The sequence below is a fragment of the Lates calcarifer genome, linkage group LG19, assembly GCF_001640805.2.
Source record: "Lates calcarifer isolate ASB-BC8 linkage group LG19, TLL_Latcal_v3, whole genome shotgun sequence".
NCBI classification, from domain to species: Eukaryota; Metazoa; Chordata; class Actinopteri; family Centropomidae; genus Lates; species Lates calcarifer.
Genome location: NC_066851.1, coordinates 12,640,484 through 12,701,431, shown reverse-complemented (window position 1 = coordinate 12,701,431; position 60,948 = coordinate 12,640,484). Strand labels below are relative to the sequence as shown.

Sequence of the window (60,948 nt, the reverse complement as noted above, 5' to 3'; positions counted from 1 at the left end):
ATTGATTTCATGCCACAGGTATTCTGTGAGTCTGTGTGCGCTCTAATTTCATACCAAAGCATTTCATTTACTGTTTTTTACATTTTTTTATTTTACCTCACATCCCCAGCATCATTAAAGCATAGAAAAATTTCGCACAGAAATCCCAATTAGGGTCGATCAAATATGGATCCTCGAGCACAGAGGCACACGCGCACACACACTCAGTGTTGCCTTTTTAATGCGTCGTCAAACCATCCACTAATTCCATTTATGCGGATAAAACACTCTCACAAATAGATTACCTGCTACATACGATCCCCTCTTTCACTGTGAAATTGTGGCACGGAGCCACATCCTCCCACTGCTTCTTAGTCCATTAAAATACAGATGAGAGCGTTTTACAGCCTGGGCCAACAGCAACGCCTCCCAGCTAATCCACCAACAAACACAAACATCAGATGAATTATCTGTAATGGAGAGGACTCTGTTCTGGCACCGCTGACGGAGAAATGAAACAAAACATGAGTTTATTTTGGTAAATATTTGGATTTCATTTTGATTCTGCTTTTCATGTACGTAATTAGCTGGCAAATATAGACCTGTATAAAAATCCTTGCTTTTTTCATCTAGAGGGTGTTGGTGTTTGTTTTTTTTTTTTAGGTGTGCTTCCAGCAGTTTCTTTCAGAACTGCTTCACGCATTTCTGTTCTGAAAACCAGATATGAGAGGAAAGTTTCTTTGCATTCAGCATTTGAAGAGTTTGTCAACTTCAGCTTCTAAAAATGCACTTTAAGGAGAGAAATCCGCTCTCTTGAATCCTCCATCCATCCATCTATCCGTGGCCAGCAGCACACTTGACAGTTTCACTGGCTCAGGAGCCAAGCAAACAATGCTGCTCTGACAAGCGAATCTCTCCCGTGTCGGAATCTCATCTACTTAAAGCACTATTTATTCAGCACACATCCTTTTAATGCTGAATCTTGGCAACAGGCGCATGAAATCCAGCACCTTAATTCCATTAGCTTGTTACTCCAATAAGTCCCAATAATCTAAAGCTAACTGCAACACATACACAGACCCTGGAAATACACGAGCCATAGCTGCTCCCTCTGGAGCATTTTTAATAACACTAATAGCCTTTAAAGGTTGATTCATTCTACTCATATCAAAGTAAATGGCCACATTAACCTGTGCTGGCTGGGACTAACTATAATGCATCTTGCCATAGAGAGGACGTAAAGACCAGTGGCAATATGAAACGCAGCAGGTTTCAGGGATTTAAAATAATTACATCACAAAGACTTAAAGATGGCACAGCTGAAGAAAGTTGTTATTCAAGCGCTTTCTCTCTCCCGCTGTCGCTTAGTTTCCCACCATCCTGAATGAAACCGCCTTATGCTTGATCATAGTCCACACACAAGGCTGGAGCTATTGTTGATAAGAGACTGGAGCTTCTCTTCAAATGGGGCTTAGCAAGTGTCATTCAAAGACCCTGCTCTTCATTTCAAAAGTGACTCAGCTTTTGTTAGGCGGAGGGTGAAGAGGGTCCTTTAAGACCCAGATGCCCTTGGTGGGAAAGAACAGATAAACTGGTAAAAGTGAGAGAGAGGCAGAAAAGAAACAGAGACAAAAAAGAGAGAGAGAGACAGAGAAAGAGAGGGAACGGCGGCGGCAGCACGAGACAGATAATCTGAGAGGACAGAGAAAGAGAAAGTAATAGGGATATTAAGAGCATGCCAGAAGAGAAAGGCATGAGAAAGTCTGCGCTGGTAGGTCTGATCCTATGTGAGCCGATGAGATGGGTGACGGGTGAGGAGGGGTGAGAGATAAGAGCCAAAGAGGATTAGGGCCGTGAGAACCTTTGTTGTTGTGATCAGTTAAAAGCACTGGCTCTCAATGATCCACCTGACCACTTCAACGTGCTTACAGCAGCAAATCTGCATGTGAGGGACGACAAGACACCTTCAGCAGCGCTTTGAAACGGGAGGACCGGCACCAGGCCAAGTCCACAACAAATTTTGAAATTCTCGAACACTGATTTTTAAAGATCTCAAGTACATACATATGGAAATGAAAGCATTGTGTATTAGTGTGAGTGGAGAAAACACTGTTACTACTATATATCCCACTATATAATGTATCTTCCTTTTTGTAGTATTAACGTATAGTGAGAATGATTATACCCTAAATAAAGGACTCAGGTTATCATTAAAAGTAGCGAACAACTGAGAGCTAAGACAAGGGAGGAAAGGCAAATTTGGACAACTCTGTCTGAGGAAAGGATGGCCTGGTTTTTATTTATTTTTCATTTGATTTTGCCATGTCATGTCCTGGTATTTTTATGAAAGAAGTTGGGAGGTTTTACAGCTCTAATCTACAGTTAAAAACATGCATATTTGCCATCTGATTCTAGTGTTTTTAGAATCAGATGACAATGTATTTTGAGTAATTTAAGCCCGTAATAATTGAGTAATGTCTGACTTTGTTTCCTTTGGTGAGAACGGAGAGAGGAGTTGTGGGGCTAAAACCGAAACAATGAGCTAAAAGATGCTGAAAGACTACGAACAACTTCTTTTATATAGATGTAGCGATCTGATCTATTCTTAATATAAACCTATTGCAGCTTAAAATTTTCACCATTTTTAGGCCAACAAAATAAATAAGATCCAGCATCTCTCCACCTCAGTTTTATTCCTGGCAGTATTAAAGGGTTTTGAAGCAGCTTTTTGACCTTCGTATCTGGTGAATAAAACTGATGAATAAAACAGTAACATTTTATTTTACTGGTTCAAAGTTTCCTCGGCAGGTTCCTGGAAAGAACAATGTAGTCTGGTACTAATTATGGGGAATATAAATACAAACCCGTGAGACAGTTATTTGAAATATAGCTTAGTTATATTGACTTACTGATTTCCAGAGGAATTTTCCTTTAAAACATTACTCAGCCTTTTAAACGAAACTGCAAACTTGCAGAAAATATAACTGAACGTCCAACTATGAAAAATCCAAATAAATGAAAAAATTCAATAATTTATTTTGTGGTGTCTCTTGGAAACCCAGGCCATGGCCCTGTCCTCTATACACAACTGCCTATATGATTGTGCGTGGTGAAACAGTGAATGAGTGAATGTTTTCGGACACAGCCCTTCTCTATCTCTCTCTCACGTGTGATCTAGCCTTGAGAATCTGGACTTGCTGGTGGATTCCAAATTTTCACACTTGCGCTGTAAACAGTAAATAACACTTCAAAGACAATGGAAAGCAGCTTGGCAGAGATGGTATAAGGCTGTTGGCTTAGAATAGAATAGATTTAAGTGTTTTTCTATTGTCTTGGCATTCACCATGGATAGAAGACTTTTACAAATTTATCAGAAAATGTATCTAAAATTAATTAAAGCCCACCAAAGTAGCATAGCTGATTTTTTTCTGTTGTTGAGTCTTGTTCAAAAACCAACCCTCAGGTTACACATGATATACTGTATGTGTTATGGCAGCACATAGCAGCTCTTCAGCCCACTAGACCAGGCTTTCCCCAAACATCGGAAACATAATTTACCTTAGAAGAAATAACATGAGTATGGGTGGTCAGAGATGGCATAGGACAGAGCAATGAATCAGCCAGACCTGTTCTCTGACCTGTTCGGTTTCTGTTTTCACAGAAACACAGAGGAGTGTGTTTCCTACATTAACTCTCTCTTCCCTCTGCGCTGTATAAATAGATAAAGATTGAGTAAGAGTGAGATGACTGTGGTCAGAGGGTTTAGGTTATAAGGAAGTTGGCTCTGCTGCAAAAAGAGATACAGCCGAAGTCAACACACTTCTGCTGAGGGAAGAGCTCGGTCCAAAATGTTGTCCTCTCGTGTTCTTGCTCTGCTCTGTCTGCACAGGTTGAAGAGGATCACAATAGCAGATCATGACCCAAACAATAGTTACGCTATGAGGAGATTTACACATCACTGTGGGATTTTTCACCCCAGAGACCTGGGCCCAGATTCAAGTACACCTGACCTCTAAGTCCAGTTCATTTGGTTAGTGTGAACACTGTGTACCAAGTCCATGTGGTCTCGATAATAGTTCATGTGTACGTGGGTACAGTTAACATCAGGTTTGAAAACAACTGGCCCAAAACACAGAAGTGGACTGCTATTTAGTATATGTAGTGAAGTGTACTCTTCTTCTTCTCTGGTTTATTGCCGAAATGGAAACCAAATTGGTGCGTATGCCACCTATTTTACATTACTAATGCGAAAGCTGAGCTGCAAAGCTGTGGAGAAGGGGGCCAATGTATTCAGGCACGGTACAAAATCATCATACCCAACATGAAAACACCAGCAAGGTGATGACGTTTGTTGTAGTGATTAGGTCTTACTAAATATTTACACTCAGTATCTGCCAGGTGTAGCTGTAGCTTAGCTAATGTAACTGAGCTAAATGACAAAATGCTAGGTTATGCCTATGCTTTCATTAGCATAGGTTAGCAAAATGTACTACTCCACTTTAAACATATTTCTCCATGTATTATTATTATTATAAAACAAAGTAACTATATTCCTACATTAACCAAGGATGAGCTGTTAAGTTAAATATATCATTTAGTTTTCTAAAACTGAAGTTTTTATGCTACAGCTTGTGATGCTACAGTAACTTCCCTTTTACATGCATGTTTGGTATTCCAGAGGAACCACCTACAGTACTGTACCATTACAGTATGAAGCATAAATTATATTTAAAACAATTTAATCACAAGGTCTATTTAGTAGCTTTCTGGAGCTTTCAGACATATGACATGATCTTCCTCTGCAGGTGGAGTTTCCCTGGTTATCATGGAATTTCTCACCCATCTTGGCTTGAACTTGAATTTTTCAAGTGAAAGATAGGGTGATAGGATCAAAAGCTCCAGAACAACTACTAAATTGACCACATGTGTGCAAAATTGCAGTAAGAGCAGTGATCAATGACATAAGCAAGAGGGAAGATCTCTGAAACAAAATGCAACTTCACAGTGGACTGTTGGACACACACCGTCTACAAGAAACAGGCACACACAACCGTGTCACCACAGAATCTAAGAAGTCTCAGGCGAAGGTGGTATCAGAAGCTAGTTTCAGGTCTTATATACATTCTCAATTCCCCTTGGAATAGAGGAACCTGAAAAACTGCACCCTGGGATTGAAACACCAACTTCATCACTTTACTCGCTAAAACCCTGTGAAAATGGCATTACATTGTTACTGCACCTGTCACATTCCCACAATAACTGGCCCAGCGGTCATTAACACCAAATGCTAATGGTGATAATTTTCAGCAGCACAACTCTGTGACAGATAGCACACCCCAACTCCTAATTTACACACAAACACCACCTCACCTCCGTTCTCCCTGCTGCATTAAAAAAAACTGATTTCAACAATCATCTTCTACCAGTACGTTCGACTAGAAACCACACTGTCATACTCCCTGTGTGAAAGTGGAGATATGCAGATATCTGATTACGGGGGTACAGACTGCTTGCTGCAGTGACAGCTGTGCCGCAGTGATAGGTGGGCGACACAGCAATGTTAACGTGTGATTGTATGCCAACGGGCAATATTGCCCAAAAGTTAAACTGCAGCCAACTTTTCCACACTGCCAACTGGTTGGTGGTTATCACGCTGGCCAAAAGATCTGAGTGGTTCAACTCTAACAGAAAATAAGTGAAATTTTAACAACTTTGAATGACTAGTTGCATAAGTAGTTTACATTGTAGATGCACAATACATATCTCTATCATTCAGCTGTCCACCTCCATCTAAACTCCTGTCTCATCTCCTGCAGCCAGCTGTGTGTTGCTGAGGAGCAGTGTGTGTGTGCGTGTGCAGGGCAGGGGAGGGCCAGCCTCCAGGGAGGCTTGAAGTGGCCACTCCACGACCAGCCTGGAAGGCACTCGGGCAGCCGTGGCGCCTTTGTCTCCCCATCCAATCTGGCCACCTCATCTCTCCCATCCATCCATCTCTCCCCAGTGCTTCCTGCCTGCCCGTGCAGCCTCTCTCACGTTACAATAGAGCCAGGCCTCGATGGCTGTTGCTCAGAGAGCACGCACACAGAGAGAGAGAGAGAGAGAGAGAGAGTCCCATCTGGACCACAGGGGAGACCGAAGAGAGGTGGGTGGAGGTGGACAGAGAGAGGAAGACAGCGACACACCAGATGTATTTCAGTCAAGGCCAAAGAGTGGTTAAATCAGAGCTACTTTCTACCTTGATGCACTGGTTTTCAGATCCACAAAGAAATAAATGCGTTCCAGACAGATGAACTCATGCTAAATTTATGTGACGGTTGTTTCGGGCAGAACTTTTAATGATCATAAAATGTGTGCAATAATTCTGAGACTACTTGCAGAGATCTGAACTTCATTACTCTACACTAATGAGGTTGTGAGTGTTGACTGACTGCTAAACTCAGTTACATAACTTTTAAGTCAGATTTTGCTGCATCTGCATCACCACTAAAAGAGGTAGTCAAACATTGGGTCAGTCAACAGAAAATTAATCAGCTACTATTTCAATAACTGATTAATGGTTTCCAGCATCATAAATATAAGGATCTACCGCTTTTACTTGTCATATATGATAGTAAACTAAATCCTTTAGATAAAACAAGACATTGGCAGATGCCACCTTAGGCTCTGGGTGTTTTGAACTATATAGACGAGACAATTGACTGACAAACAAAATGCAGATTAATGGATTGTAAAAATGATGTTAGCTGTAGCTCTAGAGGATAAAGAATTTCCCAGATTTAAGTTGATGTTCACCCAGTGATCTCCCCTCAACCCTCTATTGTATTTACGCCTGGTGCTGTTGGGGGTGGGGTGGGGTGGGGTGTGAGGGGGTGGGGTTGGGGGGTTATAATAGGAAACCACGCCCCACAGGGTCGACGCTGCTACAAGAGTCCCTGCGACACTGGTCTGATGTGTACACTCCTCCACGCGACAGGCGCGTGGCAGCCCGAGCGAAGAAGAAGAAGAAGAAGAGGAAGAAGAGGAGCAGCAGAGCGCGAGACTTTTCAGCGCTCCGGGACGGCGGAGAGCAAAAAGTTTGTCCGCGTGGTGATCGGGTGTCGTTACTTCGGAGAGGAGACTGTGAAACGAGCGGAGTTTAGGGTGTTTGGTGTAAAAAAAAAAAAAAAAAAAAAAAAAGAAAGAAAGAAAAAAGCGCAGTTTGTACACGCAAGTTCAAATTCGAGAATAAAAAGTCTAAATCAAGGCAGTGAGTTGAAACTAACAACAAAAGAAACTTCTACAAGGACCTGATTCATGTCGGTGTTTATGGGGACTTATTCATATTTGTTATGTTTTTTTGGTTTGTTTTTTTTTTATGTTTTTGTCCTCGGTCATTTCTGACATTTAATTGAAGGCTACTACTCATGTGGTACCTTGAGGTTTCCTTACAGAAAGACTAACTACTGTATTTTGTCGTTTAATTAATCATCGTGGTCGAAACTGCGATTAAAGCTCCACATTTTTGTAGACGCATGTGGACGTTTTATTTTAATGTAGCCTACTGCACTACTTAAGGGCAGGTCAAACAAAAAGTTTCTCAATAATAGTAGGTGCTTGCTTCCGTAAAAACAAATTTGCCATTAGGCAGAAAACGGGTAAATAATTTCAAATCAGACCAATATTTACTTTAAGAGCAAAGTGCAGCTGCAGGGAGGAGGATCAACAAGTTGACCGGAGCAGACTGTCCGACGCCGGGGCTGCAGGGAGCACTTCAGCTGGTTGGCAGCTCCGCTTTGTTTTCTAAACCTTATCTCCTGAACCCAAACTAATAGGCTGGTGACCGGGAACAGAGAAGGGGGGATACGGAGGCTTTTTATTTGTTCGCTGCCACTGAGGAATGTCTTTGAGTCTCGGAGGGGCAAAAGAAACTTTAGGGGAAAACATCAGGAGTGACTTGTGGCTCAGTGCTTGAGCGAGGGCTGCGTGGGAAAAGTTTGACTTGTTAGGTTCCCTCGGTCGAAATTTGCGAGGCTCGTGGTAAATAAATAAATAAATAAATAAATAAATAAACAAGTCTTAGCCATTGATGACGTTTGACAGCATTACACTGGGTCAGATTTAGCTGAGGTTAGTCATCGTGCTGCCACATCTGGGAACAAGTATGGAACAAACAAGGAGACTGAGCTCTCCCATAACAAACAAGCTGAAAACTAAGTTAACTTTAGTTAAACTTTTTTCTCACTATAGCACAAGTGCCATGTTCTTAAAGACACATTTTAACTTTCCCCCTGAATCTTTAAAAAATATTTATTCATTTTTAAATAGATCTATCCATGAGTGAAAATATGCCTTAAGTTGATTTCTTACAAGTTGTGTGGAAGACTCAGCCCCTCACTGACTGACAAGGGTGGATTTTAATGCTTTCTTTAAGAATATAGAAAGTCCAAAAAAAAATACTGCATTAAAAGCATTGAAATTATCACTTATTATTAGCAACATCTACTTAAAGTAACAAACGTTTAAGTATGAAATTACCCCCAAGTGTTCTATATTCCATTAAAGGATCATTTTTATTGATACATTAAGGTATAAGTAGTAGTTTACAGGTTGAAACTGATCCAGGTGGAGATCATCTGAACTGTTATATATCAGTTTAGTGATAGATAGGTTGATTTTATTTGAACAGTGCATTTTATCCTGTAAGATCATCAAATGTCTTGACATCTAAATGCCTAAATAACGGACATTTTTCCTTCTGAACTGAACTTTAAGTATAAAGCAGCATGAAATGGAAATACTTAAAGTACAAGCAGCAGTCTACGTTAGTGAATAACAGCAGCTGCTCGGTTACATTCCATCACTGGTGAACTTTAAGATGAGGACTCCTGTATAGTCCGCCTCCCTCTTGGCCTCTACATGTATCACATGAACTATTAGTCAACACAGACTCGTAGCCTACACACATGTGGTCTCGTCTTGCCTCCAAACAAATGTTTGCCGGCTCCTGAAACCACCACCGAGGAAGAAAACCCGCAGCGACCCAAAAGCCCGTCCCGGGTTGATCAGCTGAGAACTACCTCTGACTGACAACCCCCGAAACCCCGTCTCCATGGAAACCGCCTCAGCGGCGCCGCGAGGGCTGGCTCGAGGGCTGCTGTGAATGGGGTGACGTCACGGCGCCGGCGCCAGAGAGTCTGCTCCAAGGACAGAGAGAGGGAGAGAGAGAGAGAGAGAAGGAAGAGGAGGAGGAGGAGAGAAACAGGGGAGAGGAGAGGAGAGGTAAGGGTGAGGCTGCCGCCGCCACCGCTGCTGCTGCTGCTGCCCGGTGGCTCGCTCGGCTTTGCACCGACGTGCTCTTGCGCCACATCCATCACCTTGTCTGTCAGGCATCAGTCAGAGAGAGGGAGAGAGAGGGGCGTCGCGAGAAATGTACACAGCTGTGGGAGCGAAAGGAAGAAGGAGAGAAAATGGAAAAATCCTATTGCACCAGATGTGGACACAGACTGCAGGAGCTGCAGATTCTATTAGAAATGCATAAAACACCAGGATCGTCAGACAGCTGAAGGAGAAGCTGTCCGCGCCTGGTGAATAGAACCGCGCGTAAAAAACAATGACACAGATGGTGTTTTTGCTGGATTTGGAAAAATACTGCTAAACATTACTCTGATATATTTTCCGAGCGCAAAATCATCATTATGTACATTATTAGAAGTTAGAACAACTTAATTTTTCCTCACTATTTCTTAAGCTTGCTTGCGCTTTTCATACAGACTACCTGCTCTGAAGACTGTGCACTCTGTCCTGTCTATTACACAGGATTGCTTTTAGGATTCCCTTGTATGTGTCCTGCAAAAATGAACACATTAAAATAAACATCGTGTGATCATCTTTTCCTCTCTCAAGTCTCAGAGTTATAACAGTGACCCTTTCCTCACCTCTTACAAAATGCACTGGTGTGATATCATTGAGAAAATTTAATCCACAAAAACTGGGCACATCAAAACAGTGTCTCACACACACACACACACACACACACACAGACATACACGCAACAACTTGCCCCCAGGGGCAATTAGTTAGTGCAGCAGCATCAAACAGCCCCCCCATCACCTCCTCCAGCTGAAGAATGAAGCGTGTAATTCCAACAAACAAATGACTCATTCTGAAAACATTAAAGTGTCAATAGTAGTTAAATCAGCTCCTCACGTGCTCGGATATGAAAGCCACATTTGTAGGTCGTGACTAAATGAACTTTGACACACAACACACTCAGGTGACAATTAACAGCGAAGTGCACGGGACCTTAACTGATCATGATAGTAGAAGCCATTTCAAAACCATGCCAAGACAGTGTTGGATAAAACTAATCTCCTAGGGGAATGTGGTGCTCATACAAAGCTTTAAATGACCGTGATTCTTATATTTGTCATCAAATATAAGTTGAACTGTGGAAAACGTGTAAATCAACTAATAATTGATGTGTTTTCTGATCGGCACTGTGGCGCACCATCTCTAAAATTTTGATTATCTCATTTCAAAAAGACTTCTTCGCTGGTGAGAGTAAATAAAACAAACATATGAGCGTCAGTGTAGTGAATCACATATTTCGGACCAGTATTACCACATAAGCTCTGATAGATCCACGCGCTTTACTGCACAGGGGACACATGTTCTCATGCGTAAAAACATTAAAAACTACTTGTCTTGTCTCGATCTGACCGTTTTCCTGGTGGAGGCTGTTTCAGTTTTGGCCACTCAGACGTTTTCCTGCTGGAAGCTCTCTGTCTCTCTCTCTGCAGTTTGCTGCTCGGACTCTGAAACTTGGCTTCACGCCGGTGTGAATTAAGAATCATCAGGCGCACCTTACCATCACTGCTCCTCACCTCCAAAAACCGCACCTCAACCACACCGGTACTGGAACAAGTAGAAGAATAAACGATGGCTGACGATTTGTTATTGTTCTGTCTGTCTGTGAAGTTATTAAACATAAACTCTTCTCTTGTGTGTATAAATTAGTTTTTTTTTTTTATTCTGGCTGATCTCTATTTGATTTTTACGTGCATTTTTCCACATACACTTCTGCTTCTCTCCAAGACAAAACCACAAGATCAGATTTAAACCGTGCAGGCAAAGGCAGTGGCGCGTGCTCACATCTTGCCATAGTCAATTGACAGCCATGCGAATCATTAATTTTCTTGATCAGAAACAGGTAAGGGCTTAATTTTCCCAAATTGCCCACCGGAGCTGCTGAAGCGCCCTCTGGGTTCCGCCTCCCAACTCGCGTTGCCACTGGTAACGCGGAGGAAGAGGGGAGGGCTTTCGGCGAAGCGAGCCAATGGCGGAGCTAGGAGGCGTTGAGCGACACGGCGACCGCTCCCAATCACCGCGTTAGACCCGCCCGTGTCGCATGCCCAGCCCGCTGCCTATATAAACCACACTGACAGTTTAGTAATCCAGTCTGAACGCTGAACCGTCTGGCTGAAAACAGGACTTTAAAAAGAAGCAAGAAAACCGAACCACAAGGCAGAAAATAAGCGCCTCTCGCTCACCGCAAACGCTCGCGAAAATGAAAGCAATAAGCCCCGTGCGGTCCTTCCGGAAAAACAACGCGAATTTATCAGAGCACTCCTTGGGAATCTCTCGGAGCAAGACGCCCGTGGACGACCCGCTCAGCCTGCTGTACAACATGAACGACTGCTACTCCAAGCTGAAGGAGCTGGTGCCCAGCATCCCCCAGAACAAGAACGTCAGCAAGATGGAAATCCTGCAGCATGTCATCGACTACATCCTGGACCTGCAGATTGCGCTGGACTCCAGTGTCGCACTAACCAGCCTGCATCACCCCGCGCGGCCGGGGCAGGCTCCGTCCAGGACCCCCCTGACCACCCTCAACACAGATATCAGCATCTTGTCATTACAGGTAATTACACCGTAGCTAAATAAGCATCTTTAATTAGAAAACGATAGACCGGTGTGTTGTAGGAGATATGTAGTGTTTTTTTTTTTTATTTGTGCGCATAGCCCGTTGCGCCTTTGTAGCCCAATGCGTAACTCGCACAAAATGGCTTGTTGGAAAAGAAAATGGCATGTTTCTTTTTTTCCCCCCCTTCCTTCTTCTTCTTTTGTTCAGAATCAGATGAGGAAAGATAGTCGACCTATTTAACACTGTTGCCAACGCCAGGCACCTCCGATCGGATGCTGCGCAAAGAAATTAACATTTGGGTCTGTTTGTTTGTTTGTTTGTTTTCAGTCCCCGGAGTTGCCATCAGAGCTGATGACAGATGACAGCCGGACTCTGCATCGTTAAAGCGGTAAGTAGGCTGTGCTCAATGTCTGCTGCTGCATTCTGTCCAGGGCTTTCAAGGCTCCGCTACAGCCTGTCTCTCAGTCTGCTGGAGCAGAATGGGTTAGAATTACCACATTTTAAACCAACCCATTTGTTCCTCCTCGCTAATGTGGGTCTCGCGTTGCCTGTAAATGGTCCCAATGTGTTTTTTCTTCTTTTTTTTTTATATTTGCACAAGAATACGCTGCAACACTGGGGCGTCAGTTGTGACAAGGCATGGACAGTTGGCTTGACTTGAATCCATTTTTTTTTTTTTTTTTTTGATCATATGATTTTTCTAATTGTAAAGGTCACATCATGCACGGGGCTACCTCAGGACTTCAGTGTGTCAGTAAGGTGACCCAGATCCAAAGATTTATCGCATTAATCGCGCACTTCTGTGACTCATCCACTGTCAGGGTCTAAAGACATTTATACATGGGAGTTTTTAAAAAATTAAAAATAAAAATGAACGGTATTCGCTCCAGGCTGCTTGGGTTACTGTATAGTATAAGTAGCAGTCGTCAGGGTTGTATTATACCCTCTTGTGTCTATAATGAAGAGCATCTGCAACAGGAAAAATAATGGCTGTTTGGATTGCTGCTACTACGATGTCTGCACATAATTGGTACAAGAAGTGGGTAGGCGCCAGCTGAGCGGCAATTACGCTGATTCTTCCCCAGATTGTAGGTTGAAGTTGTGCGAAAAGTGTGTGTGTGTGCGTGTGTGTCCTCCCTTCCCTCTCTCTCTTTCTCTCTCTCTCTCTCACTCCCTCTCTCTCTCTCTGTGTGTGTGTGTACATCTGGAGCGCAGGGTTTGCTTAGTATTGGGAGTGTTTGGTTAAATGTTAAAAACTGCGGCTTCCTCCCTGGCGCCAGTCTGTCCGGATCTCTGCCCTGTTTGCATTTTCTAAACACGCCTCTCTTTCTCAATCTTTTGCAGGTGTTTGGTCAAGACGCAAAAAAACACACCACCACCACACAGACACACGTACACACACACACGAGCGCGTGCGCAGGACCTGGGGAGCAGGACTTTCTCCCACCACCCACCACCCCTCCACCACTACCACCATCCAACCTCTGTCCTCCAGGCCTGGATCTCTCTTTTTGTCAATTTTTTTTTCCCCCTCTGACGCTGAAATCAAGAGACTTTTGCTTATTATGGGACAATCTTATGTGATGTGTTTTTCTGTTTGGACACTTCATTATTATTTAACTTAAGACTTTTTTTTATTTTTAATTTGTGGGTCCTTTCTGGAAATGGAAGGCAGCGTTTATATTCCCGACAGTGGGAGGAAAAAAAAAAACGAGATTATTTGTCACAAGGATTATTTACCCACCCCTGTCCCTCACCCTCACCTTCAACCCCGTCCCCCCTCCCCTTCCCTTCTCTCCTTGTTGAGGTCTTCGCTTTTTTTGCGGAGGTGGGAACGTGAATAGAAAAGACAACTTGGTTAGTTACTGTAAAAAGTTTAGTCTTGTCTTGTCAGAATTGTTGGCACATGAAGGACTGGACGTTGTTTCAAAAAAAGAAGAAAAAAGTTAAAATGAAAGAATGAAACCTTGTGAACTCCTTATCGGGAGTTTATCTTGTATAGTTGCAGGAATTTGAAACTTCTGCAAAAGTGTAATGTTGTACTTAATTATGCTGAAACTTTTTATAAAAGTAATGTAAATTGTACCTTTTTTATACAAAAATAAATCAAAAACACAATCTGAATGTTTCATTTGTGGCGGGGAAGAGGGTGAGAATTCAGTGTCTGTGTCAGTGGTTCACATCAAACCGGTACGTAAAAACACGACGTTTCCCAGCTGTGCACCCGAACTGACTCTCCCCATAGGAACTCGGGCATGATCGCGTTGTATGTGTACGGTGAACATGTGACGCACTTCGGCAACAAATCCCACAACAAAGTGTCCTTATCAGACCTTCAGTATGTGACCTATAATAGTGAAAACACGGCGTCAACACGCCCCTGAGGCGAAACATGGCCTGGAGGCACACGGTTGCATAAAAAGCTTATTTAGGGCGCACTGAACTGCACATTTACTTTGTCACATGCTATGTAAAGTAAATGGGATTAAAATGGTTTGGCGTGACAGACCGAACCATTAATGCACAGGGCTGTAGGCTGTGTTAGGGGGAAAAAAATAAAACGACAATTATGGAAATTTAACTTAAGGTGATGCCTTACAGTTCCACAAGTAACAGGCTTTTACTTTATTGAGCGGCAACCTCTTTTATTTCTGATTTTTTAAACCGTAGTTTGGTTGGACCTGTGTTGCTTTGTCTCCAAAATCCCTCATTTCAAAAACCGGTTCTTCTGTCAGTTGATTAGAGATAACACCGACTTTACCTCAAGAAGTGAGAGCACCTGAGGACAGCTGACAAAAAAAAAAAAAAAAAAAAAAAGAATATGAAGACAGTGAAGCAAACCGAGGATTTACAGATTACAGAATCCAGTTAATAATTGCCCTTAGAGGCACTTGTTGTGACAAGGCAGTGCGCACTGTGCTGCTCACATGAAGGTATAAATGATTGGGTTTCTGGGTGATAGAGTCACTGCCCTGTAGTGGAAACTCACCTGTCAATCATCACCTTCTAAACAATACAGCATGGCTTCTACAAATAGTTTCACCCGCCCATTAGGCTACACACCCACATCTAAATGATTTCACCCCGAGGACCACTTACCGGGATCTTTTTCAAGTGTGTAAAGCTCACTCTTTACTTGATGACAACACGCGAGAACTATCTAAGGAAATGATCTTTTCTATACGAATTCTAATTAACATTCATTTACAATTAAATGCAAAGGTACTGAAATAAATAATAATAATTAAAAAAATCTTCTCAAAGAGCCCAGCAAGTCCCCGCAACTCTGGGAGTCACTGAGCTGAAGTAGTTTCTCTCAGTATTTATAAAACTGACAGGCAGTGTCCCAGCCACCAGCCTACAGCGCGTTTGTATGGAGAGTGCGCCATCTATCGGACAATACGTAACCTTCAAATGACGCCCTCCCATCTGCATTAGTTGAAATATTAAATGGTTAAAAAAAAAGTTGTTGAAGTGTTCTAATTTATTTACCAGCTAAATTCTAGTCCACAGAGGCTTCTTTGTGCGCAGCTGAAGAGCAGAAAAAGACAAACCGTGACACTGATTTCAAGGGTCCACACAGTCAAAATGTTTACTGATTCACAAAACACAGTTTCACAAGGAACTTTGGAAAAGACTACTGGCACTTTGGAGTCAAGTGCATGCGCTTCTTCTGTCACAGAGACTACCAACGAAACACTGTAGAAGAGTCTACACTGCCTACGCTATTTGAAATGTTCTGACTACTACAGGCACAAGACACCTCTGTAACGTTGACTTTTCTCACTCATGACTACGTTTCCCGAAGCAACACTTTCTTTTTTTTTACCGTAACATATAACGACCACAACATGTAACACTTCACCGTTAAACACACTGTTTCCACATCACAGCACCAAATCCACATGATAGAGAGATCACACTGTAACTATCCAAACACATGGGACGGCAAAAGGCCTCCTAACATAAAAAAGAAGTTAAAGCACTCCCAGTTTGACCTGACTGAAACATTTTTGGTGTCATCAAATTTAAAACGTATTTATGAATGTGTCAGATATGTGCTTTTTCCAACAAATCACAGCCAACGTTCCCTACATTTTCTTGTAACAGTAGAACACGAATCTACTCTAATTCTTTGGAACACATCACAACATCGGCAGAGTGATTATCTCGACTAACAACATCAAGTACAACAGCCTATATGACCCTTCTCAGAACAACAAACACATATGACTCCTCAGAGGACGCTCTCTCTCTCGTCTCCCAGGCTGATGGTGCGCAGGTTCTGGTTGTGGATGGTGGCAGCCGTGGTGTTGGCGGTGCTGCTGCTGCTGCCGGGGGTGATGATGACAGCTGGCGAGTCGTCGACACCTGTGGAGGAGGAGGTGGTGATGGGTCGTGTGCCTGTTATGTTAGCCTGCTGCCGGTGGCTGTTGTTGGTGTTGGTGTTGGTGTTGGTGTCGGTCGGGCTGCTCGTGTTGTTGTTGAGGGTGGTGCTGCTGGCGCTGCGGTTGAGGTTGCTGACCTCGCTGGACGGCCACCCTTCATCGGGGCTGCTGGCCATCAGGCTGGCCTCGGACGGAGCCTCGGAGCAGATGGACATGCGGGCCACCGTGGCGTCGCTCAGGCTGCTGGGGAGGAGGCTCCTCTTCTTCACCAACCCCTCGAGCTCCAGTTCGATCAGGCTGGGCTTCAGGGCGTCTCTCTCTCTGTCGGCGTCTCCTTCGGCCTCCTCCAGGGAGCGGTTCGAGGAGCTGTCGCTGGAGCGCATCCCCGAGTCGGAAGAGTCCTTCTTATCCAGGAGTATTTCGGTGAGGAAGCTTGGCTTGGTGAGCAGCCCGGCGGGCTGGGAGGCTCTGTGGGAAGACAGAGCACCAGCTCTTGCCTCTTTGTGGAGGAGAGGTGTGGTGTTGTCGGCTTCTTCTGGGCCAGAGTCTTCGTCGTTGGGCAGCTTGTGGTAGTATGACCCAGCTGCCTTCTTCCTGGAGCCCGGCGTCCTGGAGGATGAGCTATGGTCCAGCTTCTCATCCTCTTCACTGATGGGGTCTAGGGGCTGGGCATCGGTCCCTGAGGGGAAATCTGTGGCATCTCCAGTCTTAGACCCTCTCTTGAAGGACTTGCGGCCGTCTTGGTCACCTCCTTCCTTGGCCTGAGGAGTGGGAAGAGAATTCAGTGAGAACGACATGAAAATATACAGCACAGTATCCTGTGCTATTGGCAGAGAGGCCTCTGAAGAGGGGATTCCTGTCTCTCCTTTATGTGCCAAGACAAACAGAGAGGATAAGCCAATAATTAAGAAACGCAAGAAGCAATGATTTCCCCTTTCCCGTCCCAGAATAAGACTTTTGCCGTTGCGCAGGCCAGAGAAATAAAACATTTTAAAACACAAGTTTTAGAATAACATAACATACAGGCTGACCTCAGAACTACGTCCACACAAGTTAATGACAACAGTTACCACAAGTTATTTTCCTGTAATCTGACAGTGGGAGCCTCCACTCTTGATTTGACCAAAGTATTTATGCCGTCAGTGATGCGTTGACAAAAACTCGACAGTGTACTTGTGACTGTCCACCCACCCCTTTGTCCTCTGAGCTGGCAGCCTGCAGGAACTGTCCGGGGTGGGGCTGCACGGGCCTCTCTCCTCCGCCGCCGGACATCTCCAGCTGGGCCATCTGAGCGATGTACTCCCTGTAGGCATCACGATACTCAGCCTGCTGCTTGTCTGTCAGCTTGCAGATGTCATTAGAGGATTCCTGGGAGTTGAGGCTGGACATGCTCGAGGTGCGGTGATTTGCCACCTGACGAGACGAGAAAGAGCCGGGCCGGTGTGTTAACATCCGTGCGAGTTTGTCGGGGAATATGTTTATGCGGTAGAGTGAGAGGGCTTTACGGTTGTGGGCTGTCAACCTACGGTGCATAACTTTTCAGTGTAATAAATATAGAAATGTGGCAGTTACATTACATTAGTAACCAATGACATATTCAGAAAGATTTGGATACAGTGAAAAAGTTACTGGCAAAGAACACAGACTGAGCGGCAATGAAAGCCGTGGTGTATTTTCACTGTTGGATGATTTGAATTTGAAACAGATCACAAAGTGAGATCATGTAAAATAGCGGCAGGAGCCAGCTGTCTACGTGTGAGCGTTTGCTCGTGCCTCGGAGATTTTGCAAATTGGGAATAGGGAAGGTGAAAATAACAAACAGGGGCACCGCAGTATGTGTGTGTGTGTATTTTTAATTCTGTCATCTTCAAGAGCACTGTGGGCTTCCTCTGTCATTCTCTTTTCTCACTCTAAACCACACTAATGTGAAGTCTCTAACACACTGGCTAAATGGCTGTTTGGTGCAGAGGACACGTGGCCATGTGGCAGTTTGGGATGTGTGACCTTGTGATCCCTTAAGTGAGTGTTAGCATGCTCACATGTATGCTTATGCCAGCAACTTTTACAGTTCTTATCTGCTTTGCACTTGTATATGGGCGGGTATAATGTGCACACACATGCTAGATGTGAGTGTGTGATCATATCTGCGGTAGTGGTATATTTACACTAAGCTCCTAACAGGAACTGACCGGCCAGTGTGAGTTGTTGGTGTGTCTCGGAGGTTCCTCCAGCCCCGCTCCGCTGAGCTCCTCGAAACTGAGGTTGAGGCTGAAGGCTGCTGCTTCATGCTGGGCCCCCGTCGAGCGTCTGCTAGGCTCCCCATGGTGCACGCTGCTGCCTTGCTCACTGACGGCTCGGGACTCATCCTGAAGCAGGGCCTGGCTTTCGCCGTGACGTTGTTCCATCACCTGGAAAAATACATCGCAGTTCCATATTTCAGATCAACAAGTCATTTGATTTGAGCTTCAGGACTCAGGAGTTAGTCATAAACATGTTTTTTCAAAGCATGTGATATACAAAACAAGTATGTTATACAGCAACAACAACAAGAGCATGTGCTTGGGAGAGAAGAACTGTGAGCTGTTCCTTAAGTAGAGCTATTCAGCTGTCCACTCCTCCCCGACAATAACCTCCCTTCATCCAGATATCAGTCAGCCATCTTGAACCAGATGGCTGCGCTGGCTGCATCCTGGCAACACAACAGTGGTTAGTACATGGAGCCGTCAGGCCGCTGCAATTTCCAGCTGCTCCTATGTGAGCTCTGCATCAGATGTCCGGTAAAACATGACCAATCTGGGGCTCTGGTTTGGTATTAGGAGCACAGACTGACATGTGATGAAGCGGAGCCGGGCTACATGTGTTAGTGATTTCAGCCCCGGCTCAGCCGACTGGACTCCTGGCTGAATGACTAGCGCCCTTCTCGTAATACGGATTATAAAATCTCCGATCCTAATATCTCAGCGCAGCACAAGATGTCATATTAAGCGATGCTGTCTTGCTTCTTTTTGGAATAAACAAGAGCTGACATACATCAACAGGAGGTCTCTGGCAGGCCGAGCGTCTGCATAGTATCACAGAGGAGAATGTATGCTATTGTAAATCTATTTCTGGCCTTTACTCTAGAGTAATGAAGGGATGGCTGTTAAAGCTGTAGGTGGACCGATGCTTACTTTATTATTTAGGTCCACTGAATGGCCCACTTTTGATTTGATTCAGCAAACAAAAATCTTCTTTAATCCCATTTACAACTTCATATGTTATACACATGATGCCCACAGAGAAAGTGAGGGAGGAATCCAGTCTCACCATTCCCCTGAAGAGCTGCCAGTCGCCAAAGTTCATCTCCATCTCTTTCTTCAGCTCGTCCAGGTTGCACTGGGACAGCACCCGACCATTTATATTAGCCTGCCATGGACAAGGAAAAGGACAGACTGGTTTGTTCACTGCTTGATTGAATTTCTCAATGAGTGTAAATTTAGACCAGGCCTAAAAAAGTGCAACACAATCTCATGGGGAGGCAGTGCAACGGGAACTGGAGAGAAGCTATGCAAAGAGTGTGAAAGGAAACCAAACATTAAATATCTGCAATGTATCAGAAAGCTGTTACAATAAGAAGGTCAGTCATGTTTAATAGAGATAGATCAAATTTTGAAATGTTATTAACAGACGCACCTTCTTGATGGTGGAGGTGTACTGAGGCAGCATGGTAGGGTCGATTCCATCAATCTGTTTAAGACGCTCACACACCACATCTGTGCTCATAGAGCTGAGCAAGACAGCAGGAGAGACCTATGCAAACACGCATATATAATTAGAAAACAGGCAACTTACTGAGACGTTTTGGTGAGTTAGGGTTACTGGGGTAAAGTTGCACACTCTGTTAGAGCAACTCATCACTCCTAACCTACTGATTAGGGCAAGACAAGCAACAATTCCTGGCAAAGAGATGTGCAGGCGTGTTACTGCAAGGCACACAGAGGTGCAAAACCAAAATCCCACACAGTAATTCTCTCTATCAGTCACACAGTGTAAGTGTAAAAGTAAACAAAGCTGCCAACCTATCCAAATACACTGTTACCTCTTATTCTTTTTCTCAGTGTATATATAAGCAACTAAAGTGTGTGCACAACACTTAAGGGATGGAGTCTGTAAGTCTGTGAGCCACTGTTGAGCCGAGCCTCTCTGAAGCTGCGGCCGCCAAGGAGCTCCGAAGGCTCGATGTGACTAATGCCAGCGGCCTGTTGATGCTGTCTAAGGCCTCACAGACAGCCAACATGCCACCCTGCTGGCACACAAACCAAACAAACCTCATCCACCCTCCTTCGTCCCACTCCCCTCCCTTTCTTCTCCACTCACCCCGCTCTCCCTCTCCTTCTGGCTCTGCTTGTCTTTGTGAACCCTCTCTTTCCCGTTCCTTCCTTTCTTCCTTCCTTCCCTCCCTCCCTTCCTCCCTCTCACATTCCTTCCCTCGCAGCCTCCTGCACTGACCTCCTGCTCTCTTCCATCGCTCTGTCCCCCCCATCTCTTCTTCCTACTCCCTCCCTCGTCATCTCTGCTCTCTCTCCCGGCTATTAACACCATTAAGACATGGCTTCAGACTAAGCCCTCAGGCTTTGATTCTGGTTTCGAGGGAGAGGAGAGCAGAGCTTAGTCGGACTAGTGAATGGTTGTTAGACAAAAAAATAAGCAGCTAACACAATACAGTACACAATAGTAGGTGCCAACTTTCTGTAGTGGTGGGCAAGAGGATGAAGACTGGCGCTTAGGGAGTTTAACTACTGTTCATGTCCACAGAATAGAGGTTTTTCTCTAGAATGGAGCTATGTTAGTGCATCTACTGAACTACTACATACAGACTAGGACCTAAAGTTGTGTTTTGACCTCTCAGAGATGAGATCTTTCTACAGCATGCTTCATGAACCGTTGTGTTAGCGTTAAAGATGAGGTAGAGATAGGTGGAAGATGGAAAAAATAGATTGGATGTGGTGATGAAAGTGGCCATGAAACTGAAAGTGTACCTGCTTTAATTTGTAAGGCAGCGACTTTAAATGCTTCATAAGGAGACAAAAAGAAGCAGACAGACAAATTGTGAGACAAAAATGCACAGAGACATATATAACATTATTAAGCCCTGGAACTGTACCTGTAAAAAAGGAAAAGGGGGGGGCAAATTAAGACAGAAAAGACAGACAAGCTGCACACATGTTGAACTCATCATCGGGTGTCAGGAGAGACATCAACAACAGCGCAGACAGACATTTATCTGCCTCACAGCAGGGGAGGAGACGGCTCCCTTACAGCAGCCGTACAGCCAGCCAGTCAGCCACGTCAGACTGGAAACGAAGAGGCCATTGGAAGTAGAATTATTACACAAGGAGATTTTGTTTTCACTGGAGACAGCGGGCTTTTACAGTCATAATCTTTGCAGACAGAGCGGATTGTGGACGAGACAGAGATGGAGAGAAAGAGCCAGTGAGAGAATGAGACGTCTCTCACTCCGCGCAGGAAAAAAAGAGAGCAGACGTTTCAATTCAGGGGAAGGCCTCGAATACATGCAACTCTTCGATTCAGACTGCAAGTGTGTGTTCTAAGAACGTGAGCATAAATGTCTGCGGGTGTGTCTGCGCACGTTTGTGTGTGCGTGTTTGTGTGAACCTTCCCAGTGTGTGTGTGTGATAAGACTGTAATTACAGCTGGGCTGAGCTCAGGGCTGGGCAGAAGGATGGGGAAGAGGAAACAGAGCTCTGTGAGGGAGGAAGCGTCTTGGTAAGGAGATAAGCTTTACCAGCGCTGGGCTCATTGTCAGTGTGTGTGGATGCATGTGTGTGTGTGTGTTGCCAGCCCCAACAGTTGCTCTGATGATAATCCCGGCAGGCCGAGGAATCCATACTCACACTTATATCAGCGAGGCAATTACACTAGGCTAGGCCTGCTTACATATCCAAAGAGTCGCACACAAATGAGCGAGTATGCATACACACCCACATTTGCAGATTTGTAGAAATACAGGCACACATGAACACTGCACAAAGAAACAAAGTGTGAACCAAAAAAGGGATAAGACAGACCTAATGTACATCGAAAAGCCAGAATGGGAAGAAACTGAGGAAATTTATACTGAGGAAGAAAGGAGACAAAAGAGCAGGCGAAGATATGAGGAATGAAAAATGTGTAAAAATTTAAGGCAGTGATGAGAGTATAAAGAAAGGGATTAAAAAAAATTTAAAGACTCAAAAATACAGACAGAGAAGAGATAGAGGGAAGGAACACTGCATAGTAATCTATATTTAAATCTGTCATACAGCTCCTTTAAATGCTTGCTGGCAGTGCCCTGATAAGTGGCTTTGTGGAGCAGAAATCTCCTGAGCAGTGTTATCATTAAATTGTTCTAATAGCGGCTGCCTTCTCTTGAAATATGTGAATATCTGGGTGTGGAGATTTAAGTTATTTTCAGTGTAACTCCATGCATTCCTCATACACTTTTACATCCATTTTTAAGAAAATCGGAACTGCTACTCTGCTGATATCAGAGTTAACTTCATTCAGCATGTTATATTTACATATGGTGCAGCTGGTGACAAAACACACCTCTCTTGAGAGTTAGCGGGTGCTCATAGTCACACCGGATGCAGTTAAAGTATTTATTGTAAGTATTCAGCGGCAAGTGGCCAAGTGTGATTGTCTATATTTGTTCTCTCTGTTTTTATAAACCACAGCCACAAAATAAGTAGTCTGTTGAGCATGCAGGCATGCATGCAACACAATGAATAGACAAATGAGGTTTAAGCAGTTTAAGCATCAGGTAAACAGGCAGATAATGATGGACTAGTTGCACATCCATTGTGCTCCGTAGTGTGTATGTGTGCAGTGCATGTGCTAATTCATCAGCTAATGTTAGTCGGGTTACCATGGTGGGGTCAGAGGGACAGGAGGGGAGGCTTTCTCTGGCATCCTCTGCAATAACATCCTGACGTGGGCACAGAATGGAGACAAGGGTTGTATAGAGAGAAGGGCTAATGAGTTCAGGTTTATGGGATGACCTTTCACTTTTTTACTCTGGGTTTGGGCTCACACCATCAGCATCGACATGAGCAGGACGGTGGTTGGGTGCAGGGGGGCAGTGGAAACAGGGTGATATTAAAAACATTGGGAGGTAATGGAAAATGTAATGGTAAAACACATGACATCACACAGAAGAAAGGGAGACAGAGAGACGGAGGATGAAAGAAAAGGAGGTGTTAGAAAAAAAAGAAAAGGAGCTCAGACCTTGATCACAGCTGTAGGTCGACACAATGGACCTGCTAGCATATTAAACACTGAGTGATATAATGGCAGTATATCCTAAACTTGAGTCTTTGTAAGTTTTATTATATTCAGGAAACTTTAAATACAAATAGAATAACATGTCCCTTAACTGGCACTGCTGGGAAACTGCTCAGGACAATGTAGAAGACAGATTAAACTTTCAATCAATCCACTCACACAGATAATGTTGTTGCATAACGTAACTGCAGCAACAGGTAGTATATCTGCCCGAGTGCAGAGATGAAAGCAAAACGTTACGTGGATCTAGCACTACTTCTTTACTTACAAGTCCATTGGTGTCCTTAGGTTGGCCGGGTGGTTTAATGGAGGGACGCGAGGATGAGGGGACATGGTGGGAGTAATGCCGTGGCAGGTGATACACATGATGGGGGAAATAAGGCTATGAGAGGAGAGTGGGAGGTGGGGGGATGGGGAGAAGAGGAGGGGGCGAGGAGAGGAGGAGGAGAGGAAGTAAAAACAAAATGAAAATCATAAAATCATATGAGGGAGCTCAGGCACACATGTGACAAAAATGCAGTGGGGAAAAAATAACATTACTAACTTCATGCTCATGTGAAGTGAGGTGCTTTTTTCAAAACCCAGAGTCATATGGTTCACACAAGGATCTGTTAACTGCACAATTTACTCCGGTGCAACTGCCAAGTGGGTCATTGCAATGCTACATTATGATAACGTGCAGAGGATGGAGCAGCTAAATTCAGAAAGGTGTGTGGTTGTTTGTGGTTGTGGGGATCAGTGAGTGGAACAGAAATAGTTTCCACTGTTAAAAAATCAGCCACTGATTCCAATTTTATTTTATGTAGTGGAGATCCTGACCAACAATGGCTTTATTTTTGGACTATCAAGAAGATCACATTTTCACTTGGGCTTTTCTGCATCAATGTGGACACCTGATAGGCCCTTAAGAGTCTTGCGTCTCACCCGGTTGTAGAAGGGGTGCTGTGGGCCTGTCATCCCACTGAAGTAGGCACTGTGTGGCTGAGGAGGCAGAGATCCATTGAAGGAGCCTGTCGGGGAGCAGGCGGCAGAGTGCTGGCTGTAACCTGACTGAGGACGGGGCACTGCCTCTTGCAGGGGCAGCGTGGGATAGGTCACTCCTCCCATGTGCATTTGCTCCCTGGCCGCACGCACATCTAAGAGAGGACAGAGCCAGGGGAGAAAAAAAAAAGAACAAGAGAGGGAGAGAGAAGGAACTGTTTATCTGCGATGCTGACGATCTTGTCTTGGCGATGACTATAAAGACCCTTCAGATCCACCCACACATCAATAATTTAGCTTTATTTCATCATCTCTAGAGAGTTTGGACAGTTGTGAATCCACAGAGAAAAATAGATATCAAACAATCGGCACACACGAGAACAAAATTCCTAGATTCTTGAAGCACTGCGGGGAATACAACAAGAACGTTGTTCCTGAACATGTTCTCCTTATCCAAAATAGAAGACAATCAAACAAGAGAGAAAACGAGCGCAGATGTTACGATTACAACGACCTTCAACTGTGAATTCCATTCTCACTTTGATTTCTATTACTGTGTTTGCACACAAACCAGCAGGCATGCTGATATTCTGTGTTTTCCAAATTATATACCAGCCATGTGACGACTCTGGCACATGGAGCCCCTCGCTGTCCCTGACAAATAAATTTGCCCGTGTAAACAAACAAAGCAGACCATGTGAACTCGTAGACGCTGTCTCGTAAGTGCTTCGCCACAATTGTTTTCGCATAAATCAATCTGACTTCGAGTCGAGTAGGGAGCTGAGTCGGGAGCTTTGGTAAAACCTCCCAAATTAAAGTTAAATAAGCCCAGGGACAGAACAGAGTGGCTCTGTGTGGCTGGCAAGAAAGTAAGAACCAGAAACAGAAGCAGGCACCAGAATGTCTCCTGGTTATACAAGTGGCTGCTGAATGACACGCTGAGTGAGACCCAATCCAGCCTGTGAACACAATGGGGGCCTTATGATGTGAGTCAGGCTCATGGGCGGGTATCACTGACAGCACTGCCCACTGGCTGGCCACAGGACACTGGGCACCGAGTGCCGGCTGGCCACGGAGGGAGAGGAGGGAGCGGGATGACTGGGTAAGAGCATTGGTCATCCTTCCGCTCCCCGGGGACACGTGTGGAGGTGAAAATACCTACACACTTTTGAGCAAACACACGCAAATAAACACATGCTTGATGGATACGTGCAGTGTATACACACCTACACACTTTTAGGAGAGGAGCACTGTACTTAAAGACTGGACGTCTGGTTGCAAAGCTTGGTCAGCTGCACCCTCTATGACTCAACCTTGGCTTAATGGAACAGACTTTGTGTGTGTGTTTTCTGTGGTCTCATAACACTATGATGCAGCAGCTTCACACTAGGCGTCATTGACACTCCCGTATAAGCTGAATGGACTCTGACGCACCATAGCAAAAGAACAGCGCCGCTCTGGCTTACGGTTTAATACTGATGCAGTATTGCGTCATCGCAACTACAAACTGCGAAATTTGTTGCAGCACTGGAGGCAGATTGGTGACAGCGAGTGAAAATATTGTCCTGATCGCACAGTGCTGTGGTGGGAATCTGTTCGACATTTGATTGTTTGGAAATGAGAAGCAAACTGTAGGTTTCTGAGAGCCCCTGCAGTGGGCGATTTTAGAGCAGACCCTGCTGCAATGTTATGAGTAATGTCACTGCCAAATGGGCTGGCACTGACTTCAACACATCACATAAAGGACAGTTATCTAATTCTCCCAGCCATTGTATACTCGGCCCTTTTAGGCCCTTTAAACATAACTGTACAACAACAAACCTCTTTCTCTCTCACACATTCAAACAAACACACACATGATGACACAATAAAGGCCTGATAACACTTCTATCTTGAGCTAACTTGAGGGGGAAAAAGAACTTTTTTGTTGAAACAAAGTAACATTATGTTGAGATATCTGTTAATATTTAAGTATCTGTTTCCACTGCACGTAAAAACTGAAGGATGGGACCTTGAAGATTCCCAAATGCACCAATCAGATTTTATGCAGTGTATAATTGCAGAGTTTCTGGACCTGAGAGTCTTACAGGTTCACAGCCTCTATTGCCATATTCAGTTTTTTGGATAAATAACACGCCTCAGTTTTGAAGAACTTCAGTTTATGTGACCTTGTTGATTTCAACTGCAAAGAGGGCGTGTTACAGATTTCACGTTTAAAAGCTTTATTCTCATTGTACTTATTTGAAGTTATTTACTTTGAGTGAAGTGAACAACATTAGCTATAACTACATGTGAATGTCAGAACACATAAATGCTTCTATTAAAAGGCAGGTCACTCAATGGTTTGAGTTTAAAAATAATGAGAATCATATGCTGTGGCTTTCTGACCAAAACAGAAACAAACTTAACAAAAAGTCCAACCTATTTGTTGTGTCTGAGGCTTTAAACCACAGTTTGTTGTTGTCATGGAAATGGTTTAGTTGTTGTTTTGTCATCTCCAAGAGAACTGAACAACTTTGTGTGCTGAGAAAGGCCACAAGATGTGATTGTCATGGTTTTCCAACTAAGACTAAGACATTTTATGCTGTTTTTTTTTCATGCATCTTCACTATGTACTGAGTGTGTATGAACCTGCTATGATCTCCCTGAGTTTGGGGTCCAGGTTGACGGTGCAGGGCAGGAACATCTCCACATCCCTGGCAGTGAGAACGGGGGTCCTGGAAGAGAGGAAGACCTCAAAGCTACGAATGTCTCCATCAATCTCCAGCAGTGGCTCCACGTCCTTCGTGGTGGGAATGTTCTTGGAGATTCTTCAGAGGAAAAAGAAAAGGAGAGGGAGTATTTAGCATGTTAAAATAGTGATACTTTTGCTAGGTCCACTCATCATGACCACTATTTACAAATATTAATCTTAATGATTTGAAGACTTCAAATTCAGTAGATTGGAAATAAGAAAAGAGAAAGTTGTTATATAACTGAAATCTACAACTCTTCACTGTGGAAAACCCAATGGATAATACAATAAATCATGCAGCCTTCTTGACATATGACACAGATGCGTCAACATGTTGGTTTACACTAAGTTCTGACTAGTACATTTGTACCCGCAAACACAAAAACATCACATTCTCATGAAAAAAGAAAAGAGGAAATAGCAAGCAGTACTGTTAAGATTGAAGAGATATACAACGGTCATCATCATCATGAGAGCAGAGAGATAACTGGATTTAGAGAAGGCAAGATAGTGAAAGGGGGGATGTTCGAGGACAGATAGAGTGAGGGATGTTATCTTTTCTCAACAGAGGAGGAAACCTGAGAAGATGACAATCAGGGTAATTTAGCAAGCAGCAGACGGAAGCACGTCATGATGCGCTGCTACAGTTCACATGATGTTTGTTATCACAGGCTATAAGTAAACACTATGTTTGGAGATTGTTCCATTATTGTGTGATGTATTTTTTCCTGTCTATGCTGCAGAGAAAATAACCTTGTATTATATTAAGAACGTTGCTGTGTTCAGTTTATGAAATTAGCTTTAAAAATCATTCAAAAACTGAACGAACTCTGGCACCATCCAATATGAATTAAAGCTTAAACCAGTAGTTTAGAAGTGGCAGCAGCATCTCTGAAAAGATCAGTAGTGAGTGCAAATGCTGAAGTGTTATGAGCTAGGAAATTTCAATTCGGTTTCAGTTGCACAAGGTTAAAGAAGATATCGGTTTAATCAAGGACAGAGTAACATGTGGCCAAGGCTACGAGGGAGGCAAACACCAACAACCCAGAGCAATCAGTACATCTCGTTAATCCTATCATTCAGACATGAAAATATGAAACTCTGAGTGACTTATGACACCGGCCATTCATCACCAGAATGTGCCGCTCTTATCAGATGAATGAGGAGACTCCAGCGGGGAGCAGACATTTTTCTCATCTCTGCCTCCATTTCTCATCCGAAACCCTTCATCATTTTCTCACTAGATGCTTTTCTCTCCCTACTTCCTGCTTAACCTTCCCTCCTCTCAGATCAACCCCCACTGACTCACCCTCCTCCCCATACATCACCCACCCCAGTGCTGAGCACTGGTATGCTCTGCTGAGAAACACTGCCTGATGAGTTGGGTTTTTCCCTGGGCCCCGATCTGTTTTTCGAGAGTGAACACAGGCAGGCCTTTCTGTGACTTGATTGGATGATTAGAACCACTGCTGCAGCACGCTAAGCTTAAGTCAGGGTGAGGTCAGCATCTGGCGAGGACTCAACGCAGCGCACTGTTAGCTAATAATCCAAACTTTCAGCTAACCTACTCCAGTTAACGTACTGGCTGAAACGTCTCCGTCAGTCCCAATCCCATGAGGTTCTTGGTGAACAAAAACGAGACCTTAGAAGGACACACTAGTTACACAACCACACTTAGTTACAAGTTACATCACTTCCATTTCAGGCTTTTAGCTGATACTTCTATCCAGACTGCTTACAGTGAGTGAACAGGTAGGGGTCCAGTCTTCTATTCAAGGACATTTTGACAGGACAGATGGCTGGTGATGGACGCATCTGCTGTTGCAGGGCGTGAACCTGTGACCTTGTGGTTGCAGTATGTCTCCAAAAAAATGTACTAGACTGGCAAGAAATACAGAAAGATTGTCCTAGGGAGGCATTTTGAGATGCTAAAGAGTAAAAATGAGTAAATCAAATGTGTAGATATTATCATTTTATCACACTGGAAAGCTGCAGCTCATTTTGCACACGTTCCAAGTCAAAAAAAAAAGAAGACAAAACTACCTGTAAGGCTTGGCAAAGAAGTGCAATCTAAATTTAAATTTTTTCATCCTTTCCCCAGCCCTGTGTGATCCTCCTGCAGAGATTCACTTCTCAGCAGACAAGCCCAGGTGGGTCACCCGAACCTCCATCGCCCCCACCCAACTGCCAGTACAGACACACTTGGACTGAAAGAAGAGAGAACAGGCTGTGAGAGGGGAAGACACAGAGGCACAGCTGGGCCTCAGTGGACAAAGCCCTCTCAGTGTTTTCTTCCATTAGAACCTTTAACAAGACCCAAAAGGTCGAGGAAGCTCCATGTTGGCACACAGATGAACCCCCCGCTCATGTGACCTCTTCTAGGGAAGATGAGCGGGACGCAGATGTTACCTGCATGCACGCACACACACACACACACACACACACACACACACACACACACAAGCTGCACCGGTGAGCGGCACCAGCGATGATTTCAAACACTGTCGACAAGAAAAAAAAACAGCAGTGTGTAATGTCCACCGCAGACACCTGGGCGGTGAGGATGGGGGAAATTCAAAGGCACAGATGACGGAGGTCGAGTGTGTGTTTGTGCGCATGTGCAAGTACACGTACAGTGTCTGTGTGTGTGGGGGTGTTTGGTTCCTTTTCCCATGAACTGTATTAACCCGTATACAGACTCGGAGAAGCCTGTGCTTTTCCCAATTTCCAGCTGGCTTACTGCTGTTTATTTGTGGGTCTGCAGACACAGACCAACAGGAGCCAGTGACTCACACACACACACACACACACACATGCACACACAAACACACATACAGGGCATTTCCTTTTGCTATATAGAGAACACACTCCAAAGACTTTCTAAGGAATCTTGAGTCTTTTTATAGGAACATCTAACATAGCTCTGGTGTGTCCACACAGTTTGGTTGTTTGGTGCCAAAAATGAGAAAGAACAATAATAATGTAACTCAAACTTTTTAAGTTGTACTTAAGATTCTGAATGATCCTGAATGCAACATACAAATTCAGCCTGCAAATGTTTCACCAAACGATCGACAATGCCACCCTAAAAAACCTAGCTGCAGCTGCCCATATTTCGCTGACCTGCATGTTTTCCCTGGCGTGTCGTCGTATCATTGAAAACATGGAGCAGCACAGACAGTTGCGACTTCCAAAGACAACCAGTAGCTGGTGAGAAGAACAAATCAAGGACATCCATCACTGAGTTACACCCAGACAGATGGAAAGAAAAAAGGAGAGAACGGAGAGTCAGAGGTCCATTCCTGACGTTCCCAGCTGATTGGTCAGACATGTCTGAAGGAGAGGCAGGCCAGACACAAAGTGGAGCTCAAACTTCAATGCAGGCCTTGTAAGATCTTTGGTAAAGATAGGAAGGAACCAATCAGTGGATGGCTGATGGCTGATAAGGAGAATGCAAGAGAAGGAAGGAGAGAACTAGAGAGAAGGACAGAATTATTGGAAAACTAGTGAATCTGACAGCTTTGATAATTCATTAGAGCGATTCTAGCCAACATGTTGAGCTGCAGAACAAACAGTACCCCTTTAATGCCAACTGCAGTTTGTCAATTAAGGTTTAACCACTGTAAATGACATCCTTTGCAGATAACTAATGATGAGTTGTTGGCCTTGGCATTAAGCAATTGACACAAATCACTTCAGACTTAGTCATCCTCGCAGTGAACAGACGATACAGACAAAATGAACAAAGCCATTCTTATCGGCAATCAGTTGCCAAATGACAAGATGGATGTTCGGGCTGAAGCGCCAAGGAAGCCGGCGTGCTACTTTCAAGCAGACCGAGGACGAACGAGATAAAGGCCGGCAGGCATCCCGGCAGCCATTCGTGCACAATGGGCCCATTGACAGGACCCAGCTTATAGCCACAGCAGTGCAGGCGCTTAGGTCCATCCACTCTCTGTGTGGTGTGGCCACTCAGAGCTTTCTGAGCTTATCCAAATGCTAATAGGTCCCAAAGCTGACTGGAGCATAGCCTTTCTTCTCCTCTCAACCTCCCACACGCTGCAGCTGACGGGAATGAGCAGAATTCATCACTCTATCCCTTCCGTCCTCTCTTTGGGCAGCAAAACTATGAATGTGCCACTTGACTTTGCTTTACAGCTGCCCTCTGTGCTTACGGATGACATGCGCACGCATGCCACAAAGAGGTGGTCTTGCTGCCAAACATTTCCATAAAGGGGCCCAAAGACAGAGAGAGATGCCTGCAGAACAGACAAACGCCTGTGCACATTGTGTTTGAGAAGCTCAAGAGTTTCAGTGTGAGACACTGTCCGACCAGTACAACAATGTGTGGGTGAAGAAGTTAACCAGGCCCGGGTCCGGCACATTCCTCTCCCAGTCAGAGTCATGTCAGAGCCGCTGGCACAGTGTCTGCCAAGCGCGTGGATGAAACCAGTGAGGCCCTCTCTGGGAAAACAGTGGACAGAGGGACAGACCAGTATGCTGGCGCGTGGACATGCAGCATCAATGCTGAGAGAGGTTATTGTTACAGTGGAAGCTGCCAAGCCCTCCACCACCCCAAAGGCAGAGGGGGAGAGCAAAAATATGTTTTCACTTTAGATGACGCCATGTTCTTTGTCTCCTTAAAATCCAGACGTATTTCCTTGATTTGAATCAAATGCTTCAAGTACTGTGGACACCCTGCGTCTCCACTTTCCCCTCTGTCTCTAACTTTCTCTCTCTTTCTTGCTTCCTTGCCTTGGCAGTGCCAACTGACAACTTGTGGCAGCGTCTGCTTTCCATATACATTCGTGGCAAAGTTTAGTCCAATAATTGAAACTCTCGTGTACTAAGCTGGACCTGTGCATCCCAACGCAAACCACAGAGACAAGCAGGCTAATGGGAAACACACCCGGCTGATAAAAACCAAGCAGCTTCGGAGCGAGCGGCCTCTCGGTGAGACGGGCTCAGGACTCAGTGGTTCCCTGAAATGTTGATTAAACTCATGTGTAGCGCCGAAACGGAGCCTCCTTGTTCCAGACCCCAAAAACCTTAACTGAACCCTCCATTCAGAGTAACTAAGGCCTCATTCTTGACAAATAGTAAAACACTAAACCTCAGCTTGGTGATTTATGCGCAAGAGGAGAGTTTGGAGCATCCTAGGGCCATGGTAGAGTTCGTTCATTATGACACTAATTGCACCACGAAGTTCATATCAGCGCATGTGGTTGTTTGATAGCTGTAATGGCCAGTTGATAGGCCGTATGCAGAGTTAAGTGGGGTGGACTGCTAAAGTGAAGACAAATGTGCTCTTCTGCGGCAGATAATACATCTGGAATAAGTCTGTTATGGAGCTGAAATCCATACAGTGAGTGATGAATGTGGTGAATAAAGCTTGGGATACACGGACTGAACCAGTAATCCTCCGGTTAACTTCACAGAGTGGGATGAGTGCATCAGAAATATGATGAGGGAGGGATGCGAGAACGTCAATGTGGGTGTGAGCGTTGGAGAGAAAGAGAGCTAAACAGAGAGAGAGCGAGAGAGAGAAGAAAATGCTGTACAGTAGAACCTGATTTTTTAAAAAAAGATGAAGTCCAATGTGTGTCTGAGTCAAAGGCAGAGAGTAAAAGCCTGTCCTGATTATAAAGAACTTTCTTTAGAGCCTGGATGACATTGTTCAAGAGACCCCAGCAGACAAATCTGATAACTAAATCCCTAAGCTATACAGTGGCTGGCGGCACGAGCGCCAAATCAAGAGCTACTTTACAAGAAAAGGAGTAGAAAAGGACACTCGTGATCTCTCCCAATATAGGCAAAATCTTCAATTTGCCTTCTTTGGGCTTGCTCGCTTGCCTAGTCATACTTTGCCATTTCAGCGTGGTTTCTACTCACACACACCCTAAAAGGACCTAACCTCCATTGACTTTTGAAGGACCAGAATGTTAACATCAGTTAAAGGCCGGATGTGTGTATGTGTGTGTACACACGTGTGTGGAACTATTAAGTGTGCCCGTGGGTACCGTGGCGGTGGAGTGGCGAATCTTGCTGTCCACTTAAAGGGCAGTGCTGACCCTCTTGCAACCCTGAGCTGCTATTTATAATCAGTCCCTCGCCCCCCCCGACCCAACCCTCCACCTTCCAGCACAGCAGTTCCAGCACAAAGAGACAGGCAGAGCAGAAGAGAGATCAGCAATAATGCTCAACACCAGAGAAATACCAAAGTATCAGGCAGATGTCTGCTCCTCAGCCCTCCACTTCTTCCCCCTCCATCTCAGTGTCACATTTAAATGTTAATCAAAAACGCGCCGTTGCTGATGGACGAGACTGACTAAAGAGCAGAGGCCAGTCAGAGGTGTAACGGAGGCTTTTATTACATTTGAAATGATTCTTTATGCTTTGTACAGAAAAGAGAACAGAGCAGTTCTCTTGTTTCAGACCAATTAGACTAATCCTTCAACCTCGGCTTACAGGCAGAAATGAAAAGGGCTTTAAGGATTTTCTAACAAAGAATGCTGCATGACGTTCTTTCCTTCCTCACGTGGTCGCCTCCGTGCACACACACACAGACACACACACAGACACACGCAATCAAAACCTCACCTTGCACACACACCACACCCTCCTGTGTCACCTGTACACAGTAGCTGCCATGTTTTGTTTTGCCCTTTTTTTTTTTTTTTTTTTTTTTTTTTTTTAACATTCTGAGCAGCTCAGCGGGGGTTGAGTGTTGGTGGAGCTGGCTGAGGCTGATTCATGCCTGAGTCACCACCGCCAAACACCTGAGGGGTGGAACGACAATGCAGGCTGGACTGACAATCACGCACGCACACGCACACGCACACACACACAACACGCACGCACACACACACACACACACACACACACACACACACACACACACACACACACACTAAACTGGAATCAGCAGAGGACCAGTTTGTACTAATGTAAACAGCCATGTGGAACCCAGGGGGATGCATGTATCTGTATGCGTCCACAACCTGGACTATCTCACTTGGAGCAGCAGCATCACCTGAGGCTATGAATACACCTGAGACACGAATATACCAATGGCAAATTCATCTAGCAGTAATCCTGCTGGTATCTGGTCTGATCCTCTACAGTATTCACACACTTTGATTCCTTTACCTCATTCTACCTCCTGAGATCGGACTCTCTTTTCTCTCTCTTTATGCCCTCTCTTATCGTCTTCCACCCATCTTTATCTCACACCTACCACACATTCTTTTTTGACTTTGCCTGTTATTTATCCACCCGTCAGTCAGGTCGCCTGTCAGCACACCGGTATGCGGACGCAATGCTGGTATCCTATCGGTGATGGAGCCAGAGCTCTATTAAGACATAGGTGGTTTCACACCAGCCTTTACAAAATCACATATGTTTTGGGGGTCTCTTGGCAAATGGCAGTGCAATGAGCGATTGAATTATCAGTTTTACTCCCATCTTCCATGGAAATACCTCCTGGAGGGATTTAGCACAGGGGACAATGGGCTTGCTAAGAGGACAAAGACAGACAGAAAAACAATTTTTGAGCATTTGCAGCACATGGAGATTACAGAAAGTGTCACGAATTCAACGGGAATTCACAGGAACAATAGGCCGCATGGCAAAGAATAAAGACTTTTTCATTTGAGGGCAGGAATAAGTTCATAAGTATTCATCATAAGAAAAGAATAGAACCTCGTCTTTTTTTTCTTCTTTTTTTTTGAGGCCAGATATTTAAGAGCTTATTAAAGGATCCCACATAAAGGGAATCACCCACATGAGCTTTGGAACAGCGCTTTTATCCCAGCACATAATTGCAACCAAATTACAATAATTGTGCCAATTAAAGTAATCCTGAATGAAGAGAGTGTCATCTTAATGTTTCAGTACTTGGGATAAGAGTCTCTCTAATTAAGACTGAATTGCCTGGCTACATATTCATTCAGAGTGCGATTAGTGCTTAAAAAAAAAAAAAAAGTTTTGAAGTGTCCAAGAAGTGCCTGGCTCAAGTCACGATCTCTGAGAGCGGGATTGTTTGGCAGATGAATGCAGGGTCAGGACAACAAAACAGAGGGGAAGAGATGATATGAGAGGAAGAAAGGAATTGTTGATTCTTCACAAACTGTGACATAAAGAGCAAAAGCGGAAAGTGTATCAAGATCTGGAGATTGATTTACATGCAAATACTGGCATGCGCAGTGACACTGTGATGAGCAGCACTTCTACACACTACTACCTTACCTCACAACAATTTCTCTGCTGTGTTCTGCTTCCTGCGCTGTGTGAACGTGTGTATGTGTGCATATGCGTGTTTGTTGAACGCAGCCTGCATCTCAGGGTCTGATTAATTACACTGATTCTCAGAGGAGTTGAGGGTGACATATGTTCTTGCACTGGTGTGAGAGCTAGGTGTGTGTGTGTGTGTGTGTGTGTCTGTGTAAAAATGTGTGTTTGTAAGTGTGTGTTGCATGCATACCGCATATACCAGCTTTAAGTGCGATCTGAGGTGTGTGTGCGTACATATGTTCAATCGTAAATGCTTGTAGTAGCAAATAGTGTTTGTACGTACGTTTGTTTCAGTTACAACATACACACTTTTACCACAAATCCCAGTGTGTGTGTGTGTGTGTGTGTGTGTGTGTATAGTGTCTGTAAGTGTATGGCATGCAATAGTTTGTGTGTGTGTGTGTATATGTGAGTGTGTGTGGGTGTGTATAATGAACAGAAGATTCAGGTGCAGCGCCAGAAACACACTCCTGAGTGCGGCGGGGGCATCCTGGCACAGACAGGGCACCAGATGTCAGAGCAGTGCAGGAACCTGCTCGGTGGACCAGTGACACTTTTTTTTTTTTTTTTTGAGCTGAAAACGGGATCTGGGCGTCCAGGAATAAACTCTCGGAGGGGCTGACTAAACCCGCCCCCATACATCATTAGGTCCAAATATGTTAACCCCCTCAACTGAAACACAGGACAACTTCACTTTCAAACTAATCACCACTGACAAAAAAAAACAACTCATCATTAAGAGACTGACACTGTTGCAGAATGCCTACAAACTGCATGAACAGTCATTTTAAAGGCCTCTGAGGTAAATTCGCACACACAAGAGCTGACTGATCAGATCCCCTCATCTTGGATTTACTTGTACTGAGTCTATGTAATGCAATCGATTGTCAGATGTTGTTTTTAAAAAAAACGTCACTTGGGATTCAACTTACAGATATTTTCATCATAAATGTATGTGTAATGTATCATAATTATTTTTGATCTATAAAATATCAGAAAAAAATCACCAATCACAAATTCCTAGAACACATGTTAACGTGTTCAAATGGCAGTCCAAAACAGTCCAAAAATATATTTAGCTTTCTGTCCTAGAAAAACAGCTTCCTCACATTTGAGTAGCAGGGGCCAGTCAACTTATATCTCTTATATATATATATATATCTGCTTGAAAATAAAATATTTTGCTCATTGACTAACTCATCAATTGACTAATCATTTCAGCTCTATGTGTTCCTGTCACTTCTATTCCACTGTATTGTTTTGTTTTCCATTAACAAAAATGAACTACCTTAAAGTTCACAACCATGTCTCTACATTACAAAACAAGATTTTTTTATTTTTTGCTCAAATGCTAACTTGGTTTCTTTGTCCTTTGTTGATTGTCTGTTTGTTAGTTATTGTCCTTTCATTTGATGGGATAGTTATTTCTGTGATTAACTGGCATTCTACTGACTGGTGTGCCATTACTACTGTACAAGCACCTCCTGTAAACCAAGTGTATATAAAATGCTAAATTAATATGTACATGCATTGATGTTAATTCTCAACTAGCTAATAAAAGGTTACCATAAATAATTGTGCATATCTATGCAGTAAACTGCAAGGAAATCTGATCAGATGATCCTCTTAGAGGGGGATATTTGGTTGTTATTGAATTCAAAAGATGCAGGCCCCTGGGAAGACGAGCAACCATTTCTAAAAGCTAATGGGGATCCACATACAGACTAAAAATAGTAAAGGTGAATAGACGTTCAAAAGCAAAGTTAAGGTCACAGCAACAGCCAGGTAACAGGAGCGTCCTTGAACAAGATCCAGAAGCTGTACTTGCTCACTCACTTGAAGTCACTATACACAGGAGCTTCAATGTAATAGCTGAATGTAATGTAATGACTCTAAACAGCATCAAGGAAATAAACATACCAAAGCCCATAAACACTGGCAAGGCTGCTTTAAAGCAATAACCATGAAGCAGGAGAGAGCTAGGTTAGCTATAGTCATTAAGTCTCTAATGGCAGCTAAAACAAGGAACAAGTGACTCCTGAGAGAAACAACACTGAGAAGGAAGAAATTGATATAGCTGCAGGCTCCAAATTCAATATCCCTGTGATCAAAAAAAACAAAAGAAAAAAACAACATTTAAAAACAAGGATTTGGGACTGTTAATTTGACAGCTACAAATATGAGGGTCAGTCCAAAACTTGTTTCTCATTTTATTTTCTGCTCAATTTCAGTCAGTGTTTCGTACAGGCCACAACGCTGGCTCACTGTTCGAGCTGTAATTTGCTGTTTTCCCAGAACATTTTAGCTATGCTCTGTGTGTGTAAGCTTGATTGCTTTGAGCCTGTATCTCCTGCAGACAGTGCCATCTTTGTTACACAGTGCTTTTCCCCCTGCTACCTTGCATTAGTCCGGGCAGCCCCCTGGTCTTACCATTAATGATAGAAATCGCTGAGGTTATTAACCGATTACACATTCTCCATCAGATTAGGAAGGCTGTACTGGCCCGCTCCCGCTACGGAAATTAGTGCTACACATTTCTCTTCACGCCGTGTCCTACAATGACACCTCACAGCCCTTCATGGACGCTTGTTATTGCCAGGCAAGTTGCTAAAAACAGCTTTTAGCTGTTTTGAAAGCGTGTGTGTTTGTGTGAGATATGAGGGAAGGTGGGCGAGTGTTTCTATTTTTTCTCTCTTTTCCAGGAGTTCAGGTACATGCCATAGAAAGTGGCTGTCACCTTTTTCCACTGTGAGGCACTCTGTTATTCACACAATATTTTCCTGTGTGGTTTAGGGCACACAATCTAAACTGAGAATATCTTCTGGCATTTAGCTGCACTTAAAGAACCTCAGGCGAGGATCAAATCTGTATCTTATTTTAACTGATGGAGATGGAAACAGAAACCATCTTTTGTATCCACCACAGTCCAACACAGTTGTATAGTTTATCCATCCTGTGTATGTCTAGTATACTGTGGCCTACCGTGTTGTAGCATGCCTTACAAAGAGGAGAGAAGAGGAAGAGCGTGCTGCCTTGTGACTGAGATGCAGGGCGACAGTTGACCTATAAGGGGCTGACTCACCCCCACGTTCACTTCACCACTAATATATTCACTTAGTAACGCTCAGGGGATGTGCAGTTCCACTGTGAAAGAATGGCTGAGCATAACAACTTGTACACATGTATATATGCTAAAACACAAAGAACACATGTGAGGGGTCTGTACCACACTGGTCTTGTGGTAACGGCATTGAACAAACAAAAAAATAGGTGATTAGAACACACAGGAAATGGTTGACTGGTTGAATTCACAAAAGAACATATAAGTGTGATATGTGTGCCCGCTGTACATGCACATATCTCTGCTGAAAAGCAAAGCAAAGAGAAGTAGCCATCCCTTTCTCAAAAAGACAGACAGTCGGGGGGAAGGGGCCTGAGGTTCAGAGACCAGTCAAGTGCTCATCTATCGCTCAAGGAAAAAGATAGAATTACTCATCCAGAGCACAAGAAAAAGGAGAGACCTAAAGAGCCTCAGATCATAAGAAAGAGGAAGAAAAGAGCAAGCAGAGAGACAGAAAAAGATACACAGACAGAGGCCTGAGTCTTATCAGCGGAAGATTAGCGCAAGAGATAAGGCCTCTAGGCAAGGCGTTATGTTTAGCCTGTTTGAGGCTTCCTGTCATCATCATTAGGGCCGCTTCTCCGACGGCCACTGCGGAAAACAGAGCAGCCATTTGGAAAGACACCCAGTGAGGAGGAAGATAAAGAAAGACAGGACCGTTGGTCAAAAACAAGATGATGGCTATATTAAGTCTAACGAGCAGTGTAAGCACAATATCATGCTGTGGTAAAGGCACTTGAATCCAGACCTAGCGTATAATTATATCTGCCAGTTTTATTTTCCACAATAATTATGGTAAAACTAAGGGCATTTTCTTTCGGGTGACCACTATACTTAAACATGGTATAAGATATACAACAGAGAAGTGTAGTAACACATTTTTCCACTTCAGTTCACAACTACAAACAGCGGAGAGCATGATTTCCAGCAAAATCATCAAGTTACAGCCTTCTGACTGACATGCTCCTCATCTCACCCCTATACTGTACATGTCACATGTAACACTAAGTGCCATATAAAAAATGGAAGGTAAACCTATTGTCCTTTGAAAACCAAACCGTTAATAAGGCAGCAGTTTGCCTTGGAAATGGGGGAGGGAGGGTTATCTGCTGAATCTAGCTGGCTGACTGGCTGACAGTAACTGTCTGTGACACTTCCCTGCCGCAGGAGTCGTGGGCGCTAGTGTATTGTGACAGAGTGCAACCTTTAAAGGCCAGCAACTGATGCACAACAGCACCCAAACCCAGCGATTCAGCCTGCACCGGCCTCCTCCTCTTGTCTGTGGTGAGCAAGCCTAAAAGCGCCCGTGACCACACACATACAAAGGCATAAACACTCATACTGTACACAGACAGAGAGAGAGAGACAAGACTTTCTCTTGACTGCTCAAATAAAGACATCTGACCTTCAGTTGCCTCTTGTCTAGTTTTTGGGAAGCCTGTCTCTATCTAGAGAAGTCACGGTTATGATACAGTCATCATTTGCCTTGTGCATTATGATCAATTACACAATCTGTCTGTCAGTTGCCAATTAGTGTGGCACTCACAGCCACTGGCAGTTAACTGTGAACTGATGTAGCCCACACAGAAAAGAAAATCCTCTACTGCCACCTGCTGGTCAAAGTTAATCACATCTTCCTTTCAACACATTTCACAGGGAGAACAAGTAATGTGATTCTTTATTGACCTCAGCACTGAACTTGTATTCTGGCTTGTTGATCTCTTCAGGGAAAATTTTGCGTTTCACTGACAGAAGCTGCGTCATTTGGCTGAATTCCTCTGACTTAATTTCCATTAAGATAATTCAAATTTTATCTGATCTTATAGGTGGGCTTATTCTGCCAAGGCCGTGGGCCAAGAAAGAAAGAGAGGGAAGTATAAGATGATAAACAAGGAGGGAGGGAAAGTGACAAAGAATGAAAGAAAATATACACTGATGTTATGAAGAAATCTGTCCATCTTGTAGATTAGATATGTAACTAAAGAAAGGGTTACGTTATTTGTCTATGTGTGTGTGTGTACCTCTCATAGATAGTCTTGAGAGCGACCTGGTCAGACACTCCGTCAGTCTCTTCCAGAAAGAGGATGATCCACGATGTCCTGTAAGGCCACTCCTCTGTCAGGTTGATCCAGGATGCCAGCCGATCCCAGTTGAAGATGATCTGATTGGCTCGCAACAGTCGACCTGACAACAATAATGCACAGAATTTGTGGCCTTAGAAGTCACTGGTCTACTCTACTTCTACTCTGCCAGAGAAAACAAACACCTGAGCACTGTGCATCATTCATCATCCGTCACTGTCAATTAATAATCTGCACAAAGTTATGGCATAAAGAACAGAGAAGTGGGCTTGTAACCACTAAGTATTCAGTTTGAATCACCAAAAAAAGCCACAGAGATGATTTTATACATTGTGACCCACTGTCACATCCTGCAAGCATCTGATGTGTAACATAATAACAAACCAGTCAGCTATGGAGGCTTGTTGTCTCAACTTTTCCACAAGCTGGTCAACATCAAACTGCTGCTTGGTACTATTGCTCATTTCTAATCAGCTAACAACATATTAATGTGTGTAAATTCTCAGTCTGTCATTTTATTATTACAAGTAATATTTATTTTTAATTTGAATGCCTGCTTAAGCTTAGAGGCAAAATCTACTCTTCATTAAAATGCTTGGTCAAATGCACCGCCTCTGCAGCCACATGATAGCTCCCATTGGAATAGGAATAAATACCATCGGAGCTTTGTTTTGCAGTTCTGTCCTCCTCCAAATCCACTAATATTTTCCAAACAGCTGACTAAAGTTAACAAGCAAAGCACAACAACTGAATGTACCATCCAATCTCCTAAACAATGGCAGGTTAAATTAAAGCTAAACTACTTTAATCTTGCCTTAAAAACCAAATGTTATTTGTTACTGTTGTGAGATGAGGGTGGTGCTAAAGCAGAAAGTGATTTATTCTTAACCTGTGATAGAAACAATGTTGAGCAGCCTCCTCATGGTTTGCGGGCTGATGTCACTGAACCAGTCTTCGGTCACCAGCAGCTTAGTGAGGTCGAATGACATCTGTCTGGTGATGGTCCTCTGCATCTGGCGACGTCTGTACGTGTCCTTGTACAATGACAAACAGAGAGTCTAGTTAGCATAAGACTGGAAATTTTACATGTTTATATTCACCATGTTTCATGCAAATAAAAATTGCATTACATAATTACATAAATACAATTAGAATTACAATTACTGCCTAGGCTGTGTGTGCAGGAAATACAGTCACAATCTCCCAAATAATAATAATAGCAGAAAAGTGATTTTGCAGAACATTACGATGTGACAGTGAAGTGACCTTTGACCGTTTGGATATAAAATGTCCTATTAGACAACTGTGTTAAATAATTAGCACAGTTGGCATATAAATATCTGAAATGGGGCCAAAATGATCTTGACTTTTGACCTCTGACCACCAAATTCAATCAGTTCCTCCCTGAGTCCAAGTGACCATTTGTACCAAATTTGAGGAAATTCCCTTGAGGCATTACCGAGATATAGTGTTCATGAGAACGGGACAAATGAACGGACAGACAACCTGAAAAACAGCCTAGAGGCGTTTAAGAGAAACATACTCTAATACTCTAATAAAAATCTAAGTCTTACAATTAGATCACTAATCACAAACTGAAATGACAAGTCAAACAATACCACACCATTTCTCCTGACCCAGTAGAGGTTTTAGATTTTATGTTTTATCACTGTAGCGAGCTGTGCAACACGAGACAGGACGTTTCAGAGTCAACATGTGATCTCAGGTCATGTCATCATAAAACCTTGTGCTTAAATAAGCTGAGGAATAAATGGATGGAACCAAATTCTATACATGTTTAATAGTACTTACACACAGTCCATTTATACATTTTTGGGTCTGTTTTGCCGTCAGTTGTCAAGATAACCCAACAAAGGTCTGCAATTTAAGCAGTGGTGGTCTGAAGTGGTGAGAGTGAAACCAATTAAAAGCTATTTTTTCTCACGCTCTTAGCCCCTTCCATATCATCTCCTCGTGAGCAAAACATATAATTCTGTGTGACTGCAAACAGAAAGCAAGAGAGCCGCTGTCCGAAGCTGAACAGTCATGACACACAGGCGAGCTATTGACACAGATCTACCGGAGAACATCTGTGATGATATCAGACAGCTGCCATGGTCATGAGCCAAGGCAAGGCTTTTGGTTGACTTTGAAGTCGTAACGCCAGTCTCATGACCTCTTTCTCAGAGAGATGAAACATATGGCCACCACTCAGTCAGGCCTGAAAAAGGTCTATCATGCGGACAGCCCTGTGTGGCTGACTGTCCGATATGTATTGATTTTTACTGCAGTTCTACAGCTTTACTGGTCCATTTAGATGTTTTTGTATTGTACTGATACATTGTTCAGTCATTTGGTTAAAAACTCTAAACACTGAGTGGTAATTTCCAGGTATAATTACTTTTTTAAATAAAGTTTAATTCTAATAAATGTAAATAAGATGGTAGAGATATTCATAATGTCATCCACAACTTGAGAAGCCAAATGAAAATGGAGAGCCACTAATTGATTTTCTCCTCCTGCCCTCATTTTAATCTCCACTTGTAGAAAGAGGACCCTCCTGCCAAGAGCTAGCTAGTGGTGGAGGGCAAATAAAGAGAGCACGCTGCCCCATAATAAAAGGGCCAACACCAATAATTGACGATACTAGATAAACCCGAGGTACAAACAAATGTCAAACAAACAAACAAGAGAGGGAGGTAGGAAAAGGGGGGTGGGGGTGGGAAGGTCTTGCAGGGGGGGAGGAAAGCATCAGCGACAGCAGCAGAGTCACTTAGCCTCCTGCCAGCAGACCTGGTGCCAGTGTTTTGTCACAGGGACCCACTGCTGCTAGGCCTTGTCATTAGGCTGTGGCAACACAGCAGGAAGGATAAACAGCCATTACATCAATTACACCAGGAACCTTGGCCGCACACCGAGCACCTCTCTCTTTTCGTCTCTGTGTGTCTCCTCCTGTCCTCTGGCCTCCGAGCTGCCTGCCAACGCCGCACATGTACTCAACACCCCCTTCAGGAAGGAGGCTGGAGAGAGAGTGAGCAGGGAGGCTTTCTAAGGCAGTGTCTCTCACCGTTACCCAGTGTTTTCTATTCAAGTTGTGGTGAACTAACTGCATTTTAATTTTGTTTGATTAATGTGAGGACATCAAGCATTCATTTCCAGCTTTATGATATTTCCAGATAACACGAGCGTTATGGGAATAAGTGTGGCGGAAAACCAAATTTATTTTACCTCCCTCTATAAACAAAACATCTGCCTCCATTTTAATTTTGTGACAAAAGCTTCCCTGCAATTTGTTATTATTGCTGGCCTTTTGTTTTGGTTGTAATGAGGTTAGGGTGGGGTATGAACTCTATATTTAGGGAGGCAAACAGAACCTACAGTGCTTGATATATTGGTTTTGGTTTATCTAATTTTGACATAATACAATCTTACTCTTCGATTTGTATTTTACATCTTGCCACCTATTACTGATGCCAGTCTTCCACGTCCAACTCATATTGCATCCACGGCCATCTCAGCATTGGGATCCCTCTTCTTCTGAAGTTAGAGAGCTTGGTGGGGTCAGGAACCATTTATCCACCAAACAAAACATTGTACAGCCTATACAAATAAACTTGATTTGAATTGTTGTTACCCTGCGATTGAGGGCGTTCTTGCTGCCAAACTTGGCCTGGTCTTGGCCCAAGCTGGTCTGAGACATCTTCCTGTCCAAGTCTTCATGCCATCCTGGAGGGAGTGAGAGACAGAGAGAATGACAGCTGACCAGTGCCTGTCGATGAGCGCCATAAATTAGATGTCTCTATTCACATAGAACTATAGTTTCTGGACCTGTCTACCAATCTATGGCACAAAACTCAATACAAACCTCCATATACCTGTATGTATCAAAATGTATTGTATGTTAGCTCTTGGTTTTTACCTTCAACAGGCAATGCCTCTCCATTGGTGGGGGCTGCCATGCAAAGCTTTTTGGCTGTGCTGAGGCCTCTGCTGTTGAGGAATACTGGCAGGTGGACGATGTTCCTCATATAGTCGTGACCGTTGATGTTGGAGTCTCTCAGCACACTATTGAGGTTTTGGTTGATAGCTTTTATGATAATGTGGGGATCGCTGGCAAAGATGGAGATAAAGGGGCCCTTGGAGAAGAGTACCCTCACCTGGAATGAGAAAGCAACCATTAGTGTGTAAAGGACATTTTTCATAACCTTTTTTTGCTATTCCATAAAACATGTATTTCAAACTAAGATACCAGCCTGTTGCACTACTATTATTATGATGTGTACATGGGTTTGAACATGGACTTGAAAAAGTTTTTAGCACAGCAGTACCCTCTGTGGAGTGTCTACCACTTAAATGTCAAAATGGGTGTTTTACGATCGAATCAATCAACAACATGATAACTAGAGGCAACAGTCCGCTGTAGTACTTAAATTTAATGACTCCTGTGAGAGCTGACTGTCTGCAGCACATGGTTTTGGGGATTTCCACTCCGCTAAGAAGGGACATTGTCCAAGCATCACAGGACATCGATTTGCGCTACACACATACACGGTTTGTTAACCCCTGATCAGCACCCTAGCCTAAGGCTCGCCTCACAGGATGATGAACGTCTGTCCCTACAGCAGCTGTCAGCACCATCAGCTAAGGCGCCATCACATGATGTCTGCGTCTTTAATGAACATTATCTGGTAGGAAAAGTATACAGACTGACGAAAAAAAGAAGATTTGATTTTGTAATTTGTGTAACCTACAAAAAATATATTTCACAGTGTGCGTTTGATCTCTGAACAGAGGATAGTTTCAGAGTGACTGGGAGGTGCTCGCAAAGATGAGAAGATTACATTAGCACACAGGAGGCTGCCATCCTCTCTGGGCTTACTTCACCAAATAATAACATTTGGCTAAAAGGAAATTCTATTACAGCAGCTGGGAGGAAGAATCTAAACTTGGAGGCGAGCTGAGGCAGCTGGGAACACCAGGGTGGCTGCACTGCAACAGAGAAGTGCGGGCTCTGTGTGCACAGGTGAAGGACCCACTTTAGGTTAAGGCCACATAGCAGCTGCTTTACAACAGTCTGTTTCATGGTTATAAATTTGCTTAAGTGACAGATGTTGAGAAATTAAATTCTTTCATATTATCTTGTTATCAGTCAAGAGGAAGCTGCACTCATCATCTACGTGCTCACACACACAATCACATGCACCCACCGTGTCCAGCATTTGCAGGACTTTGTCCTGTTCACAGGCATCCAGCCCGTCGATGATGACGGCCATACGTGTCTGGTTCTGGGTGAAACCATCGATGGTTTTGGCCATTTTAGACATTAGTTCCACCTCATGCTTCAGAACCTTGTGAGAGACAGGAAAAAAAATCAACAGCATTTTTATGTGAGAAAGAAATTACTGAATTAGGAACAACTTCAAAACTTAATAAATAAATGAAATGTCCCTCCAGCCATGACAACAGGATTTCAAATTATTTCCATTCATCCATGATCAGGTACAATGATTTAAGTGCATTAGTCTACCTTCATAAATCCTTCACTCTTGAGTCTGTGCAAGTTGTTAGCAGCACTGTGCAGGCGTTTCCTCTGGGAGTTGAGGACAGAGTCAGCCACTTGCCACCAGGTCCTGCAGTTAAGCAATAAAGCCAGGCCCACCACGCTGGCCATAGCTATCAGCACTGCATTCACTGTCAAGTTCTCCGGGTCCACCTGGTGAATGAAAGGATTTGAACTGATTATTGGGGCATTCAGCGACATACTGTTTTAATGCAGTGTCCCAAGCTCATTGATCTAACCCACCTTAAAGATGGCCAGCAGGGCAATACCGGTGATTAGGCAGCCTAGTGTCAAGGCAAACAGCACGAAGGAGGGAACACAACATGTTTTCTTCCACTTTTTACCTAGAGTATGAGAGAAATGTAGATGGTCACATTAGAGAGATGCACTGAGGGTAAAACCTTTTTTCTACAAATTCCTACATAGTAGCATTACCACTATCTGGTCACGTAGGATGTAGTTAATGAGGAAAACAGTGTCTAAACAGTTAGTTTTAAGCACTGGTTATACTTACAAAAGCTTCATTATGCTTAAAAGAGCCCCATTTCCAACAATCTAATTTTGCACTGATGCAAGTAAATACCAATATAAAAAACCTAATTAAGGAAACTGGTTTACTCTGCTATTAAACAAAGATGCATTTCTCCACTCTCTATTTTCAGTTTGGTTTATTGTCAACACAAACTGCACAGCAACTACTCATTATACTGAGTCACCTCAAAACCATGATCAAATATTTCACTTAGTTGGACAATAATTATGTAAGCAGATTGTGACTGTGTGTGTAGACTGAAAGGTCATCACACGACAGACGTCTACAGCCAAAGAAAGCAATGTCACCTTGAATCTCATCGTTCTTGAAAACCCTGAAGAGTCTTGTGGCCATGAAGCCAAACTCTCTCTCGCAGGCATCTGAGAGTGTGGCAATCATCTCAGCCATGGAGGTCTCTCCTCCAACACTGGATAGGCGATTATAATCGGTGAACAAGAACCTGTGTGACGTGAGAAAAACAGAGATGGGAAACTGAATATTTATCTAAAAAACACAGCGACCTCCTAATGAGTTTTATAGCTCATAATGAATGTAGTGTGACAAAGCAACTGTTAACAAACGTCTATATATTTTGTCTTGGAGCTGGGAGACTGATACTGTAATATTTTAGCAGAACAGTGTAGTGATTAGAGTTAAGACTTTTTCTGTGTCTGTCATTGTCACCTAACAGGCAGGGCGCGGGTGGTCTGCTCAGGAAGTTCAGGGGGGTTGACAAACATCAGTTTGAGCAGCAGCTCCAGGTAGCCAACCTGGCGGGCCAGACGTGTGCTGATGACCCATGCCCAGTTCCAGCTCTCCCTCTCACGCCGGCTTCCAAAATACACCAACACTGGAGACAGAAGAAGAGATCGTCAACAGAGGCATCTTTTTATTTTTTAGCCTTTTACTGAGGTTCAAGCCAAAACAATTTGATTAATATCATGGTTAAGTTTTATCCCTCGATATTAGTAAGATCTCCTCTTAACTCATCATGATGTTGGTTATGTAATGGCACCCTCTAGTGAGCAAAGCTGTTTTATCATAAATATTGACATTGTATAAACAGAAATGTATTATATATCAATATTATTGTTGTTTTATTAACGGTCTGAAAATTGTTTTGGCTGCCATTGCTGTAGGTCTACACCAGTTTTTTACACTTGAGTTCAGGACAGAAAAGTCCTGATGTAGGGATGAGATTACAGGCGATATATATGTTAATGTTTGCTTGTTATATTCAAAAAAGTACCAATTTTGTATAAAAATATGAATTAACATTTCCACTTAATCCATTTGCAGCTCACTTTGTTGGTCATATTTAAACAAAACTTCCTCATAATCAGTTCCTGCATCAGTTCTGCATCTCTACATCTTTTGTCCTCTCACCAAAGAAGATGTAGAGCAGGGCGAGGAGGCTGAGAGAGACAGCGATTGCCAGCTTGGGATCGACAGTAAAGCCAAGGACGACTGCCACTGAGCCACAGAGTAGCAATGTGAGGAAGACCACCAGCCATGAGAACTGGAACAATGGCTCTATCTGCTGGCCTGCAAAGGTCTTCATCTCATCTAATGAATAAAAGGGAAGAGAAATAAGTCCATAAAGAGAATCTCATGTCAGATATTTAAAGTAATATGAACAAACCATACTTTTTCATATCCGAATGAAGCAGTTTTTAATGCTGTTTGCTTACTTACCCTCCAGTTTCTTAAGAAGGAAAGACTTGCCGCTGCCCCACTGAGCGTACAATCCAACACAGATAGGTGGCTGCATAGTGGGTTCACTCAGGATGTCTGCTAAAGCGCTGCTATACAGGTCATAACCCAACATGTCTCCATCTGACTCGGAGGGGGAGAGGTGCTCTGAGAGAGGAAAAAATAAACAGGAGACGAAGATGAGAGAGGGTAAAGTAAAGCAGTTTAATCTCTAATTCTGCTTTAAACAATGACAAGTAGAAATGAGTCATACTGGCTCCAAATATCTGTGTGAGGATGCTTTTCTGGTGGGTGCAGTCAATGTTGTATGGTGTCTCTCCGGCTTTGTTGGGACGGTAAAGCAGGCGGCCATCTTTTGGGTTCCTTAGCAGCAGCTCGGCCAGCTTTCGGCTCCGCCCTCGGATGGCAATATGGAGGGGCGTGTCTCCTTTCTGTGTGAGGAAAAAAACACAACTGACTGATGTCCATTGAAAAAGGGGAAGAGTAGCTATTTGAAAATGTGCAACAGTGGCAAAAAAGAATCCTCCACATCACTAAAACTAAATAACAACATTAAAGCATTGTCATGATGATGCTTTTCTATACTAGCATGAGTTATCAGCAAGTGTGTTTTAAACAGTACCTTGTCCACTGCAGACACTTTGGCTCCTTTATCCAGCAGCAACTCCACTATTTCTATATTCCTCATTTTAGTGGCTTTGATAAGTGGGGTCTCGCCCTCCTAAAACATACACACACGCACACACATTTTACATTCTAAAATTGACTTGCATGCATCTGACCTTTAAAAAAGCCTGGGGTAAGCTGTTATAATGTAATATTCATAGTTGTCTGTCTGCATCTGGACAACAGTTTTTACAGAAAGCAGATTTCTGTTGTCCTGATTTTTCATTTAATATAGCGAATGCAAATATTGTAAAATTTGACTACAATACAATATATGAGAAAACATGACAAATAAAGATAGAAACATGACATTTTAGAAATGACAACCGAGAAATTAAAAGCATAAGAGAGCGTGCATGTCCCCCCCTACACTACTGAGTGTGCCTTACCTTAGTGCAGCTCTCGGTGTCAGGGTTACACTGCAGGATGTCTCTCACCATGGTAGCGTTGCCTTTCTCCACTGCCCAGTAGAGGGCAGTCTTTCCATCCTGATGTTGAAAGAACAGGGCAAATACTAACTTGTTATAAACTGTGTCAGAAATGCAAAAAAGCGTATGTATAGTGTTCAAGTAGCAAGGCTGAGAATGCAATATACAGGTACAGTCTATGGGTAATAACACTATAGTGTTGTGTCTGTTAATATAGTAGTCATACATTTGTGCAATTCTCACCTATGGATTTAAGATCACTTTACCAAAAACACAACAGAGCTAAATGAACAGTATTGAGCAGCAGCGTGACATTTCACACAGAGCACAAGAAGATCTCCTGCTTGCTTTTAAACATTAATAAGGCAGCAACAATAACAGGAGGGGGCTCCCACCTGGCCCCTGACGTCAATATCAGCGTATTTGTTCAGCAGAGCTCGGACTATCTCCACATGACCTCCTCTCACTGCTCCAATCAGCATTGTCTCCCCACTCTGAAAGAAATGGTGAAAAAGAGAGAGAGAAAGGAAAAACAAACAGAGAGAGACATGAATTGTATTTCAATATGAACAATTTTACAACATCCTGTTTGTGTCAAAAAGCAGCTGGTAATGCTGAAGTGAGGAGGCCTCACCCTGTCAGTGATGTTGACGTAGGTGCCAGCGTCCAGCAGGTCCTCTACGATCTCAGTATGTCCCTCCTTAGCAGCGATGGCCAGGGCTGTGTTGCCGTCCTTGTCCGTCATGTTGACATTTGGGTTCCTCTTCAGCAGCTCCTTGACAACTTCTGTGTAGCCTCCTTTCACGGCCACAATCAGAGCTGTCATTGAATTCTGTAAAAAACACAGAAAGGAGCTATTTTCTCATTTGAGGGTCTCTGTAACCCTAACATTTCTAAGCTTTTTTATAAGCTTTTCTCTACTTGACTGGGATTCGGTTGGTGTTCAAACGGTCAAATGACAGATGTTCAATAATTTATGGCTGATCAGAACAAAATGTAATTCCCGCATGTTGTCAGTTTATGTCAGCAGCACTGGGAGACACTACAGGCTTAATGACAACTTATTATTGACGTCTCATTTAGTGAGCCCAATAATTCATATATTTTTCCAGGCACTAGAGTCTCTTAATCACATATGAATTAATTGCTCTGCAGCATTAGCTACTACAGTTCCATCTGATTATTGATGCTACATATCAAACTATCACATCATTCAGTTTGTGTTGGCACAGATGCGACATGACTCCGAGGAGCACAGATGTGCTGCGTCATAGGTGCAATCAATTATTTAATATTGCAGTTTACTGACACATTTGTGGCGCTTGGCAGCATTAAATCTTGATTGTGTGAAAACCACACTGGCGAGAACAGGCAGCTGTGTGTGTCATGGCACCCACAGTGAGCCCAAGACAAAATTAGACCTGCTCAGCTGGTAAAGTACCTGTTCAGACTAACAATACAAATATTACGACTGTTCAGGAAACACTGCAAAATATTACTCTGTCAAATACCTACATCTGCACATAAGAACTAAAATAAACAATTGTCCATATTTTTCTAGACTCAAAACCCTAGAAACAAATTTGAGAATTAGAATTAGATGTATAGTGTGTAAAAAGGCCAAAGAGAGAAACTGACCAAAGTTTATAAAGTCAAACTTTGAGAAGTCGTTCTAGATGAAAATTGGATGTAGTAAACAACATTCACAGGAAACAATCTACTTACTGCTCCTTCCTGGTCCACATCAGCTCCATTGGCCAGAAGGTGCATCACACATTCATAGTGGCCTTTTCTGGCAGCCCAGATCAAAGGAGTGGTACCATACTGTAAGGAAAAAATGAAAACCTTGATATAATGCATGAAACATGAGTGAAGGGTGGACATGGGCTCAAGCACTTTTAAACTCATACCACTACACACATCCTCTGTGTGATTAAAGAGATAAATGATGAACATCTTTCAGTATGTAGTTACCTTGTCTGAGCAGTTGACCTTGGCTCCGTGCTGCAGCAGGAGATGGACAATCTCAGCGTGGCCGCGACCTGCTGCCCAGATGATGGGGTAGACGCTGTACTGTTGAGGCAGAGGACAGAGATGAAGTCATGCTGACAGTAACTAATGATCAGTGTCAGGCCTGCGGTTGTACGAACACTTTCAGCCACCTCACAGGACTGAAACAGCAGATGATGGGGTATAACGTGCAGGTGAAGAGGAGGGTTGTGGTTGTGTTCACATCTTTGTTACACTAGTAAGTTGTGTTTACTGACATTTACAACTAATGTTTTTCTGTATATACCTTGTCAGCTGAAACACTGCATTACATTTACATGGAGTAAACGGAATATGTCATGTGAAAACCTCCCCCAAATCTGGGATTATTATGTCTTCAACTTTCAGTATAAAGTAAGAACAGATACCAATGATGCTAGGAGAAAAACAGTGTGTCCAGTCTCAGTACCTGACCAGTGATGTTGGGGTTAGCTCCTTTTTCCAAGAGCAGCTGGGCCACATCTGTACAACCTTTGTAGGCTGCCCACATGAGAGCAGTCCAACCCCCCTGAGTAGAAAAAAGACACACACACACACACACACACAAAACACAGTTCAGTTGAACAGAAAAATTATGAGGATAGGAGGGAAGACAAGATTTGCTCTACATACAGAGAATGTAGTAGTCTGGACATATAATTATAGGTATTATTTTATCCTAATAAGATGTAAGGGCAACAACAGTAATAAATTCAAGCCTGCCAAAAAAGGTAAAATCTAACCAGATTTTGTGGTAGGAAAATGTGCTATTTCCAGCTGGTATGACACACTTTCCAGTGAGTGAGCAGTATCACACAGTGTGGTTTATTATAATCCCCCTGTGATGACTGGCTGTGATCTGTCCTGTGCAGCTTAAACACGCCCCGCACAGCAATGAGTCGTGTCCTGAGACATTTCCATAGTGTCGCAGATTTTAAGTCATATGCCATGTAAATGTGTAACCTTTTTGAAATAGAATCCTAATGCATCATCCACTTACTGATGGTTTATACTCAATAGAACTTTTTTTTTTTTTTTTTTTGCATTTTTAGGTTGCTGGAAATTCACATTTCCTCTTGAATGGGACATCTAAAGCACAGTAAATGCTTACAAACATGCTTAGTGCCAGGTAATAAATGTGTATCTCGTCTCCATGTGCCCAGTGCTCTGCTCATGAATATACAGAACGGCAGCAGCAGCGAGCCTGCAGACGACTGACTGTCTCTGACTGTCTGTATCCAATGACTAAATCATATCACTGCCCCATGCAGAGACAACCAGAGCTCAGTAAATAAGATTACTACTAGAGAGGAGCCATCACACAGAAAGCAATTTATGTCCATTTCAAGGCTAATGGATCATCTTGAACAACCAACACTGGGGTCATCATGTCAAGAAGAAACCATTAATGTACATATACTCAAGGCATAATAATTTTATTATATTTTAAAATGTGTGAGGACTACATTTTAATAGTCAACTTAAAGTACAAGTTTGAGCAGTTTAATGTTTCTTTTATATTAAAAAGATTGAAACGGTTGTTTAGCTACCATATCTTTGACCTATAAGCATACATTGTGAAGTCATTTTGGGCACTGATGATACATTATTATCCCTTACTCTTCCACCACCCTTCATCCCAGCTTTCCACTATTTTCTTGAGAAAAAAATCTTTTAATTTTTTTTTACAGTAGATGGTTTAAATAGAAAGGAAATAAGGAGAGGAAGCAAGAGGAATGACATCAACTAAGTTACTATCCTACCCAATATTCTTACCTAATTTACCTTTTTTAGTTCATTTTTTACTACATTTTGACTTCATATCAATATATCATTATTGACATGATGTCATAACTGTGATACAGTGTATAGGATACCAATTTTGGATAATGGGATGTCAAAGTTAAGTTGTATGTACATAAAACCACTATACTAATAATAATGGCAGATTTTACGGGATTAAAAAATATTATCATTTAGTTATATAGTTATTGTAAAGTGAAAACTAAATCTCCTTCCCTGCTGCATCACCCAGTTTTTGAGTTCTCACCATGTCTCGATGTTCCAGGTTTGCATTGTTCTCCAACAGTTCCCTCACCACCTCAATGTGGCCTTCCTTAGCTGCAGAGATCAACGCCGTCCAGCAGTCCTGTACACAGAGACAACCGGTTACCGTGGAAACCCCCATCAGACTCCAAATCCAGTTGGACAGAAGTTTGTCTGAGCTCTACGGCTATGCGGGACGTCCTGAGGAACGGTCAAAGCACTATACCTACCAGCTGGTCATACCAGGTGCTCATGGGAACACGATGTCGCATGGGGGGACAGGAGTGACGGAGGGCAGAGTATGAGAGACAAGAGCAACTACGACATGTAACGCTTCTCCTTCCTCTTCTACGTTAGTGCAAGAATGAATACAACTTTGAGTGTGCTCTGTGTAATAGCAGGTTACATGTATTTGAGATGTTAATGAGAGGTGTGTGAGTAAGCATGCGTGAGCCTAAGTGGGGGAGTGTATGCAATGCGTGAGTGTGTGCGTGTGTAGGGGCTGGCTCCCGGAGACACAGGGTGTTGGCCAGCCAGTGGATCCTGTCATTTAGTCAAAAGAGTGAAGGTAAAATTGTGTACTAAGTTGTAATTATGGCTCATGATGGCTCATAATAGCTGAGGACTAAGCCTGAGTGTGGTGAGTTCAGCAAGATGGAACATCACCAACATCTTCATTGTCAAGTGGGTGATGTGGTTAAAATGACCGCATTGTTTTTCACCTGTGCCTCGACTCTGATGCGCTCTCAGCATCTCAACAATGCCATGTGTACCTGCATATATGTGTGGGAGGTATGCTCATATGCAGCAGCTTGAGATGTTACGTGTGTGCATTTGCATGCTTACAACATCATCCAAGTTAACGTTGGCTCCTCTCCTAATGAGCTCTTGTACTATCTCCAGATTGCCCTGCTCTGCTGCCACCATCAGGGGAGTCTGTCCGTTCTGAAACAAGAGAGAGAGAAGAAACTCAAACTGTGATAAGGATTTAAACGAGCTAATTAACTGTACTGTTTTCTCTGTAGCCCCCCGAGTACTCACTAGAAAAAAAATGACAGATGGTGATACTATGTGATGACTGAACTCTAATCCTAGCCTGTATGACATCCAGTTAATCGATCCCTTGATGGCTTTATATGGCCTGGGCATTGCTTTTCTATTAGTCAGACTAGGGATGAATATAGCACTATGCAACATTTCTTATCATGAACAAATGTCATGAAAAGACCAAAATCAATGATGTGTTAGTTAGCCCATTCATTCCTACTGAGTAAATAAATCTTTAGAGACAGGTCATGAATATACTTTTTAGGAAAAGTACTCAGACTGGAGTAAATAGTGCATTTGCTGGGGGATATTTTCAGCTAGGAGTTTGGTTCAACACTGAGTATCTACAGCAGCAGGACTGCATATGTGGGATTGACATGAAAATAAACTACAGTGCCCATGTTCATGGAAATCAAGGAGCAGGTCACCCAGTGCAATAATAGGGCTCACTGATGTTGGACGACAGTGGAGATCTGTAGCACAGAGGAATAAGCTTTAAGCTACAATAATATGCTGGTAGGATCACTTTTCTCTTGGTTTTAGTCCTGTCATGGGATTAATTTGGTGACAAAAAGAAAAATATTATCAGCATTAACATCATAAGTATGGGTCGACAATGTACAATTACTCTCACTGCCAGAGGGGGGAGACAAAAGTTCTGCACTGCAGGTTTAACATCACAATGACAACAGCTAGAACAGATCAAAATGCCTATAAAAAGTACACCCTCCCTTTGAAGTTTTCGTTTTATTGGTGTACAACATTGAATCAAAGGGGATCTCATGTGACACAGATTAACAGAAAAAAGACTCAATGTCAAAAGGGATCTCTACAAAGTTATCTAAAGTAATAAAGACTTCCCTGGAAAGTACCTACTTTTTATAGGTACAGTAAGTCATGCATAGTCAATATAAAAGAAATGTTAACCTTAAGAAGCCAAACACAATATTTAATTATTTATTCACTAAATGGGTTCATAGTCATTTTCATTTCTATTAAAGCTCCACATCAGATCTAATACTCCTTTTCCCACAAAACACCTTTTATATTATCTTAGAGAAACTTTGCTTATTGAACACTTATCCATTAGAAGGGTTCTCGTAATGTAACTGACTTACATCACTCCTGCTGTCCACGTCTCTGAACTTGTCCAAATGTGCTTTGATGGCAGCCAGGTTCTCCTCCTCCACATAGCTGAACAGACTCTGGACAGCCAGGGAGGTCATCTTCAGGGAGGTGGTGGTATCCATGGCTGACTGCTAAACACCTGTACACCACTGCAGAGCGAGAGGAGAGCAGATGAGCATTCGCAGGAGGCATAGGAGAGCAACAATATCTACTGCATGTGGCCAGCACAGCTAACTGTACAACACTACTTAGAGACAAACAGAGAAGTTAAAAGCATGGCCAGGAAGAGGGTGTGGTGTGTCTTTGAAGTGATGCTGTGGAATAAACAAGTACTGTCCAAACCCAACTCACACGCACAAACTAAACCATACAAACAGAAAACAGAGGCCACAGGAGGAGAAAGGAGTTGCAATAGTTAGCCCAGCTATAAACGTTTAAAAATATAATCAGAAAAGATGGTGTCATATTAATATCTCACTGAAAGAAATTAATACATGAAATTTATGCTGTACAAATGTAGACTTATTCAGTAAGCATGTGTGTGTTTGTGTGCATTTCTTCCTTTTAAGGCAGAGCACAATTTTCCTGTGCAGGCACAAATGCAACATACACACTTCCACATATCAAGATACCACAAAACAATCCTCAACCAGTGGGACACACTTACTGTATATGTGTCTGCCTCAGTGGTAATTTTAAGATGACTTTTTCTACCAGGAAGTTAAAAAATGGTTACAATGGGATATTGCACTGAACGTGCTCATTACACAAGGGCTAACAGGGGCACTTAGTTCAGTCCAGTTCAGCTCCATCTGCCTGCTCATGCTGATAACATGAACTGAAATTCGTCTGCTCGGTATAATGAAGGCAAAGCAATCACAATGCTCCACTCAAGAAACTGCACCAAGTCACCAAATACCACTGAAGACAAACAATAGTCTTTAAAACTTTCTTCCTTTGAAGTAATAATAACTTGGACAATTGATGCGCTCGACTGTGCGCTCCAATTATATCAAGACCAAGTTCAGTTCTACCCTCCTCCACTGCCATATAATGGACTTTGTAAAACTTGTGTACACTAAACAAGAAAAGTGATGCTCAGTGCCTGAAAGTACAATAGGTGCACTGCTGTGCAGTATTTTACTGAAACTACTTTGCATTGATGGGGAAAGAGCAGCGAGATGCAGATAGGTAATTGTCTGCATCTGATAAATCGATGCAGACAGCCCACTTCAGGGAGATTATCTATAATTAGGCAGCACCATTTTAAAGAATGATTTTAAACCCAGACCATAGACAAGCAGGTTCCTCTATTTACTGAGTCATTTTAACCCCTTTCTACGCAAGCAAGCGGACCAGGGTTTTTCTACTGATGGCAAAAAGGAGCTGGAGTTCATCAGAAATATTTACAAATAAAATCATTGGCAGTGACTTCCTCATATATTCAGGCAAGATCTCCTCAAAGGAACAACATAAAACAACAAAATATCCCCAACAAAAGAAAACGCCTCAAATATGGTTGCTCTCTCTGTATTAGGGATTCACTCAATCGATGAAAAACTCATTAATGATTCATCAAGTTGTGCTCTTCCATCATGGTCAGCCTTACTTCCTGCCACAATGAGAGAAAATTAATCAGCTGCATTCATTGCCTGTAAGTTATCTTGGCAGTGGGTTTCACATAAAGACTGCCAAATATGCTGCACAGTATTTTGCCATAATCCTTGAGAAAAGCAGCTCAGGCTCAGGTCAATAAAAGCTTAAATGTCACATGCCTGTTGGGCTGTCAGTACAAAGGCCCAAAACTATCAATTCAGTCAAATTCAAAGCTGCCAATCAATGAATATCTACATATTCTGTATTTTTTTCCCTCTAAACTCTGATCCTGTTTCTTTTTTCAGGATCCACCTATAACTGCTCACCCATATTGCACAGTGTCATACATGAGTGTAAAAAATCCTTTGTTTACAGTGGAGCCTGTTGACACACCCTCCCCAGCTCCTTATCTCTCAGCACAATGGGTGGACGATTACACCACACAAGAACCAATCAGTAAAGATTAAGCTCGCTTTCTGTCTGTTCAGCAATGATGAGACGGGAGCTCACACACATCCTTTTAACACAACACACAGCCAGAAAAAGCCGGGCAGAGACAAAACACCAATAAAAACAGTGAAAAAAACGAATTATTAAAGCCACTCAAAAAGACAAATGGTCTCTGGTAGAAACTACACAGCTTATGAGAAGAGTCCCTTACCTTGGTGTAGGGTGAAACTTATATTTGGCTGCTCAACACCAATCTTTATCCCTCGCTCACTCACACACTGTATCAACAAGCACTGCCAGGCTCATGCTCAGCATCCCCCTTCACCCAGGGCTGAATATTAGATGAGGGGGGCTGGCCTACGCCCATCTCTTCCCAACACAATAGACACGCGACCAGATTTCCATTCATTACACGCACTGGCTCAGCATCAATTTATACAGATAAAAGGGAGAGAGACGATTAAGTTGTTGGCCTAATCTGGGTGATTTCTATTTACGAGAAATGCAATTAAATAACATTTAGCTACTGGTGAGCTGTCACTGGCAGATTATTACTGTAGTCATTTGAGTGTGTTTAAATGACTTAATCGCTCATCACTTAAAGCCAAAATATTGAACAGATCCTAGTGCACTATAGTTTTTCTTTACATATCCACTACACTTAGCCATTTTAACACTCTAAGTTGGGCAAGAAAGTATTGACACTATCAAATTAATATCACAATATTTGAGATTTTAAAAAACTTATGTATGTCAGTAAATTAAACATATTTATCCCACATGTAAATTTCCCACAAGTGGGATGAATAAAGTCTATCTTATTTTATCTTTAGAGTAGGGCTGCAACTAACTGGTTTTCATTATGAATTATTTGGATCATTATTTTCTCAATTAATTATTGATTGATACAAATATATCCCACAACTCTCACAAACATAAGCTGATATTTTTGCTTGTTTTGTTTGGTCAACTATCAAAATCAAAAAGATGTTTGATTTAAAAATCTAAATCTGCTTTAAAAAAAAAGACAAATAGTTGCAGATCAATTTTGGAATGACTGACTAATCAATTAACCGACTAATTATTTCAGCTGAAAAAGGAAATTAAATAAGTAAAGTGATATGATATGATGAGCAGCCAGGGAGAGCCATTTGCTGCTTTCTACAGCCTTCCCACTAAAACACCAAGGCAAACATACACATATTTGTCACAGAACTGTAAAGCACAAATTTAGAGCAACTAAACTCCCAGGTGACATCTTGTTTGGCTTCACTACACATCAGTCTTATTTATATCAACATAGAGAACCATCCAGATCGACTTTCAGGGTCAGATATGATTCCAGTATTTATGTAAAAACACAGATATTATCAGAAAAATTCAAATACAGCCCCAGTGAGCCGTGCTGTTATCTGAATACACACAGATGTAGGTAGTGTGAACTAAACACGCAACACTGGATAGGATCTCTAAATTTAACCAGTCAGCTCTTTAAAGCTTGTCATGTGGGTATGAAACTGCTGAGGATTCACTTCCCTGATACATACCGGGGTCTGCTCCAAAAAAACAAGAGAACAAACATGAAACTGGTCTCATATATATATATATATGTATATGTATATGTATGTGTGTATGTATATATATATATATGTGTGTGTGTGTGTGTGTGTGTGTGTGTGTGTGTGTGTGTGTAAATGAGTGTGTGTCTTAGATAGGAGGGGCTCTGGGTTTTCAGTAGTATCTGACTAAATCTGGCACTTGGAACAAGTCCCTGGTCACAGGAGCTGCTGGAAAGAAAGTACAGGTCTGACAAACAGGCAGCCAGGACACAGTGTGAACAAAGTGGTGATAAACACACTGTGGGTCTGTGCTGCACGGGTAAACCGGGTAACGTCATATCAGACCCTCTCAACTGCGCGTCTTCGGGCTTGTCAGAAAAAGTAAACATCTGGATGTCACACACATATCACATGGTTTGGTTTTAAGTGCGACTCGACGAGGGAAAGTAAAGAAATAATATACTTTTCTGGTTTGCGTTAGACAGGTTTTGACAGGCGCGTTACAAGCTGGTTGACTTCCCGTTTTTAGGTTCTGTCACTAGGAAGTTAACAGCAAAACACAAGCTAGCTCAACCCCCCAACGGCTAACATGCTAACGTTAGCTCAGTGAGGCTAGCAGCTCCCCCAACAGGTCCTTATTTTGCTTTTTCACCTCTTAAAGTAAAAAAAAAAAAAAAACAGAAAAGAAAAAAGTACGCCACACACACCGAAGTCCTCTTACCTAGGTCGGGCTACTCTGTAATTGTATCGTATTTTCCCGGTCCGGGGAAATATAGTCAAAAATAGCACTTTTTCATGTCACGGCAGCGTTGACCTGCTCCCCGGCTGCTACAGTAAAAAACAAAGCTCCACCTACTACTACCCCTGGTTACTGTGGCGTAACATGTGGCAGAGCCTTCCTCCCCACCCCCTGTGTATTTATTCAATTCAGTATTAATAATTTATTAAATACTGTACAGCCCTGTGGTACTACAGTTTAAAGTTACTTTACCGATTCAGACTTTATTTTCTATACTTATAATTAAAAGTATTGTTTCTCAATGCATAAAACTACCCCACCTGCGCACAGAATAGATCAAACGAGCCTCAGCTACAACAATAAAATGTTGCTTACATATGATGCTTCAGTGATCTAATAATCTAATAATGTCATATAGAATAATATAACATTCACAGGGATATATTTTGTGCATAATCAGTAGTTTTTTTTAAATACCAAAGTAAAACGTTTTTTCCAGTATTTCTTGTGTAATTTTACATAAGCAAACTTAAATACAGGGCTTTTACTCATAATGGAGTATATTTGTATTGTTACATTTCCTAAGAAGTAAAGGATCTTAATACTTCTTCCACCACTCATTTTCATACCCTAGCTTCTTCTCCATTCTTCTCCA

The 60,948-nt window shown here is 42.9% G+C and overlaps 2 protein-coding genes across 5 annotated transcripts; one reads left to right on the top strand and one right to left on the bottom strand.

The window, feature by feature from the left end:
* The first annotated feature begins 11,402 nt into the window (after window positions 1-11,402).
* id2a (inhibitor of DNA binding 2a) lies at window positions 11,403-13,999 on the top strand. Its single transcript, XM_018683982.2, has 3 exons — window positions 11,403-11,878; window positions 12,209-12,269; window positions 13,226-13,999. The coding sequence occupies exons 1-2, from the start codon at window positions 11,525-11,527 to the stop codon at window positions 12,263-12,265; spliced, it is 411 nt and encodes a 136-aa protein (XP_018539498.1). The 5' UTR covers window positions 11,403-11,524; the 3' UTR covers window positions 12,266-12,269; window positions 13,226-13,999.
* A 1,447-nt stretch (window positions 14,000-15,446) lies between these two features.
* Window positions 15,447-60,431, bottom strand: kidins220a (kinase D-interacting substrate 220a). 4 transcript variants are annotated; one of them, XM_018683977.2, is made up of 32 exons: window positions 60,276-60,431; window positions 55,940-56,098; window positions 54,621-54,719; window positions 53,779-53,877; window positions 52,159-52,257; window positions 51,675-51,773; window positions 51,426-51,524; window positions 50,335-50,532; window positions 50,096-50,194; window positions 49,662-49,760; window positions 49,229-49,327; window positions 48,860-49,037; window positions 48,589-48,753; window positions 48,280-48,459; window positions 47,578-47,743; window positions 47,202-47,353; window positions 46,605-46,705; window positions 46,329-46,514; window positions 46,009-46,149; window positions 44,721-44,958; window positions 44,436-44,527; window positions 41,691-41,835; window positions 40,742-40,904; window positions 27,205-27,383; window positions 24,517-24,728; window positions 23,861-23,974; window positions 23,177-23,236; window positions 19,942-20,058; window positions 19,576-19,674; window positions 18,459-18,677; window positions 17,461-17,682; window positions 15,447-17,030 (listed from the first exon to the last, which is right to left on the bottom strand). In XM_018683977.2, exons 2-32 carry the CDS (start codon window positions 56,069-56,071, stop codon window positions 16,119-16,121), a joined length of 5,163 nt encoding a protein of 1,720 aa, XP_018539493.1. In that variant the 5' UTR covers window positions 56,072-56,098; window positions 60,276-60,431; the 3' UTR covers window positions 15,447-16,118. The 4 variants fall into 4 exon arrangements, with proteins under 4 accessions (XP_018539493.1, XP_018539495.1, XP_018539494.1 ...); XM_018683979.2 differs by lacking the exon at window positions 23,177-23,236 and adding an exon at window positions 21,288-21,320; XM_018683978.2 differs by lacking the exon at window positions 60,276-60,431 and adding an exon at window positions 58,207-58,308.
* Window positions 60,432-60,948: the final 517 nt, after the last annotated feature.

Coding starts and splice junctions, on each gene's coding strand:
- id2a (XM_018683982.2), top strand. CDS start 11,525: ATGAAAGCAATAAGCCCCGTGCGGTCCTTCCGGAAAAACAACGCGAAT. Junction 11,879..12,208: donor TCAGCATCTTGTCATTACAG/GTAATTACACCG, acceptor GTTTGTTTTCAG/TCCCCGGAGTTGCCATCAGA.
- kidins220a (XM_018683977.2), bottom strand. CDS start 56,071: ATGGATACCACCACCTCCCTGAAGATGACCTCCCTGGCTGTCCAGAGT. Junction 46,150..46,328: donor AGAGTGAAGGATTTATGAAG/GTAGACTAATGC, acceptor GTCTCTCACAAG/GTTCTGAAGCATGAGGTGGA. Junction 17,031..17,460: donor CCAGCTCAGAGGACAAAGGG/GTGGGTGGACAG, acceptor CCCACTCCTCAG/GCCAAGGAAGGAGGTGACCA.